Source organism: Peromyscus eremicus, chromosome 3, assembly GCF_949786415.1.
Source record: "Peromyscus eremicus chromosome 3, PerEre_H2_v1, whole genome shotgun sequence".
Lineage (NCBI taxonomy): Eukaryota > Metazoa > Chordata > Mammalia > Rodentia > Cricetidae > Peromyscus > Peromyscus eremicus.
Window position 1 is genome coordinate 118,351,204 of NC_081418.1, and position 72,089 is coordinate 118,423,292.

At 39.9% G+C, this 72,089-nt stretch overlaps 2 protein-coding genes across 7 annotated transcripts; one reads left to right on the forward strand and one right to left on the reverse strand.

Moving 5' to 3' along the window:
* The first annotated feature begins 10,316 nt into the window (after positions 1-10,316).
* Trnt1 (tRNA nucleotidyl transferase 1) lies at positions 10,317-52,903 on the forward strand. Of its 5 annotated transcripts, none has more exons than XR_009378346.1 (10): positions 10,317-10,433; positions 11,048-11,220; positions 14,701-14,894; positions 16,543-16,681; positions 25,856-25,982; positions 27,557-27,750; positions 28,375-28,628; positions 28,768-29,047; positions 35,359-35,482; positions 52,810-52,903. XR_009378346.1 is itself a non-coding variant. In XM_059258295.1 (9 exons), exons 2-8 carry the CDS (start codon positions 11,073-11,075, stop codon positions 29,014-29,016), a joined length of 1,305 nt encoding a protein of 434 aa, XP_059114278.1. In that variant the 5' UTR covers positions 10,317-10,433; positions 11,048-11,072; the 3' UTR covers positions 29,017-29,047; positions 35,359-35,969. The 5 variants fall into 5 exon arrangements, 3 of the variants coding, with proteins under 3 accessions (XP_059114278.1, XP_059114277.1, XP_059114276.1); XR_009378345.1 differs by lacking the exon at positions 52,810-52,903 and adding an exon at positions 37,733-37,904; XM_059258295.1 differs by lacking the exon at positions 52,810-52,903 and having other exon boundaries at positions 35,359-35,969.
* Positions 30,130-50,148, reverse strand: Crbn (cereblon). Of its 2 annotated transcripts, none has more exons than XM_059258290.1 (11): positions 50,022-50,148; positions 45,885-46,000; positions 45,059-45,261; positions 44,184-44,333; positions 40,680-40,839; positions 34,395-34,457; positions 33,359-33,443; positions 32,834-32,949; positions 32,335-32,399; positions 31,577-31,708; positions 30,130-30,760 (listed from the first exon to the last, which is right to left on the reverse strand). In XM_059258290.1, the coding sequence occupies exons 1-11, from the start codon at positions 50,086-50,088 to the stop codon at positions 30,580-30,582; spliced, it is 1,338 nt and encodes a 445-aa protein (XP_059114273.1). In that variant the 5' UTR covers positions 50,089-50,148; the 3' UTR covers positions 30,130-30,579. The 2 variants fall into 2 exon arrangements, with proteins under 2 accessions (XP_059114273.1, XP_059114275.1); XM_059258292.1 differs by having other exon boundaries at positions 45,885-45,997; positions 50,022-50,123.
* Positions 52,904-72,089: the final 19,186 nt, after the last annotated feature.

The window sequence follows — 72,089 nt, forward strand, 5'->3', positions numbered from 1 at the left end:
CCCAGTTCTTTATCCGGCAGCCAGGTCTTTGCTCTGCAGTCAGACATTAGATCAGCTTAAGTGTACAAAAGTTAACAAATGGACTGGGGGATAGCTCATAGGTTAAGAGCTCTTATTCCTGGGTGGTGGCGCTTGCCTTTAATCCCAGCACTCGGGAGGCAGAGGCAGGTGGATTTCTGTGAGTTCAAGGCCAGCCTGGTCTACAGAGTAAGTTCCATGACAGCCAGGGCTAGACAGATAAACCCTGTCTCAAAAAATAAACAAATAAACAAAAAATAATTCTTATTCTCAGTGCAACAATGACGACCTGTATTCAGAACACCTGTACCTCCATAACAGGCTGAATGAGGTACTCCATGTGCCTGTAACCCCAGGGCTGCAGAGGTTGGATTCAAGAGAATGGCTGGGGCTTCCTGGTTGCCAGCCAAGCTGAAAACATTCAAGGTCTCAGGGAGAGATCTTGACTCAAAAGATAGAAGAGGTTACCCAACATTCTCCTCTCGTCTATGCACTACATACAACAGAACACAATCACACAAAGAAAAGAAGAACTAACAGAAGCTGTGCAGTCAAGCACTCTATTAATGACAAGTAACATTTTGTTTCAGTGAAGAAAGAAGCTCTGTGCATCACTGTCTTTTGCTGTGCACATATTACTATAGCCCCGTAAACCTGTTTTAGGGATGAGTAAACTGAGGCTTAGAGAATTTGCATAGCACAGCTTCTTTGTGATGCTTCCTAAATTCACATTGCCTGGGATGGCAGAAACCTTCATTCTACAAATATAGTAGTTATTTTAGAAGAAGATAGTAAGTGTATGACTTGGATGGAATGTTTAGTTGGTAATGGCTGGTGAGTAATTCTTCTAGGGAACCCTCTGATGAATTCACAATTCAGTGTGACTGTCATTGGTCCGTGAAGCCCTCTCTTACCTCCCTCTTCCTCCCTGACTGTTGCTTACATATTTCTAATTTGTGCTGTTACTGAACTGATATTGATGTTTGTTCTTCTGTCACCACTGCAGCCATGGCTGCAGGAGCCATCGCCCATCTTGAATCTAAAACTCTGGGTGGGTCAGAAGACAGGTGTTTTTATTCCAGCTTCCAGGTGTTTCCGGTCTTTGCTGGGAGTCAGCACACAAAGCAGGTTTGGGTGCTGCAAGGAGGAAGGTGGTTTCTGCTTTGGATTGTTCCATGTGAACCCACATTTAGAGGTAAACAGTGCAGTGGTGAGTGATATTCTAAGAAACTGACTTTAGATTCCTCCTTACTCTGATCTGAAGCTTCTGAAAACTGAGAATTTTGAAGGTGATTATTTTGTCTTTACCCTTGGGCCTCTGTTCTCTTAACTATTATTGAAGTCCCATCTTTTAAAATTAATGACCCGGTATGAAATTTCAGAGCAGCTCAAATTGATTCATCTATTTACTTACCTCTTTTAAATGTAAAATAAAATTGCATTTGTGTGTAAAATCCCCCAACACCAATGGAAACTGCAGTTCTACATTTGCTGCGAAATATCTTTATTTGTCCTCTGGGAGATCTTAAACTTTAGTTGGCTTCTATTAAACTTTTATGAGGACGAAACTAGGGAATGACTTTTTCTTCAAACAGGTACTTTTTGTTGTTTCACAGAAAAGCACACATGCCTGAAACAGAACTTTTTTTTTTTCAGTAAATTACTGTGTGTCACTTACAGAGAAAAGGCTGAATGGGGGGAAGGGGTGGAGGAGACAAGTTCCAGCACTCCTGAATTGCAGACTGTAACATCAGGTCACAATCATATTATTCCCTGGCTTGTCTAAATATTGCCTAAAATGTCTTCCTCAAGAGGGTGACAAGGTTATATGAACTCCCAGAACAGAGAGAATAGTCCATCTGCCTTCTCCTCAAGTGTAAAGATGTGGATACTTCTAGCAAGGAGGGTAAGGTGAGGAGGATGGATGCTGAAGGGATATGAGTAAGTAGGGAATTATACTTATATTTAGCTGTGTTTTTGCTTTATTTGTGTGTGTGTGTGTGTGTGTGTGTGTGTGTGTGTGTGTGTGTGTGTCTATATGTCAGTCTGGCTTTATGTACGAGTAAATGTATATATGTATGGAGTGTGTGTGTGTGTGTGTGACAGAGCTCAATCTCTGGTATTATTCTTTAGGAACCTGGTCATCTTATTTTAGGGGACAGCATCTCTCACTAGCCTGGCACCTGTCCATTCTGATACACTGACCAGTCATCAGTAAGCTCAAAGTATCTACTTCCTTCTGCTTCCCCAGTTCTGGGACTACAAATGTGTGCCCTTATGCCTTGTTTCATTTGACATGGGTTCTGGGCATTGAATTTAGTTCCTCATGCTTGGACATCAAGCACACTGCCAAATGAGCTATTCTCCTAGTCCCTCATGCGCATTTGTGATGGAAATCACATAACCTGCCTCAAAGCCAAAAAGGAAAACTCAGGAAAGTACTTGATGTTATCAGATGCAGCTAATGTTATTGCACTTGTGTGGATCTTTCCATGGTATTCCTTTTCCCCCCTAGCTGCCTAGCCACTGAAGTATGTCCTTAGAGATTTTGTAGACAGAATGATGGGAGAACCCAGAAACCAGTCTACTTCTATTAAACAGAGTTAAGGCAAGACATTTTCTGTAGAAAGATCATCTTAGGATATCTAGATAAATAAATCCAGTTGCCAATGTCCTTATGACAGGGTGGCAGGAAGAAGCAAAGAGGAATGAAGCTGTGCTCTTGGCTTTGAAAGTGGAGAAAGAAATCCTCTTGGAGCTAGAAAAAGCAAACAGAATCTCCAGAGTACTCAGAAGGAACCCCACTCAATAGACTTATTTTAGAGTTTTGACCTTGAGGTAGTTTGAATTAGAAGTGTCTCCCATGGCATTTATTCTCTTGGTTCCCAGTCGTTGATACTGTGCAGGGAAATTTAGGAGGTGGGACCTTGCTAGAAGAAGTACATCACTGGAGGCCAGTGTTGAGAGTTGATAAATTCACCCCACTTATAGTTTACTTTTTTTGCTTTGTGCTTGCAGTCAGGGGATATGAGCTCTCAGCCTCTGCCATCATGCCTGCCTCTTACTGTTATGCTTCTCCACCATGATGGGGACATATGGCTTTGACACCTTAAGTCAAAATAAATTCCTCCTCCCATAAGTCACTTCTGGACTTTGTGCTTTATCACATCGAGAGAAAAGTAACTAATGAAGACTTCCAGAGTTGTGAGATGATGCATTTATGTGGTTTCAAGCCATTACATTTGGTGTAGTTGGTTATGGTAGCCACCGGGGGCTAATGCAGTGGGTTGCCAGTCATTTCCTCTCCTCACTTCATCTTTAGCTTTTCTCAGTTTTCTTCTGTTTACCATTCATTTTTCTCTTCCCTCCAGTGCCACTATCTTGGCCCAAGTGCATAAATAGAGCAACTTCAGCTCTATTCCTCCTCCCCAGGCCTTCATGCCACCAGCATGCCGTGATCACTCTTGGGAAAACACAAATGGGTTTACGAAAACCCCTGCTTCAATGAAACCACTAAGTCCTTACTATTAGAGTTAAACATATGTCCAGTGTCATGAGTCCCAGTGTCACCCTGTCAGACCTGACATCTGTGACCTCTCCCAGTGTAATCAGTGTTGAGTAACAGTTCTGAGTCAGAATACTTGAATCCAAAATTCCACATGAAGCCTTTGATGACTATTCTTCGTTGTCAACTTGACTACATCTGGAATTAACTGAGGCCTAAGGGGTTGGGTACACCTATGAAGGATTTTTCTTAATTGAATCATTTGAAGTAGGAAGACCCTCATTTAATCTGGATCTTTTCAAGTGAGAAGATAGATCTTTAATTCGGATCTTTTGAGGTGGGAAGTTCTGGCCCATACCTTCTGCTGGCAGCCTATATAAAGGACAAAGGAAGGAACCTTGCTCTAATTGTCTGCTCTCTCTCTCTCTCTCTCTCTCTCTCTCTCTTTCTCTCTCTCTCTCTCTCTCTCTCTCTCTCTCTCTCTCTCTCTCTCTCTCTCTCTCTCTCAAGTCCATTAGAGCCTACTTCTTTGGGATTCTGGCATATACTAAAGATCAACTGAGACACCCAGCCTCGTGGACTGAACAACTACTGGATTAATGGACCTTGTATTGGTAGACAGCCATTATTTCACTAGCTGGACCACAGCCTGTAAGCCATTCTAATAAATTCACTTCATATATATTTTTGACATACACATGTGTTTAGATTGCTTTTATTTCACTTTCCTAATTTTTCTTCTTAATTGCATAGTATCTTCTAACTAATGAATAATAGCCTTGACTGTGTTTTTTCTCTAGAATAGTACAAACTTGCCAGACCCTTACAGGGTACTTTGTACTATAATTAATCTTGGAGTATAAAGTACATACCCAGAGAGAATTCTTTCTGTGCTGTTTGTGTATCAAATACCAGTTCTTCTTGTAAGCATTGCAGCTCAGATGGAAAGGCATCTGACAGTCAGGAGCCAAGGAATACCACAAACTCTCTGTAAGCATAGAAGCTTACAGCTCTGCTCCAGGGAAAGATTTCCCCAATGCAAGTGAATTCTGCTCTGTCAGGGGAGGGTTTTCCCAGAGAAGTTGTTACAGCTCTGCTCTGCTCTGGAGAAGTGTTAAAGCTCTGGTCAAGTCTGGGGAAGTGTTACAGCTCTGCTCTGGTCTCCAAGAGTGTAACAACTCTGCTTCTCTAGGGGAAAGTTTTCCCAGGAAAAGTATTACAATCCTGCTCTGCTCCAGCTCAGTGAAAGTTGTTAGAGCTGGGCTCAGCTCCAGGGAAAGTGTCACACTGCACAACAAACCTCGTTCAAGAGATTTATTAGGAAAGAAGAATCTAGGAGGGTGGTTGTTTTGAGTAAGAACCAGCAGCAAACTGAACAGGGTACAAAGCTTATACAGAGTTTGGGGGGAAGCATTTTCCAGGCTTTGGACTGGTGGATTTCTGTGGTCTGATTCTGGGGCAAGCTCAGGGATTGGGAGCCTTTTGAGCTCAGGGACCCCAGGAACTGGTGGCATTCTGTCCTCAGGAATAGATAGGATTCTGCAGCCTGATTGGTGTGATTTCAAGCTCTAGTCCTGGAGTCAAGTCAGACTTAGGGTGTTTTTCCTTGGCCCAGATCTCAGGTCTATTCAGGGGCAGTGTGTTTTCCTTGGCCCTCTTCACCCTACAATTCTGGAAGTGGAGTTTTCATTTCCCTTATGGTTGGTTTGCATTAAGTGTAAGCCCCTAGAGCCATATGAGTGGCCAGGTTCCCTGAGGACCTCCAACTGCCAGATTCCATCCATAGAATACTCTAACTTCCCTACTGGCTAGACCCTGCCCCGACCCTGGCATTCCAGTAGGGCTGAAAAATGGATGACTGTCCAGGCAGCCAACTATTTCTGTCATCTCTTAATTTTGGAAGTCACTTGCTCTGCACTTTCTGTTTACTTGGGTAATATTGTATCCTTCTCAGGTCTTTGATGGGGTTGAAGACTAGATAATTATAGTTACAGTTCTTTCTAATCATGGTAGAAAGTAAATTAGGTTCGAAACTCTAGACTCTTTAAGAGAGGACAGCTATTCTCTATTTTGCCAAATATAAATGAACTAGATATTTTAACTGCAATTCTTTCTTGATAACTGTTTTTGTTGTATATAATTTTTACTATGTTAAAATTAAAACCTCCCTTTTTAATTAGACGAAAGGGGAAATGTGGAATATTCCTTTACATTGTGTGAATATATGTCACTGTGATTGGGTTAATAAAGAAGCTAACTGGCCAATAGCCAGACAGGTAGAAGTTAGGCAGGACTTCCAGACAAAAAGAGAGTACAAAGAGGAAGAGGAGGAGTCCCAGAATCATAAGGAGACATGAGGAGAAGAAAATGAACTTGACACACTGAGAAAAAGTACCAAGCCACAGGGCAGATCATGGATAAGAAATATAGGTTAATTTAAAAATGTAAGAGTTAGCTAGTAACAAGCCTGAGCTATTGGCCTGAGCTATTTTATACTTAATAATAAGTCTCAGTGTGGTTTTTTGAGAGTGGCCATAGGGACACAGAGAAACTCCACCTACACCATCCTACAGGGTAAAAAACCCAATCTCTAGACTTGAAATCCTGCCAATCTCCACCCCGGAAAGCTTCATCCTGAAAAGTTCCATACACCCCCCATGCCAAGAAAAGTTATATAAACCCTGCCCTCTGCTCAGTTCCCTGCTGTTTCTTGCCTGAGCAGAGGCAGCCACATTCCTGGTTTTTTCCCTCCCAATAAATCTCTTACGTGAGGTTTGTTATGTGGTGTCACTTTGTGGTACTCCTTGGCTCCTGACTTTCCATCTGAGCTGTAACACATTTAATGCTGAAACCTGGGATAGACACTTCCAGTGCAGGCATTTCCCCTCAGGGGATTAAGCTGCACTGGAACCCTATCCCTCATCTCCAGTTCACCTGCAACAGACTCACTTCTGGCTCACCGATCACTCAGCACCCCATCCAGCAGCAGCAATTAGGTAAGTTTCCCCTTTGGTCCATGTAAATGTTTCCCTGAATCCGAGGAAGTGACCCTTTAGTATCTTGCACCCTTTTGGTACTCTTGGAGGTGGGGGTATCCCCAGCCTTTTAGGTGTGAACATGTTTCACATCTTAGTATTTTGTGATACAGCAACTTGGTCATAAGTTATGTTACAGTACTTACTAAGCTTTTTCCAAAGTAGCTGTACCAATTTGTTGCCTTCAATGTATGAGTATTTTGCTCACTTCACATCCTCATCAACACATGATTGTGCCAGTTTTTTCAGGTTTAAACATCATGTAGGTTTTTAAATAGTGACTCAGTGTGATTTTCATTTCCCTAGCAATTTGATACATATTTGATTTGAAATCAAATACCTTAATCCAATAATTAATATATATTTGATATTTCCCTAGCAGTTTGTTAAATATCTGTACACATTTGTTTGAAAACATACGTTTATTTCCACATATTTATTTTTATATAAACTATGGATGTTTTCATTGTATATTTTTTGCTCCTAGAAAGTAACATTAGAATTTATTTTATAGTCATCTTGTATCCTCAGACCTTTCTAACATATTAGTTGTGGCTGGTAGTTTCTTTGTTGTTTTCTATAATTTCTTTTTTTCTTTTCTTTTTTTTTTTTTTTTTTTACACTGTAAGAACTGAAAGATTAAAGATTTTGTGTTAGTCTTTTGTTGCTGTGATAAGACACCCTGATCAGTGTTAAGTCCAAAGGAGACTTTAATTCCCCAAACTCCAAAAGGCACTCTAACTATCCAGAAGTGTGTTCAACCTGACTATCAGAGGATTTCTGTTGGTTAAATAAAAGGCAGCATTCCTCAGAAACTTTGTGAAGCTGGTTCTCCTTTACCAAAAGGAGTCATTTCCCTTATCACAGGCAGAAGGGACAAATCGCTATGGTGTCAATTAGCATATCAAAGCCAATACTGGCTGTAGTGGGTAGCCATTCCAGCTTTGATCTGGAAGTTCCAACCCCCATTGAGACTTCGGCAACTGTCACACCTACAAGGCAGGGCCAAGGGAGGTGCCTGGAGACCCAGATCTGGATCGGCCAGCGCTCTCTCTGTGTTCCGGGACCCTGGACGGTGGAGGTGGGCCAAGCAGAGCTCCAGAGAACACCTCTGGACTGAGATACACCTTCCCCAGACCCCGCGACCTACCTATCCCTTAATTTGTAAGTTACGCCATTAAATAAATCTCCTTTTAATTATGTGGAGTGGCCTTAATAATTTCACCAATAACTGGCCCTCCAGGTTCCTTCAGTATCAAGACCACCTGTTAACACATTTCAGAGTCCATGCTAGAATCCTTACCCTTCTCACCTTCTCTTTAGGAATTTTCAGTTTCAAGTCTTAAGTTACCATCTTTGATCAATTTACAGTTGATTGTGTGAATGAGTGTGTGTGTGTGTGTGTGTGCGCGCGCGCGCGCAAGGTGAGAGATAAGGATCTAGTGTCATTTCTACACTTGTGGATATCTAGTTTTCCCAGCACTGCTTGTTAAAGAATCTGTCCTTTCTCCAGTATTTCAGCACTTTTGCAAAGAATAAGGTATTTGTAGCCCTGTGTGTTCATGCTTGATTCTTCCATTCTGTTCTATTGATCTACATGTCTATTTTTTGAGTGAGTATCATGCTATTTTTATTATTGTCTCTGTGATATAACTTGAAGCCATGCATGGTGACTCTTGAGGTGACTTAGTCGTGCCTCCAGCATTACTCCTTTTGCAGAGGTTTGCTTTGACTATCTCAGGTCTTTTGTGTTTTCAATGGCATTTTAAGTTTGTTTTACTTATGTGTGGTGGTTTGAAGGTGTTTGGCCCCCATAATCTCATAGGGAGGGAGTGGCACTATTAGGAGGTGTGGCTTTATTGGAGTAGGTGTGGCCTTGTTGGAGGAAGTATGTCACTGTGGAGGTGGGCTTTGAGGTCTCATATATGCTCAAGCCATGTCCAATGTCTCAGACCACTTCCTACTGCCTGTGGGTCAAGATGTAGGAATCTCAGCTTCTTCTCCAGCACCACGTCTGCCTGTATGCCACCATGTTGTACTATGATGGTAATGAACTAAACCTCTGAAAATATGAGCCACCCCATTTAAATGTTTTTTTCTTTTATCATAGTTGCCATGATCATGGTGTCTCTTCACAGCAATACGAGCCCTAACTAAGACACTATGTCTGTGAAAATGACATTGATATTTTGATGGAGATTACATTAAATCTGTGAATTGTTTTTGGTTAAATGGCCATTTTGGCAATGTTGATTCTACCAACCCAAGAGCATAGGCAGTCTTTCCTTCTTCTAGCTTCTTTGACTTCTCTGGAGTGTTTTAAAGTTCTCATTATACTGGTCATTTGCTTCCTAGGATAGGTTTATTTGGGTATTTTTAGAGACAACTTTGAATGGGATTATTTTCATAATTTCTTCTCCATGTTATTGGTATACAGGGACAGATTTTTTATTGTTGTTAATTCTATATTCTACCACTTTGCTTCAAGCATTTATCAGTTTCAAGAGTTTCTTGATGGAATTCTTAAGGTCTTTTGTATACAATCATAAAGCAGATTTTTTTGTTTTTGTTTTCTGTTAATTAATGATGAACTAGTTACATGTTGGAAATAAGTAGTTAAACTGAGTAACTGCTATGTTCCAAATATTAAGGAAGACATGATCCAAATTCTACTAAGTCTGATGTAAGGTATAGATTTTTATCCAGGTGCCTTTTACTTTACTGAGGAAGTCCTTTTTAATCTTAATTTTCTAAGTGAGTGTATATAAAAATGAGAGCTCTTTTGTGTCTCTTGGGTGACTCTATGGCTCCTTTTTCAGGGTCTGTTGGCACGGTGAGTTAATTCAACTGGTTTCTGAACATTAACTCTAAGTTGCATTCCCTGCATTAGGAATAAACTCAAAAGCTGGGAGGTGGTGGCACACGCCTTTAATCTCAGGACTCAGGAGGCAGAGGCGGGCGGATCTCTGTGAGTTCGAGGCCAGCCTGGACTAGAGAGTGAGTTCCAGCAAAGCTACACAGGGAAAACCTGTCTCAAAAAAAAAAAAATAATAAACTCAAGCTTACCTGGACGAATTTTTTGTGTATGTTGTTGTGTGATTCAGTTTGCTAATATGTTATTTTTGTTATTTGCTTATATTAGTTTGGAGATTGAGTTTGTTCTGTTAAACCTTTTATCTTACCTCAGTGCAGTTATCTCTTTTTATAGGACTTATCCTAATATTATCTACTCAGTCTTCTGGGGTAAAACCGAGTGATCTGAGCTTTGCTCCCTTCAGGCTTTGGACTGAGTCACCACTGTGTCTGAATCTCGGCGTAGGACAAGCAGTCTGTCATTTCAAAATGTAGATACCCATGTCCCCAGAAGATAAGGAACCCGGTGCTAGGAAGCACAGAAATACTAAGTCGTACTCGTTTTTCAAGGAAAACTTTTAGAAAGATTAAGGAATTGTAAGTCGTAGGTCTGTTTACCCACTCTCTGCCAGTCTCTTCACTTTGCAAAGGACTTAAACCCAAGTTCTTGGTGTTGCCTGGTGAAGTCTCCAGACCAGGTAGCAACGGTCACACAACGCTGGTAACTGTTTAGATAAAGCGTGTTGGGGGGATTTCAAACACAGAAAAGTGCACACTGCTTATTTTCTCCTTTTAAAATCCCCGCAACTCTGCCTGGCCCTGTGCACAAACTCAGGTGGAGCGCCCGTCACTAGGAAAACCTTGCCCCGCCCGGAGGAAGGGGGCGGAACCTGGCGTGGCGTCTCATTTGCTGCGGTTCCTCCGTACGTCCTACGTCACTGCGCCGCGACCCGGAAGTGGGTGTGTGGCGGGGCGGCGAGCGAGTCCGCAGGCCTTCGGCGTAGGAATGCTGCGTTCCTAAGGTACCGAGTCCACCCCGCCGGTACCGCGTGCTTCCGAACGCGCCCGTGGGAGATGGCGGGAGGTCGGAGGTGCTCCCCTTCTTGGCGACGCCCGGTCTCTTCACTGAGCCGTGGGATCCGGGCGGTTTTCAGAGTTGAGCGAAAAGCAGGCGTCTCAGACCCACGTGGCCTGCTCGACGGTAGCTGTTCCCCGCGGCGCCCCCCTTTCCTCGGGATCCTATAAGAGCTGCGGTCTCGCGGAGATCGAGCAGAGGGCGAGAACTGCCCAGGCAACCCCGCCAAGTTCCAACTTTGGAGGCAGTACAACCCTGAGGCCGACGCTGGGTGGGGAAGGAGGGTGATGAGCACATGTAACTGACGTATTCCGGAGACCTCGCTGTTCCTGCCAGTCTAATGTTTCGTTTTCTGGGACTCTCATCTCCTCCTGCTTCCGAGATAGTAAACGTATCAGGAGTACAGAACTGGGTAGCTGCCACCCGGGAGGTTTAGCGTTCTTTAAAGGGTCACTTCCAGGTTCTTATCAGGAGAGATGAGTTTGCTAGTTGAGCTTTCTGACAGCATTTGTTTGTCTCATTTTGAAGTTTAATTAGCGTACCCATGTGTTTGCCTTGTAGATGTGTGGTTGGTGACTGTCTCCAGATGCAGAGGTGCCTGTATCCTTGGCACAGGCAGGTCCTGAGCTGTAGTTGGAGTAGATTGTGCCTTCTAAAGCGATACCTATTTACAATGAAGTTGCAGTCTCCAGAATTCCAGTCGCTTTTCACAGAAGGGTTGAGGAGCCTGACAGGTGAGAGCACAGCTTTTCTATGTCTCGAAGGAATCCCATTTACCATACATTATGTAGTGAGACCCAACACCTCTAGATGTGTGTTCTGTACGGAAGAGGAAACACATGCTTAGGGAGTGAAGTTCCTTGTCTTATTTCCCAAGTAACTAACTGAAGGAGTTGGATTTTAAATTTGCAGTCTGGTGTCATCCAGTTTGTAAACAGTGGAGTTACATTTCCTTTGTATAATTGCTTTCTGAGAGAACAGAAGGAAATAAACATTGTTTCCTCTTTTTCCCGTGTGCACCTATAAAGCTTGTCTTGGAGGCAGACAGAAAATTGCTGCTGCCACAGTTCTGTCAGTGTTAGTCTTTCATGTGAGCAGATGATGTTGAAGTAGTCCACAGCTTCAGCTGAAAGCCTGTGGGTGTGTGAAGAATGGCTTCCAGCACTACACTGAGTTGTGGGAGTGTAAATCAGCTAGGATGTACTTGAGGTGCCTTTAGTATTGGGGATGAGCAGGGTGCGTGTTCTGTGTTGAGGTCAGAAGAGTACTTGTAGAAGTCAGTAGTCTCCACCATGTGTGTTCCAGGAATGCAACTCAGGATATCAGGCTTGGTGGCAAGTACTTGTACCCACTCAGACATCTCACAGGCCCTTGAAGTACTTTTAAAACATAAAAGCTGGGATTCTGTCCTACATCCCATTGACTCTCAGAAGGATGAACCTCTATTGCTTGTGTTCTTCACATGAGATGATGGTGTTTTAGGTACCTACTGAGGAAAACATCCTTTTAAGTTCTTTAGGTGAAGTAGAGGATTTAAATGCAAGTTTATGGTGCGGTTTTCACTGTGATTTAATCAGTGAAAAATGCTAGAAATTTGCTGTCCAACAGAAATTGTAAACCTGATAAGCCTGCATGTGATAACCTTTTCTAGTTAGATTATAAAACTAAGAAGAAGTGGGTGAAATTAATAGTTCTCCAGGTGTTATATTTAACCTTCTCTAACTAATAAGCAATCATAGGAATATGATTATTCTTGTCACATTTATGCATGTAGGATACATCTAACAGGTACATCGTGTCTGTTGAGACTCACACATTTCAAATGCTCCGTAACCATAGTGGCTATCCGCTGCTGCTTGAGCACTGCAGACCTAACAGCTCTAATTGGGGCTGATTGAACCTGTTCTTTTTCATAAGCTCTCCCAGCCCCTCGTTTCCCATTCTCTATCACCCCTCCTTATAGAAACAATATTTAAGATGTCAAATATTATAGTTTCTTGAATATCTTTTTTAAAAGATCCTTATATCCTTTGAGAATTTCCTACAATTTGATCATAATCATCCTAAGTCCTCTAGTTCCTTCCTTCACCTTCCTCCTCCCCCAACTTCTGTCCTTTTTTTTTTTAATATATATAACCCATCAACTCCAATTTGTGCTGCCCATACATCCCTAGGTACAGAGCATAGTGAGCTCAGCCTCTGAGGAGTCACACCCTTAAAGCCCATTTCACTGCTATCTGTAAGCATTGTTCTTTCCTAGTTGATGGTACTGGACAAGAAGTCTGACCACTGGCCAATGAGCTGGACTGAACATGATGGAAAGGCACTCGGAGTGATGTACTCAGTGCAAACAAAGGTGGAAGTAAACTTCAGGGAGTTTTGGTGGAGGCCAAGTGTGAGGCAAAGATTAGAGAGAGATGAGACAGAAGTTAGATATGGGAGCCTTTGTGTATTGTGCTAGAGAATTTGGACATTGCAGTGCAAATCTGTAGGAGGAGACATTGCCTAGTATAATGTATTCTGGTGTGTTAGAGTGATCCAGCTATGGAGGCTGGATTTAAGGGGCCAGTGGCTTGGTACTGGACAAGGAGATGAAGACACTCGAGAGCCCTGTGTCAGAATAAGCAGAGTTTAGAGGCCTGGTTTAGGGTTAAAGGAAATAGATCCCAGTTTGGGTAGCTTTTCAGTTGTTTGGGACATGGACTCTGCTTAGTCTTATGAAAGTTGTGAACATGATTTTTATATTTTAAAGATCCTTAACAGCAGTATTTGTTGGGAGACTTGATTAGAAATTAAGGGAGCATGAACGCTTATTGGAGAGGGCTTATGGAAGTGGTATCTTGTTCAGGAGCCCACGTTTATTTAAGGCAAGGTTGTTTAGTCGAGCCATTTTAGACAATCTACAAAGTAAGACTGCTCAGTTTGAAGAGAGTAGGTGGAAGGACAATATGGAGGAAAACAAGTTGAGGATTACATTTTGAGTTGTGACTAGGGATGGATTTAACTGAAGGCATGATCCCCAAGGACACGCCAGGCTGCTCTATTCAGTAAAGGAAGAATATTGCCTATGGAGAGCCCTGCAGCCTTGCCACAGAGGGCTTTGGAACTGACTTTACAATATTGGGGCCTGGATTAGTGTGTTTTGGAGAGTTGAGGAAGTGGGATCTGAAGAGGATTGTATGTTTTCAGGAAGAAGACATTATGCTTTGGTTATCAACTTTAAAACCTCAACTTTCATCTTACGGGGAGCCATTTGAGTGCCCATAGCCCAGGAAGACAGACTTAGGTTACCTCAGATTCCATTTTCCAATGTGAAAGCAGTTTCATTGTTTTATAGAACAGAGAAAGTCATCAATCAACACAAGTTTAAAATGCATTGGTGTGGTACATCAGAGAGAGGCATAATGAAGTGAGCTCTTCTATAGGACTAAGTTGCTATCTGCTGGCATTCTTAGCCTTTGGACTGGTAGAAGCTAGTTGCTTGCTAGGTTTTCTTAATTTGTAGCTAAGAACACAGACTGAAACTGACTGGGAAACAGGGTTCACATTCATGAACTGTGCAAGGCATGCCTTGGATAGTGTTTATACTGTGTATAGCACAGATTGAAATTGGTTTCAAACAATATATGCAGTTTTGTCTTTTAAGAGTTCTTGGCTATAATACTTATCATAGGTTTCATGCATAAGTATACTGTCTTTACATTTTCCCCAAAGAAATAGAACAATTTCCATTCTAAAATATACACATACATCATAGAGAAGCAAGCAGAATTGTTCATTGCTTTCTTTTCTGTTGAAATTCATACTTACAGTGATGATCTTAAGTCATCTTGGAATTCTGAACTATCTTCTGGATCAGAAAGAAATTCTCAAAGTTCTTAGGGGCAGTCTAGTGGAGGAGACCCATTTCAGATGTTTGGACTTTTTTTTGTTCTTTTGAGACAGGGTTTCTCTGTGTAGTCATGGCTGTCCTAAACCGTGATCTGTAGACCAGGCTGGCCTTGAACTCACAGACATCTCCCTGCCTCTTCCTCTTGAGTACTGAGATTAATGGTGTATACACCACTGCCTATCTATTGTTTTCATTCTCATACAGGGCTGCTCAGTGATCTCTACTCTCTGTAATAGATGACAAGACCTTGTGCTTATCTCAGTTTTAATCTTCAATCACATTGTGTTAAGAAACAAACAACAACAAAATCTTCTTTCCTCAGAATTATTTGCCAAAGAGAATCATGAATTAAGAATAGCAGGAGGAGCAGTGAGGGATTTACTAAATGGGGTGAAGCCTCAAGATGTGGATTTCGCCACCACTGCCACTCCTACTCAGATGAAGCAGATGTTCCAGTCAGCTGGCGTTCGCATGATAAACAACAAAGGAGAGAAGCATGGGACGATCACTGCCAGGGTGAGTGAAAGCTCTGCAGAATGCTTTCAACAGTATCAAAGTTGTAAAAAGTATAACTAGAAATGCCAGGGCCTCCTACCCAAATCTTGCCTGTCCATCCGTAGGAGCTACTTATATAAGTTTGGTACTCACTTTTTTTTTTTTTTTTTTTGGTTTTTCGAGACAGGGTTTCTCTGTGTAGCTTTGCGCCTTTCCTGGAACTCGCTTTGGAGACCAGGCTGGCCTCGAACTCACAGAGATCCGCCTGGCTCTGTCTCCTGAGTGCTGGGATTAAAGGCGTGCGCCACCACCGCCCGGCTTGGATGATGCTCTTAACGAGGCCTGGCCTGGGTCTCTTGGACATGTGTCCCCAGATAGCAGTGAATGCAGTCCATCCCATTTGCAGATGACAGTGTCATGTCACAGTGTTAAAAGGTTGTGTACACATGCTCCCAGTATTCAGCAAATTGACCTATGGTTGGTAGTCTCTGAAAATGTGAGCTAGTACTCCTGATACCCTTAAGAGTTTTCAGTAATGATCAGAATTCCGCAGAGTTGTGTGCCAGGGGATAAGCTAAATTGTGTAATATTTTGAAAATCAAATGGGAAAAAAGACGAGGCTTGTTGATTTCCACTTAATCCTGTTTTCATTGTGGTGTTTTATTTATACTACCAACAGTTTCTGGTGCCCCAAATCTTGATTATTTTTTTTGGTCCGCCCTGGTTTTGCATAGGGAGGGAAAGTATGTTGTTTCTGATAATAATTTCACATAGTTTTCCTACTTCAAGTCCGTTTCTTTTCCTTTCATATGTAATTGTATCTCAGGAGCCTTAATTTATAGTAGGACTATAGGTACAGTTTTGTGTCTGGAAAAGTATGTGAAACTATGAGGAATGCTAGAACAAACTTCACAATGAGGAGGTCCTAAACTCCTGTTCGATTGGAAAATCTCTGTGCTGACTATTGCTAATATGGCATTTGAAATGTGCTTCTTCTCACATCCCATGTCCAGATCCTTCTTAATGTTCAGCTCACATCATGTTGTTACCAGCCTTTGCAGCTGGAGGTGGTCTCCTTTCAGGATACACAGTACTTCTTTCAGCAGCTGCTGCTCAGTGGTGTATGTTCCAGAAACTGGTCTTTGCCTCTCTGTAGACTGGAGCTGTTATAGTGTTTCAGAGACTAGCTTGCTCTGAAGTGGAGTAACTGGAGCCCAGTGCATTGAGTGCTCTTTCCTACCACCCACTTCTCCCAGTTAGACATTTGTTTCTGAAACCGATCTTAATCACAGTGGGAATTTTAAAGAAACTATTCTTTTGCATTTTGTTTTTTTGAATTGTATGTTTCTGTACAAAGTTATATGTTTAAACTAATGGACTTTAAAAGACATACAGTAATTGGCAGGTATCACAGCACCCTGCCTTAATGAAGACAAGTTTTTAAAATACTTGATGATACTAAAAACTAATTAAAAAGAAAACAAAAAACTTTGTGGGGGCTCAGTAGGTAAAGACACCTGCTGCCCAACCTGACAACTTGAATTTAGTCCCCAGAACTACAATAGTGGAAGGAGACAACAGACTTGGGCAAATTGTCCTTGGCTGTGGCACACACATGCACACTCATACTTGATAAAATTTAAAACAACGAATTTGTGTTTAATTGCAGCTTCATGAAGAAAATTTTGAAGTTACTACACTCCGGATTGATGTCACCACTGATGGAAGGCATGCTGAGGTAGAGTTCACAACTGACTGGCAGAAAGATGCTGAACGAAGAGATCTCACCATAAATTCCATGTTTTTAGGTAATCTCTTGAGGATGAGATAGCATGTTAATTCAGTCTGTCAGAGTGTTTCCTTTCCTTGGTAAACTTGTGCTATGGAAATGTGGTGTACCTTTTAAGTTGCACTAACTTGGGAGAGCCAGTATATCCTGTTGGCTGGCACCAACATCTCTGGGCTCAGATTCTGTGTTATGCACTAGCTGCCAACGGGAGTGTTTGTCAGTTTCCCTTGTTCTACTATAGTGATGATTAAGTGTGGGGCGTTTACCCACCACCCCCACAGTTCCCCAGAGTTTTCTTGAGTGCGAGCAGCAGGAAATATTAGATAGAAGGATTTATTGCAGAGAATCTTGTGGAGATAAACAGATAGAAAATAAAGGATAGCCTCGAGAGGGCCTGGAACCTATTCCAACAGGCCCCGACTGTCTCTGCCCCAGGGTTTTTATAGAGATGCCAAGGGGTGGAGCAAAAGACCTCCTCCCCCAGCACAGCCAAGTGCAGACCATCTCAGACACCTGCACTCAGGCCTGTGGTCCTAATCATCCTCTATGTGGAACCTGCTGGGTAAAGCCATGAGGAACCCGAGAATGGGCTCCCACAGGTGCCCCTTTCTTAATATATAAAAAATAACTATTAATGGCTTACAGCAATCTCCATAGCTGTTACACCTCCCAATATGGGAGTAGATAGAGGATGATAAAGATGGCATTTCTCTTTTGAATTAGGTCCAAGGTGACTCCAGCAGTCTTAGCTGCCTCAAGCCCTTTCTAAACCAAAAACTCTTAAGGTGACTACAAACTTAAAGAATCTCTTAGCTTCATCATTACCATTAACAGGTTAACATAAATATTGCTATATATAGCCACAATTCTCTCAGTCTTACAACTCAAAGCAAACTCTTAACAGAACCATTTGAATTAGCATATATGGTGCTATATATAGTTAACAATTTTCTCCGTCTTACAACTTTAACTCAATCATTTGAATTTTCTTGCTAACAGAACATAGGAAAAACTGATGTATTCACAAACAAATATTTCCTTAACTTCACAAAACCAGGGTGCATCAATATCAATAGAGTAAACATAATTTCTGCAAACAATTCAACCTCAAAACTCCTCCTTTTCTTCATAATTTTTTAAACAAAATCTCAAACCTACTTAGAAGAACCCAAACTCATACAATTCCTACAAACCCATATTGAAAAGCAGTCTTCTCAATCTAACCATTAACACTTTGAAAACTTAGCAAAACACCCAAAAGCAGTTTCTTAATAAAACTCTTTACACTTTAAAAGTAGCCTCTTAATATACCCCATTTGCATTTCTTACTAACAAAACATGACATTAATCCACTCAAACAACTTTTGAAATTAGACTAAGGAATATTAACTCTCCCTTTTATAATTTTTTAAGCAAAATCTCAAGCCTAGTTATAAAACCCAAACTTCTGTTTAAATGGTTCCATTTGTAACACAAAACCAGTTCCATAAGTAATTCCATTTTTACATAAACAGTTCCACAAAAGAATTTATGAATCACCAGTTAATAAAGCATATATGCATATACAAAACTGCATCTTGATTGTAGGTAGAAATAAATTTCTTCATTTAAACAGTTCCATTTTTAACCCAATTCCAAAATTGTCCCATTGCAATGAAATCTCTATTGTTTATTTCATTTCTTAAGTCTTAAAATTCAAATGATAAATTCTGGTACTAGCCTTCCAAATATGAGAAATCCATAACCAAAATCTCTTTGTAATTTTATCTCATTTTAAGTTCAAAAAGTTCAAACAAGAAATAAATTCTAGTATCAGGCTTTCACTTCCAAATATGAAGAGATGTTTTTCAACCAAAACTTTTTGCAGTTAACAATTTTAGTTCAAACAAGCGTCTCTGCAACTTTTGTTCTCACAGACCGACCTTTTTAGGTACAGTAGTATTCTAAACCGCACCGTTTTTGATGTTAGCTCAGGTTTTTCTGTGTTGCGTTGATTTTCCACGGATCTCAGCTGTGGATGCCTTGTGCTGGTTCTGGCATCCGCCATTCTTAGCTTCTTAGTGGCTTCTGGAACTTTTGAAAACCGCTCAGACTGCCTGCTTTGCAGTCTCCTAGGACACTAACTTCTGTATCTCAGGTTTTTTCACTGTATACATTAAGCATAGATTCACACTTAACATTTACACTTTTTAAACTCACATATAACGTTTTTTACCTTGCAAAGCATTTAGACTCACATTCAACATTTACATTTTACAAACTCACATATAACGTATTAACATCTACTTATTTATACTCCTTAAGGAAACTATAGAACTACTTTAACAAATGTATTTCTTATTACTTCTTATGTACTTATTTAAACTTACATTTACAACTAGCATCTTTACTTATTACAAGCTTATTACTACATGTCTTAAGACTACATTAGATACTTCTTGCAAGCTTATATTCTTAAAGGAATTCTATAGATCTATTTTACAAACTTATATATAGGGCTACCATTAGCATATATTTAACTTCGCAAACACCTAAAGATTTCTTAACACAGATCTAACAAGAGAATTTTTACAAACTCACATATCTTGTTTTCATCTTTTTCTATTTCTTACTCTTAATTATTATCACTATCTCTATTAGAAAGATTCTCTTAACTAGACAGGAAGTACGTATATCATTTCTAAAGTTAAAGTTTATAGTCAGCTTTGTTATAAAGCACTGGGATTTAGTGAGTGTTGTCATTATAGAATTGTGATAGTTGTTGCTAGGGGACTGTAACCTTCCCAGGATGACGCCACACTCCAAAGTTGCCAGTTCTCTCAGCTGTTCCGGAACCAGCAGAGATGCACTGTCAGCAGTAGACAGTTTTTAACTAGAGGCTGTCCCTTCACCCAAATTCATAATAGTTCCCCTAAGTGCTTCAATTCAGACAAACATTTCTATTACAGCAGTACTTTTGGTTTGTTCTACCAAAAAACTTCACTTCACGCTGAGGGTGAAATTACCGTATTTAGCTGCTGTAAAGCTCTTCGCCAAATACTGCACAGCTATTAGGTGATATAAAGTATTTTTCTAAAGGAGCTAGTAAAGCCACAAGTGGCACAGCTCCGAACTGTATTTAGTGTTTTCACTTCATTAGCTTTAACTCCTGATGTTATTAGCAGCTGTAATATTTAGCATTGATTTCTTATAAGGAACTTTCAGGTGAAGCAACTCTTTTGTAAGACAGCTAGATTGTCTGAAGTTCGTTTCCCATCTACAAAGCAGTCATTTCTTTTTGAATGCCTGTTTGTGTCCTTATTAGATTTGCAAAGGAATTACTCATTGCAGGCAGTTTGTTCAAAAGGCAAAGAACTTTTTTAGTTTCAACATAAGTTTCTTCATATCTAAGACAACGTTCAATGTATAAACTGCTTTCCCTTGTTTTAAGGATTTTAAAGTGGCTTGTTTGCTCTTAAGGTAGCTTTTTGTCATCCAACTACCATAAAAACTTTGCACAGCTATTAGGGTAAATAAGGCATTTTACCAATGAAGCCCCAAACCGCGAAGCACCTAGCTCCGTATCCTTTCAATTTTTCATTGGAACTGACACTTAAACTCTTAGACGATTTTCCTCCTTATTCTTTTAAAAGCTGTATTTTAAGTTTACCATGAACGTATTTTTGAGCTGACAAAAGTGTTTCAGAGCAATGTCACCATCTTTAGCGGGAAAAACTACTTTTCCCAGAATGCATTTCCCTTATATCAGTCCATAATAATATCAGTCCCATATCAGTCCCTTATATCATTTTCCTTATATCATTTCCCATCAGTCATTTCCCATAGTTCTTTTCGGGTCTGAGAGTCAACTGGTTCTCTTTTACCAGACTTGCTTACAAATTCTTCCCCGGGAGGTTTGAACAAAGTTTTTTGCTTTTGCAATGGGAGATTTGAATAAGCATTTTACATTTTCAGTTATGGGACATTGGGAGGGTTCTGGTCTCTCCTTAGCTGGCTTTAACAGGTGTCTCCTTCATTTGACACTGGCCCCGGATCAGAACCGCACCTGTCTCATTAGCCGGCATTGAGGCTGTCATTTCTGATAGCAACTTTCCTTGGGGCTTGTGCTTGTCTTAGCCAGTCAGTGAAAAACATTCACAACGGAGTTTTTCCATAGCTCCTTCGGAAATATTTTCTCCCATGATTTGTCTCATTTTGCTTGTTCCTTCCTTCCCCAGATGCAGAGCTTCAGCTATCTGATGCATTTTCTGGGGAGGAATCTGTCCCATCTCTGTTTCTTCAGAGTCTTTCTCCCAGACAGTTCCCAGTTTGGTCTCAGTTTATCCCCTCTACCCCAGAAACAGTTTCCGACACTACAGTGGCGGCTTTCCCTGCTACTGAAGGTAGAGGCTTTTTGTCCGTTTGTTTTCAGGGTCTGTGTGGTTTACGTATAAACTGAAAATCTTAACAAGGGAGGTTTTTGCCATGTCTAAACTCCCATTAGGACAGGTGTTTTTTCCCTCAGGCCTTTCACCTGGCCCAGTCCCCCAGTGGGTTGCATTTGCTTGTCTGGGTGCTCAAGGACAGAGCTTACGCCAGAGGCAATCACCCCTTAGGGCCACACTCCCTCATCTCACGGGAGTCAGTTGAAACAAAGCTTTTCTCAAAGAGGTGCTTTCTCTGACAGAAAAGAAAGCTTTACTCCTGGATAGTTCTGTTCTGCCCTGGCTGGGCTCTTTCCCCAGACAGCGTTCTGACTCAGCAGCATGACTGCTTCAGACACAGTTCAGCTTTACTGTTTTCCCAGAAAGGTCCTTACTCTGATAGGAAAGGTTTTTCTCAGATTTCCTTTTTGCAGCTGTGGACCTATCAACCCGGGACTTGTAGGAAAGCGGGTAACTGTGCTGTTCCCGCTGGCTTTAGCTTTGGTTGTTCATTGGCAATCTTCCCCTGGGTCCTGCACCTTCCTGCCTCAGTTCTGTGCTCCAGGAAGTTTGCAACTGCAGGAACCCTAGTATCCCCGAAATGCACTCCAACTCAGAGATGCTGGCCAGTTGCCTCTGGGTTTTTGGTCAGAAGCTAGGATACAGTGCTAACAGTTTGCATTGCTTCAGGGGATCTTTGCTTAGGACGATTAGGAGCATTTTTTTATTCTGAAATGCTCACTCAGAAACAAAACCCTTGATGCCTCAGCTGGGCATAACTGAAAAGCTTGGCTTTTTTGCTTTTCTCAGGTAAGGTTTCCAGCCCTTTTGGGCTCTCTGTAGCTCTTCACGCACACTCTCCCAAGCGTTTCCCTCAGGGTACTCTGACCCACTGTCTTTTACTAGTTTGAAGAGACAGAGCTTAGAAGAGGTTTTTAGGAACTTGTCCCTGCCTCCTGCATTGCAGGGAGGATTTTTAAAGCTTGAAAGAACTTAGGTTTTGCTGTCTTAAGAGGTTTGTTGTTTTCCCTTTGAGCTAATCACAGGTGGTCCCCATACTAATATCTTCAGGTGATTCTAATTTTTGTCCTTCTGAGAAAGTTAAAGGCTTTAGTTTTTAAGTTTGAGAGCTTTTAGTTTGAGGAAGATTAAGGCTTTTTAGAGAGATTTCCCCCCCAAGTTTTCCAAGGAAAGCGTTATAGTTTAAGAGAAAGATTTTTTTCCCCAAGAGAGAAAGACCAACTTTTCCCAAAACTTCTGAACTTTAAACTTTTTGGCTTTTTATACCCCCATTTTTGCCTCAGGGAGAAATCACTTTCTCCTGCTGCTTGGACTTAGCATTTCAGCTGTCCCCAGGTCAAAAGCTTCCACAGAAAACTTTTTCTTCTCCATAAGCTCAGAGAAGAGCTTTTTTACTACCCGAAAAGCCCAAAGAAAGATTTTTTTTTCCCAGTTTGCGTTCATAGCCCCCAAAGTTAGAAAATTGTAGAGTTTTTCTGTCTAGTTGCCTTATTTTTTCCTACATGATCTTACACTTCTTAGTTTTTCCTACCCTATATTACTACCCTATACTTATTTTTCACAGATAGAAATTGAGAAAGGGATAGAAGATAGAAAATTTTGACAGAAGAGAATTGCGCTGCAGCATTGGACATCCTTCCAGTCTGCTTTCCTTTTCTCTTGAGGATAAAACCCCTGCCTCTCAATTATACACACACACACACACACACACTATATATATATTTTTTTTCCATAACACCGGCATGCCTTTCCACTAGCAGGGCTGACTCAGCACTTTCGCCAAAAACTCTGTAATAAAACTATTATTTTCCTTTATCTTAGTCCCTATTACTTTGTCTTTAGTCCCCCCTTTTTTTAGTCCCCCCTTTTGTTTCTTTAGTCCCTTTTTCTTTTTTCTTTAGTCCCTGTTCATGGTGCCATTCTGTGGGGCGTTTACCCACCACCCCCACAGTTCCCCAGAGTTTTCTTGAGTGCGAGCAGCAGGAAATATTAGATAGAAGGATTTATTGCGGAGAATCTTGTGGAGATAAACAGATAGAAAATAAAGGATAGCCTCGAGAGGGCCTGGAACCTATTCCAACAGGCCCCGACTGTCTCTGCCCCAGGGTTTTTATAGAGATGCCAAGGGGTGGAGCAAAAGACCTCCTCCCCCAGCACAGCCAAGTGCAGACCATCTCAGACACCTGCACTCAGGCCTGTGGTCCTAATCATCCTCTATGTGGAACCTGCTGGGTAAAGCCATGAGGAACCCGAGAACGGGCTTTCACAATTAAGGGGGTAAATAACGCAGTGCTAACAGTAATGCTGACACATTTGCACATTCAGGCTGCTAACTTACTGTATCTAAACAGTGCAAGAGAAATGTGTAACACGCCCCCCCCCCATATCACTTTCTCTCTGCACTGTGTTTTATACACGTGTCCAAAACTGTTGTATAGAATGGCAAGTAACTATCAGATCTTTATTACTGCCTCTGCATACAACCTCAAAGTCTTTGTTAGTATCTATCTTAGGAAACAGCAATAGAGTTACCCTAGATAATGAAACACCTGTCAGCTTAATCTTCTGTGATATTAAAAGTGAGGAGAAACATTAGGACTTGAAGTGAGTTGTGATAGTATTTTGGTACATCTCTGCTACACCAATTTTTATACTTTAAATTTTACATAGTCTCTTTGTGTTTGATTATTACTTCAGGGAGAAAGTAAGTTTAGGCAAGGTGGATATATAAAGCTGCAGAATGCTGAGTGCTGTAGTTCAGGTTAGTGAGTGATGGTGGGAGCTTCCAAAGCCTAGGCATTTATGACAGTAAGGAGCCCAGATAATGAATGCTCTCTATATAAAATATATAGAAGTGTTTCTTTTTATGTAATTCAAACTGAAACTACTCCAGCTGGTTTAATAGAGTCTTGTCCAACAGGAATATTTTCAGTATACTTCACTAAAACAGAAAAAGCAAGTCTTTAAAGTAGTATTTCACATAAAACAAAGCTACTCTTGGTGCTGTTTTGCCAAGTTTGCTGAGCCTTATCATGTGCCCAGCACAGTAAGCACATTGAGTAAATTTAATCTGCTCAACAGATCTATGAAGCCATTTAACTCATGGTAACATGCCTAATGTGTGGCTTGGAAATGGAACAGTTAGGACTCTAGCTGAAGCAGGAGCCAGGCTGTTTGTATCTTTAGTCTTTTTTTTTTTTTTTTTTTTTAATATAGTGATCAGCAAAACAATAACAATGCTTGTATTAGCCTAGCTTTCTCTTCAGTTGTCCTTGAATTCTTACTGGTTCAAGCACCTCCCCCTTTTTGCAATATTAGAGATGGGAATGAAGGGATTGTACATGGTAGCTGGGAAGAGTTAGCCATCCTGCCAGTCTTGCATTAGAACAGGATCTTAAGAAAGATACACTCTATAGTCTTATTTTGCTTACTTAGCATTCTTCTCTTTCTATTTTTGCTTTGTTTTCATATGGAGCTTTTGGAAATTGTCATATACATCGAAATTCTGGTACAGTAGTTCGCTTATGTATAGATTCAAAACAGCTTGGAAATACAGACTTAAGTTTGAGCTTGCCAGTGTTGTTCCTTTTAGAATAATCAAACAGCATTTAATGTGAAACAGCTAAATTGACAGTCATTTTCCAAAGGTGGTAGCAGTTTCTCTTGTTCCTGATGGCACAGAGTGAAATATCTTACAAGGACTGGCCAATATGCTTAGCTAATTGAATTTAGCATTCAGTTTCTTTTGAGTTCTTGAGGTAAGTAGCTATCTATGTGGGTTTGAGATTTCCCCTGGAAGGGGAATCAAGATGAATGGTTCACTCTTAATACTGTTTCTTAGCTAGTTAAGAGTACTTGACCAACCTCCCTCCCCACTTTTTAGTGACAGAGCCATCAGTGGGTCTTGTTACAGTGTGTGTGATTGCATAATCAGCTCACAGAGTCTGGTGTTGGCCCAGAGTACCTGCTTTGCCACAGCCTCTTGTTACCAGATAGATATTACCCAGTCAGAAAGAAATCTGAAAAGTCTTTCAAAAACTTGTGACTAAGGTTGAAATGTTATTAAGATTTCTGGATTTTATTTTGTTAACCTGTTTTATTTATAAGGTCTGCTTTTTGTTTTGAATTTATGTGTTCAGGCCATCCTAGAAACGCTTTTCTTAGTGTCCCGAATGCTGAGGTAATAGGTACTTTACCATCTTGGGTCTCTTTATTTCGAAACAGCTTTTGCATATTAGGGAAATAAGCCATTAGTTTCCTTTGGTACTGACATATTTTTCCCAGAATATTATTGAAGTTTGTAATTTTCTGCAAGGTGCTTGCTTTTTTTCTTGCCAATAAGCACATTCATATTTTCACATAGTTTCTGTCTACTATGTCTGTTACTGTGCTTTTGTTTAAGATTTATTTTCTTATGTCTGAATGTATGCACAGGTGTGTATGCATGTACATAGAGGCTGGAAAAAGGTATTTAGTGTTCTGTATTACTTTCCATCTATTCCTTTGAGGCAGGGTCTCTCCTGCAATTCTTATTTTAGGAATATATGTTTAGAAGATTATCCATTGCTGTTGCTGTTCTGTATTGATATGAAAATCAGCTTGTCTGGTGTCTTCCTCTCCTTCCCACTTTATACAAGGGCGGTAAATTAATTTTGTTCATTTTTCTTACACTTGTTGAATTTTTACTGTGTGGTAGTTTTCAGATGATTCTTTTTCCTTCCTACTAAATCCTTGATAATGATTTTTCTCCCCTTTTTTCTAATGAATAGGTTTTGATGGTACCTTGTTTGATTATTTTAATGGTTATGCAGATTTAAAAAATAAAAAAGTTCGATTTGTTGGACATGCTAAACAGAGAATTCAAGAAGATTATCTTCGAATTTTAAGATACTTCAGGTAAGAATTTATAAATTTTAACAATAGAAAACTCCAGTGTTTTTTCCTGAGCACAATCCTGTTGTGTGTCATACACATCAGCAGGAATATAAAAGAGAGACAGCCCAAGTACCTACCTTTAGTCATGAGGTAGCACCCTTTGACTCTGATTTTGAAATATACATAATTAAGTCATTCTATAGAAAACCTTTAAATTACTAATGTATTTTCCTTCATTGATCCTGTGGTTTGAGTCCGTCTATGTACTGGGCTAGGTGCTCTGATCACAGTGAGGAATGATTTAACGTGTCTGCCTTCACAGAGCCTAAGAGTCTGAGATGCTCTGGAACATAATCTGATCAGATGCCTCAGCACAAAATGACACACTGACAGAAAATGCTATTAAATGAGTGGTAAAACAAATCAGAGTATAAATATGCATACTTAAAAGGTGGATAAACTTGGTAAGTGTGAAATGCATGGATAGATTTGTGGGTGGCAGTGGTTTTCATTTTTGCTATACATGTAGATGTAATGTTATGATACATTGTAATTTAAGGTAGAGCCCCTATCTGCCTCAAACACTTAGCATGTTTGTGATAAAACATTCAATCCCCTTCAAGCTTTCTTGTTACCTGTGTCAGATTATTGAACAGTCATCTCTAGCTTTGTCTATTGTTATAATTGACAGGATATTGCATCAAGAGTGGTGGCATATGCCTATAATCCTAAGACTTGAGGGAGCCTAATGCAAGAAGGTCATGAGTTCAAGGCCAGCCTTGGCTAACCACAAGTTTGAGCCACTGTACCACATGTTCAGTGTGCTACATTTTCTGACAGTTGATCAGCAGTTTATTTTCAAAAGTGAGCCACAGTGAATACGGTGAACCTGATACTGACCTGACTTCCTGTCTGGTCTTCCAAGGACTCTCCCCATTTCCACAGGGCCTGTACTATTTTATTTCTGCTTAGCTGTACAAGTGTGTTTCTGTATGGCTTCTTTAGCACTTGCTACTTTTGATAACAGCCATTCTTACTTGAGTGATTCATGTGCATTTCCCTGGTGACTAGTGATTCTGGACATGTTTCATACACTTTTTGACCATTTATACATTTTGCAGTTGGTTTAATTTTTTCTGTAATTTAATGCTTCATCTGATACACCATTTACAAATATTCTGTAGGTTGTATCTTGATAGTTTGTTACCAGTGATTTAAAAAAAATCAAAATTCTAACCTTAAAAGAAAATAACCCTACCTGGCTAGTGTACATCTAATAACATTCATTGTTCACTAGTTGGGACCACTCAGAATACTGTGTAGCAGAGCATAAATATTTTGTCAATAAACCAAGTTTTCTAAACAAGTATATGCAAAGTCTGTTAAAAACAGACCAAACAGCACTGTCCATGCTTTGTTGATCCATCCTAGATGTACATGGGACAACCATAGTAGAAGTGGAAAATACTTTATGTGGTGATACATGCCTGTATAGAAGTAACAAAACTCTGAGGCTTTTCTTGCAGGGTTTTTTTCCTTAGTAAATTTAAAAAACCTTGAAGAAAAGAAAAAGTCACATGTCAAATGTCTTACAGGTTTTATGGCAGAATTGTCGACAAACCTGGTGAGCATGACCACGAGACTCTAGAAGCAATTGCCGAAAATGCCAAAGGTTTGGCTGGAATATCAGGAGAGAGGATTTGGGTAGAACTGAAGAAAATTCTTACTGGTGACCATGTAAACCATTTGATCCATCTGATCTATGATCTTGATGTGGCCCCTCACATAGGTGAGGTTATACAGTTATGTATGAATTTCTAGCAACAAAATACCTAGTTTAAAGTACATGAGGTAAAATGTTTTGTGTTACATAGCTAAGGAATTTTACGTGGGGAAATGCAATTCTAAGATAAACTCTGGATTAAGGATTAGGACAGTTTATGGGTAGGAATAGTGCAGAGTGAACACTTGGATTTGTTGAAGCTGTGCCACTTACTGGCTTTGCAGGTTGGGTGGGTTTATCATCACAAAGGGTTGGAAATAATAGCAGTTAGACCTAGTTAGCACTTCTACAAGAATACTTAATATGTAGGAACGAAGTCAGTAATTATAGCTAATATATTCCAAACAGGAACACAAAATTACTAAGTAGGGAATGGGTGCAGACAGGAGCGTGACTGAGAAGGCATCTGCTGTGCACTTGATGTGACCACAGCTCCTCAGCCTCCTGCTACATCTTGATGCAAGAAACAAGAATATGATAGGGTTTCCTTGGAGTTAAGGGAGTGACCGATGGGCTGATAATAAGCAGTGGAGAAAGAACACTATACATTCTTAAAAAACTGCATGGTATGAGAGACAAGTGAGGGTTTTATATTAAAAACAATTGACCTTTTTTTTTTTGGCCATACAGGTTTACCTGCTAATGCAAATTTAGAAGAATTTAACAAAGTCAGTAAAAATGTTGAAGGCTTTTCACCAAAACCGATGACTCTTTTGGCCTCTTTATTCAAAGTACAAGATGATGTCACAAAACTGGATTTGAGATTGAAAATTTCAAAAGAAGAGAAAAACTTGGGTTTATTTATAGTTAAAAACAGGAAAGACTTGATTAAAGCAACAGATAGTTCAGAACCATTGAAACCATATCAAGACTTCGTTATAGATGTAAGTATGTATTAGGTTTGGTCAGAAAAATAGTTCACTAACTGGAGAAGCAATTTTTCAAACTGTAGACTTTATATAAATATTTAAGTGGTAGAATGAAATTGTGAGTGTTTAATATGTGAAAAACTCTGTTACTTAGTCAAGGGAACCAGATGCAACTGCCCGTGTGTGTGAGCTGCTCAAGTACCAAGGAGAACATGGCCTGCTCAAGGAGATGCAGCAGTGGTCTGTCCCGCCCTTCCCTGTGAGTGGACATGACATCAGGAAAGTGGGCATTTCTTCAGGGAAGGAAATCGGCGCCCTGTTGCAGCAGTTGCGGGAACAGTGGAAGAAAAGTGGTTACCGAATGGAAAAGGATGAACTGCTAAGTCACATAAAGAAGACCTAAAACGAGCTCCCCAGGAAACAGGAACGTCTTGGTAAGACTGGATTTCTTTCCTTCCATTTCTTACTTAAATCCTAAGAAATAGCAGCAAGAGTAAACTCAGTATGGATGTATAGAAAACTAAGCAAGTCTATGTCCTCTTCATATAGGTTTAACTCTGAATTTTCCAAGTCTGTAGGAGTAGTGCCAGTGAGAAAAGTGTAGCTGTCACTTGTTTAGACTGGAGGTGGTAACTCCAAAAGAACACTTGTGTGCGCTAAACTAACTAACTACTTTATGTTGCCTTAGCTGATTGCTGATTTTAAAATTAATTAGTCCACAACGCCATTCATTTACACTGGGCTTTGATTTCCTTTTGTGTGCAAAGCTTAGACTGTTACAGGAATAACTGAAGGGCTAGCGTTGAGAGTGCTACCAGGTACCACAGAGAGTGAACACAAGTGTTTATTTTACTAATTAGATGGATACAGCTTAGATTTAGACACTTGGTATCCATGTACCATATAAGCAAACAGCAGCTTTTGGAGTTTGATAAAATCACTAGTGATGAAGCCCAAATAAGAGGAAGATTAAACAGGGTTATGTTGCAAAAAGGGGAGCTCAGAACTCCTTTACACACGTTAGTAAGTACCTGAATTTACATCATTGAGTTCCTGCTGTTGTCATTCCACCTGCATAAATAGCAGGAAGGATACAGATGGAGTGATCTCAAAGCTGCTGTGTTGTGTGAGATTCCTATATACATACTATCTGCAAGGAATGGGAAACTGTGTGGGTCATGAGATTACACTGCCTCACTATGACTGCAGCTTGAATGAAATAGAAGTGGAACTTAAAAAAACAATGACATTGAGGAGTTACATTTCTGTACTTCACTTTAAATTTTACTTGGTTACTTTGATTTTTACATAATTTAACTAAATAGTGTAGGTTTGGACATAGATATTAGTTTGGTAAGTTTTATTTAAAGATGCCCTTCAATTGCTTTATTTCCTAAAGGGTATAATCCCAGAAATATATACTGTTCACTTAAATGCAAAATGCACATATACTATTATTTAAAGGGGTCTTACACATGACAGCGTTATCAAATAAATAGTGCAAATACACAAAATGCTATTTTTTCTGTTCAAACTGCTTATTTTACTCTTTAATATTTTCAAAATTTACAAATCAGTGTCTCAGACAAGCTAAAGAAAATTAAAAGGACTTTGTTCCTTTCAAAGTAATATATACTGCTTTGCCTCTGTCTTGTGCTTGCCAACCTAGCTCCTGGAACATTCATCATTTAGAGCAGTGGTGCCCTATCCTGTTCCCTAGCCTTTCTCATCATTGCAAATGGTGTTTTCTTATCCTGTCAATGCCACATATTCACCAGGATAATTAATGGCACCAAGCTACTGAAGCGGGTACTTCTGAATCCAACCTTGTGTTTTACACTGCTTTCTCATCCTCTGAGCAAGTGTGCTCTTGAACTTGGTAGTCAAATGCTGTAACCACTATACACATACATCAGAGGCAGTGATGTCTGGGGCAGATCTGACTTGAGGAAACAATCTGTTACACTTACAAACAAAGTATTACTTTGTCTGGACTTATTTCATCTTCAGTTTCTGGAATTGTGGGTAACAGAGCAGAGCGAGTTAAGCCCCAAAATTTTTGAGGTGACATATCTTTTTTGGTGGCTGTAAACTTCCATCCAATATGGCTTGCACAAATCTTACACTGGGCAATGGTCCATGCATACCTGTAAAATGAAGGAAAAACACAAGCTAAGGAAACCTATTTTAGACTTTTGATCTAGGCTTGTGTAATTTCTCTGAAACCTCATAAATTTACAAAACTACCTTCTCATAATTTGATACTGTATTGATACTATGTTTTGACAATTTTATTACTACAAGTTTCTTTATATTGCTGTTTGCCAAAGACTACATTGCTCCAGCCTTAACCTCACTGCTTTCTACTACATTATTGTTAGAGAACAGCAATCCAATCTTGGAGCTATATAGATGAGGTAGAGGAAGGAGAGCATGAACTCCTCGAAAACAAGGCACTTCTGTTCTCAAGTTAGCAAGTTACCATTTTCCTCAGGTAGAGCATTCTGCATTGAGTGTTTACATTAACATACTTTGTTAGTTTTACAGTCTTCAGAATGATGTCAAATATGAGGATTTTTTTTAAGTGCAGGATAGCAAGCAAAATTACTAATCCAATTTCAAAGTAAAAAGGTGACCCAGAATAAAGCAGGCTAGATATAGCAAGATTTACTAGTTTTTACATCTTGTTATGTCCCTGTTTAAGGCCTCTGATCCACATATTAGTAGATCAACCAATAGTTGTAGTTACAGTAGATCATAAAGTTTTACAATGAGCTGACAAATATTTCAGTTTTTTTCTCTAACATATGCAGTGATATACACCGCCCCCATTCATTTTTACCTATTGATGGAATGAAAATTAGTTAAAATTATTCCTGTCCTGTTTGCCTCGTATCATTTCTAGAAGTTTCACTTAACACTAAATGAAGAGTCAACAAAAAAACTGAACACAACCATATTACCCAGGAAACCAGCTGTGTACTGTAGAAGGTCGACCTATCAGATTCAGGTTGGAAGCTTTATACACAGTCAGTGTCTCATGTACATATCCATGAGGATTCACATATGCTGCCATTGGACCACATAAGGATAAACTGCAACAAAGAAGCAATACGGAGAATAAGAGAATGAAAAGAAAAACAGCAATTCTAATTTTTTTTCTTCTTTGGGGTATGTTTTTCTAATTTTTGAATTTTGTGTCAGATATAAGTACAGGATACAGGAGGTTGGCAGATACTCTATTTTTGCTTGAAAATTTTCTTTGATGAATCCAAGGGAAACACTATTGTTTAAAAAGCCTAATGAAAAGGTCATGTTTATTCATCTTTAGACAGTTGGCTGCCTTGCAGACACATCAGTTTCCTTATTTTCTTGATTTACTGTCTTGTTTTATAATTCTAATGAATTCATCAAAGTGTTAAACTGCTGTATCACAGCGTTAGCACACATTCAGAGCCATGCCCTGTTTTGGTCCTGTTTAGCATAACTAGTTGAAAGATAATGCTTGAAGCACTCTTTATGTCAGAAAATAAAATATTAAACAAAAATTGAGGAAAAACATATTGTATAGACATTGTGGATATTTCCAGCCTGGGAGACAGGCTTACCCCAGACCTGTGCTTATTTTCTTAATTGAGTATATTTTTTAGGCACTGGAGGAAAAATTCTGTAAGTTAGAAATGTATTGAGAGAGGTATACTAAATGTAATAAAGATCTTACCTAAATATTTCATTCTTGGTTGTTATTTCTGTTTCTTGACATTGTTTACAGCAAAGGGAAGTACACTAAAAGTTGAAGTGGAAGAACAGGTATGTTACCCAAACCATGAATAAACTTCTCGAGGGTACAAATGTATATCACACTTCCAACTAGATAAATTTAGATGAACCTAGGATTAATATTTAAGGACTACAAAATTTCAAATTTTTAGATTGAATATACCTTATTCAAAGGTATACACATACATACACACCCACACACACACCCCTCCAAGACTTTACTGTTAAAACATTCATAATCCCCCAAATTTGGAATGGTCTAAATTACAGAGCATTTCAGATTAGAGAGAAGCTTTTTAACACAAATCAGAACAGATAACCAGGTACTTCTCCAGTATATGACTATATTACTATAAAACAGAGGTATCTCCTGGTCTCAACAGTGTGGACTGTGTAGCCTGACCTACAATCTACACAACATACATGTCATCTTTACTCACTTTATTCATGATATCTAATTCACAGCGAAGTCGTTGAATAGCACTACCAATTTTAAGGAGCTGAATTCTCAACACATCATCAATAGGAAGACAAGCAGCTACTCTGTAAGAAAAGTCTTAAAAGACAGGGTGAGGTTTGCACGCTTTAAACTTAGGAATCATTAATATGTACTTATATTCCAGTTACCTTCCTTTAAGTCAAACATACTTGAATGAAGTTGACTTACAAATATAGAGATGACATATAAAGCTAAGTTCTGGAGCCAGATTCACTTGTAAAGGCTCTATAAAGAACAGGAAGTGTCTAATGCAATTTAACCACTTCTGCAATTCAAATTTAGTTATTAGAAAATTAACAAAATATGAAGACTGTTGCTTAAAATACTAATTTCTTGAAAAAAATTTCAAAGTAAAAGAGATGCAAATGCCTTTTCAGAATTCAAAGGTTAGTTTAAACTGATTAATATTGAAGCGCCCCCCACACACACACATACAACATGCCACAACTTGCTGTATTTGCCTTACCTATTGGATTCGCAGGAAGAGAATCATCTTTGAGATTTTCATCCCATTCACGTAGCTGTTTCTTAATTCTATCCATTAATGTTTCCTAGTTTAAAATAAAAGTAGCCACAATAAGGTTCAGTCCCTTTAAAAATCATACACTGGTACTAAATCTGAGACCAGGTACAATGTCTGTTAAAGGCAGAACTGGCTGACTCTTAACTCCTTTGACTAGCAAGTAGGTCAACTTCCCAGGCTTCTCACTCTTGGCTATCTATCCCAAGAAATATGTGATTCTAAATGCCTCTGGATGCTTAGGATACTCTTCTAGGCTGCTGCTTGAACTAGCCTCTCTTTGGACTTTTCTCAAGCCCTTTTCTGGCTCATTGCAATTTGCTGTCTACACACCTCACTTAGCCACTAGTTTCTACAGAAAAACTGCTGTCTGTCTTTTTCCAGGCATTAACACATTTTTACAGAATGCATCTGTGCCTTATAAGGCTCATGAACTGCTGAAGGACAGAGGCCAACTGCGTTTTTCTTTTAGTCGTACATACATCATACATGCTCAAATTACTTGTTTTATTTTTCCAGTTCTTTAGATTTCTGGGCAGGAATTCACTAAGAAATACAACTAGTATTTGTTTAATGTTTACTATGTGCAATGGCTACTATTATACCCATTTGCCTCAAACCACAGAGTAACTGATAGAAATTGGGTTTTGAAGATAGTCATTGTATTCCAAATCAAGATTCTTTAAGTTATCCCAGTATTCTGTCTTTTGTGATTTTGTTAGCAGTGACAGTGCATATACCTTTAACTGATAGCACAAGCCTGTGTAGATGAATCACTTAATAATGCTAGTGATACAGAGATACATATAAATGTACTTGTTTGGAAAACAATATTGTGATGTTAGAATTCTTAGCTATAGTGTGACTTTCACATGACTCTTCATAATTTCAGTAATCAAAAATGTGTCAGCCTATTTTGCTAAGATATAAGTCAGGACTATAAAAATTCTAATAAAAGACAAGTTTCTGGCACATTACTTACAGCGTCATATAATGAATACAGCCACCGAGGCCAGGAAGTCAGATTTGCACAGTGAAACTTTCTCTGAAACAAAAAGTGTCACTTATGAAAATTCAAGGAAAAGATTTGAATACTACAAATAGTAGCATCTAAAAATGATTAATCCTACAAAAACATTTTCTAATTTTAAAAAGATAATTACCAATAGATTATCTGAAATGGCATTCTTACAGATGGCAAACACTTTTAACACCTTAATGACAAGTGCACTCTGAGAAATGCTGGTCACAAATGGCACTCACCACAGACCAGGGTGGTCTAACTATACACCTAAGCTACAAGACACAGCCTATTGCTTCTAGATGACAAGCTCACATGGCATATTGCTGTACTGAGATTGGTCGGCAATGAAAACAAAATGGTAAGTACCTGTGTATTATACAAACTAGGCTATAACAAGTATAAAGGAATAAGATGTGTGATACCAATATGGGGCACTTAACCACAGACGGATTATGCAGAACTGTTCGTTGTTGTGGGTAGATCAGTGGTAGGGAATGAATGATAAAACCTAGGCTATTACTGTCTAAATATTGCTATAGACTGTATATAATATTAAATATATAAAGTATTCTTCAGTAATCATGTCAAAGGAAAATTCTTCCATTAGAGGGTTTAGAGGTGTATTTCAAGGGGACATGATTCTTGTTTGCCAATATTAGGAATTACTACAATGGTAAAGATAGACTTTCTGAAGTACCATGAACTACACCTCAAACTAGTGGATACTTGAAAGAAAAAAATATATAGCCTGGCATAAATGTCCTATTTTAGACTACCTAAAAACAGTTTCCTATTCATGGTTAGCTCAGGAGTCCAGCCAAATAGGCCAGAGCAAAAGACGTAAGTCCTCTCCAGTAAGTTATCCTTTACATCTAAGACCATATACCTTATACCAAGGGTTACTGTCATGGTTCAATTACAGATTTTTAAAGATGTGCTACCAACAACAATAGATGATTGACTACCTACAAGTCGCCATGGAAACAATACTATAGCAAGAACTATTAGAATACCACATGACTACTAGAAGCATCTCCATTTTAAAGGTAGGTGAAACCAGGCATAGGGTCACAGATTTGGCAGTGGGAAGTAGCTAGGTTATGCACAGAAGGGTCTTACCCTAACATTTGTTCAATGTGCTGACCACTTTTATGTATTAAGAGATGTTATAGATGGCTAACAACAAAAAAGTGAAATCACAGCACACAAGGTTTATACTTTTGGGAAAGAAATCTACTTCTTAAAATTAGAAATTCCTTAAGTTACAAAATTATAAGAATCCAAGGAAAAGTTTCAGCTTAGGTTGCTGACACATGTCTGGCTAAGAAGTTAAACATATTTTTCACATTAAGATGAGCACTTCTGGAGCATGAAGACATTATAAAGTGTAGGGCAAAAGTGTAATTTTGCCATACATCAAGAGAAGCCCAAATCATTTATTTACATAATAAAACAGAAGCTAAGTGACATGTTAACACAGTGACAGGAGTGCACCAAATGATGCCATCCTTTTGTTTGCATGGCCCCATCCTATAAGCAAACTAGTGTCTCAATTCCCATTGAAGAAAAAGACTTGTAAAAATCTTTAATGCAGTTATTATTCTTCCTCTCAAAGTTCCATGTACAAACAGATGTTTAGTTTAAAGTGCTTTTAACAGTGAGCACACAAACAGAAGGGGGCAGAGCGGTTGGTCTTTACAGAGCAACTGCCCAAACTCAGCACTCCAATTCCCGAGTCCCTCTGGACTTTCAGCGCTGAGTGGCTTCTACCTTCTGGGGGAGTGGGGGCTGCTGATATCATTCAGCAGTTCACAGAGCTGCTCCAAGGCTTACTTTGTAAAAGGGTTTACTTCAATAGCCAGAAAGTTTAGGAAATTAAAGGGGCTAAGGACTAATTCTTCACAGAGGCTACAGTTATTCAGGGAACAGTTTACTAGTGATAGCACACACAAAGGCCCTTAAAATGAAACTGCAAGAATTTTTAAAAACCATGAAATGAAACATAGAATAATTGGGGGGGGGGGGGCCTAAAAGAAATCATCCCACTGACCTCTTTTACATGGGGCCCAGAGATAATTTTTGTTTGATCTGCTACAGCGAGCAAAGTAATAATAGAATTTAGTTAAATAAGCTGGAAGTTATCAGCTTTTGTTTTTCTTTCATTTCCCAAATATATCTTGGTAATGAACGCTGGTAGGATCTTTACTATTCTAGTGGCTTATAAACTAGTGGTAGATACACAAATATATATGCATAGTATGTGTGCAAGGGAAAAAAATCACAAGTCTCTCTGTGCTAATACCTGACTACACCTATCTTAGCAACATATCTGAGAAAGTTTCAGTAAAAAGGGGCAGTGAGAAGGCCAGAGGCCCTATTAGTACTCACAGTACTTAGGGACTTGAGAATTGCTACAGCTGTCCAGTACATAGAGACTGACACAAAAACAGAAGAAGTAACAGATAAATTAACCTGGTCTGAGGTGGCCCCTCAAATCACTGTGAGCAAAAGCAAACTCTCAAACTAAATGGGACAAAGACAAGCCACCTGGAAACAGTGACATTAATACCAGGATAAACTGCACCTGGACTCATGTTTATAAGAAATCCATTATCAAGAGAAAAATTGTGCATGCTCTTCCTTAGGAAGTTATTCACTAGAATTTAGAACACGAAGGCAGTGTACTAAAATACAATTAAGATGAACCCCTCCCCCCCTGTAAAACAGCACACCACAACCAGCACTAACAGATGACAAACAGGGACATGCTTGTGATTACAAAGATGATAAAGGTCAAGAGTTCTTAGAAGCCAGTGACCCAGTAGGAAAAAAATATATATATTCAAGCCCTTATTGGCATTTCACCTCACTATCAAGATTGAGCATACACACATAACGTCCCTCTGTAAAGGGAATCTGTACATTTAGTGCAGGTGTCAGAGGACTAGCTGTGTAAATTACAATGTAACCACGCAGCAGCCTGCTGCAGCTTTAAAAAGGAATGATGCTGTGTCTATCAAAAGATACAGTGGAATCTCCTGTAAGACACATGAGAAGGTCAACAGTAGTGACCTTTCTTGTAGCTTTTGCACATACAAGAATGAGTATCTGTATCTTTAAAAAACAGCCTGTGAGAACAAGTTTGAAGGCGATGCCTTTGTAAGTTTGTTCTCATTTTTGCCCTACTCTCCATGAGGAATAGGACAACCACATCTTGCTTATTTAGCACAGGCTGGAAGGATGAGCATCAAACACTACAGATTTCTAATTTCCACATTGCTTACTTTATATTTCAGTCAACTCTTCTAATTAACATAGCAAGCTTTATATACGGACAGGCTGAGAGCTTGGACAAAGGGAAATGCATTTCAAGAAGGATGAAAAAGTTTGCCATTTGGATACTCTCTTCCAATCATTCTAGTGAGTTTAGAAAGCGGCCATGATTAAATAAAAAAAATGTAAACACCAGTGTCAAAGCCTGAATCTCAGGAAATCAAGATCTCTTGTGGAATGGGTTTGAAGTGTTTCCCAATTAACTCGGCTAACATTTTCCCCTTCTCAACATCCAACATACTTAGAAGGCATATGTCTATTGGACCTTCTCTACTGCTACTCTGTCAGAATGGGAGGCTGCATAGAACACTTAAGGAAGCTTCACTATTACTTTATGATCTGGGCAGTTTATATACTTTCAAAGATAACTAACTGTATCCCAGGAAGACCATATTCTCCTGGATCCTTCATCTTTCCTATTAGAAATGTGATAACCACCTTTAAATCACACTAGCAATCTCCCAACTCTGCCACCTTAATTACTACTCAGCCATGGAAGAAGGACGCATCTAGTATGGCTTAACTTTGTGGTGGGCTGTACAAGTGAGTGTGAATAAATTCTATGAAGAGGACTGAACTGATCTCAGGTCTGTCTAAACACAAGCAATACACGGTCCACTTTCAAAGTAACAGAATGTCCACCTCCAAGTTCAGTATGCAGTCTCAACAGGAAGTCCTAGCCGACCATCCCTGCAGCACTTCCCTGTTTTAGCGTCTATATTCTGTTGGGCCCAGAATGGGTCTAAGAGATACAACAGAGTTTACTAGTCACCTGGGTACAACATACATTTGCTAGCAACATTTTTTCTTTCAACCTAGTGAACAAGATTCCAAATTTCGGAACCTAAGACATTCTAAGCTTAAACAAGGAACCACTGAAACAATCTGAGAAATAAAAAGGCTGAAGGCTTTTTAAAAACTTTCTTAAAACCTCGTGTGCCTGCCTTATTCCCTAGTTCCTTCTGTTAAGGCCTTGGCAACTCTTCTCACAGTGAGGGCTCCCGAGTACAAACCTATGATGACAGAGAAGACTTAGGAATCCAGGTCACACGTCCCCAGGCAAGCAGTGGCTTCCTTGCCCATTGAGCCAGTGACAATACCTAAAAATTCCTAAATTCAATATAAACAAAGCGAGGCACTGTTGTCATAGAATATGAAGAATTTAACCAATAAGTAATACAAAAGTTAAACTTCACAAGTTGTGTTATTTGCATAACTGAAGTTTAGGTTTAGAATTTCAAGGTCCTATGGCCAGGACAGGATTTGTTATACAGGACCAATATGTCAGTTATGAACTACAGTCCCATCCTATACTTAGTAAACTTCAAAAAGTAGTAAATTTAGAAAATTCAGATAGTTAAGACTTCCCATTACCATCCCAGTATGAATTAAAAATCTCAATATAAGTTCTACTGAAAAGATAGCAGTCACTGAAATGAACGGCTAAATACTGACATGACATGTAGGGAGCAAGCATCTTGATAGGATTAATCTGCCACATAATCACTTCTTTAGCAGACATGTGATAGTACTAAATAGCTTGAATACAAAACAACACTCCTTGACAGAACTACCTTTTGACATACTTATTCTAAGAATTATGCTTAAAATCATCATGAACATTAATTCTCCACTGTTGTATTGACAAATAAATAAGGGTAGATATATTGAAAATCTCTATACCCAGTTTGGAAAAGGAAGTACTGTACAGATACACCAAAGCTGCTTGCAACAACAATGTCAAAGTTTCCATAACATTACTTTCTAGGTTCTTTTAGCAAGTATTTAAGCAGTCTAATTATACTCTATAGAGCATTCTTAGAAAAACTAAGTAAAGCATACTGTACTGTGCATCAATGTTAACAGAATGGGGTAAAACCGTATACCTTAACAGTTATGAGACCATCAAGCACCCACTCTGCCTTAAGTTCTCTAGAAACTGAAGAACACTAAATGTGATAGAGCAGTGAAAAGGAGAGTGAGCCTGTCATGAGAATTATATACTAATTCACATCACTTTAGGATGGTATGCTACCTACAACAAAATGTAAACCTTCCCTACCTTAACTTAACGAAGAGTAAGGGAAGATTCACAGAACTTTTATGTTTACAATGGAAATAACCTTCTTGTATTTTTATTAAGTACCAAAAAATCAATTTATTCTAAACTTAGAAATTAGTACATTTCTCATTATGGGGAAATCATCAATTTAGAAAGCATGTTTTATACCTAAAGGTATTTACACATACACCTACAGTGAAGTACATATCTCACCAATGAAGCAGAACAGTTTTCACTTTTATCCTAAGAGGTGAACTTGTTTAGCCAAAGGAATACCTAAGTTGTAATGCCCAAACAAGCACCCTTGGCTTTCTTCCATGCTGGGAATCAAACACAGGGCCCTGAACATGGATGGTAGGCAAGACCTCAACCACTGAACTACATTGCCAGCACCAAACAAGCAATACCTTACCCTCTCAAGTCAATTTCTGTTGTGATCAGCAGCATGCTGCAAAACAACGGACAAAGCTTTTTTCTGAAAGGTCTAAGGACAGCATTCTTTTCTGCTGCCGCTGAATGGCAGCCCAAACAATCCTGTCCCTTCTTCAGGGCTGCATTTAACTCAAAAGCCAAATGTGTGATTAGAGTTTTCTACGGTTCCTATGGAATCAAGAGCCACAGGCCGTTAATACATACATGATAAGAACAGTATCAACAGTGTCTTACAATTGTGTGATATTCACCACTACTGCAAGTTATCTTTTGTAAATAACTGCCTGTGAATTATTTTTAAATCCATCTATGATCAAGAAAACTACAGTGTCTAGAAAATGTCATGACAGTTGTGACTCTTTTTAAAAGCAACCTGTCTTCAGTTCTAGAAGACGCATAAGAAATTAGTGTCTCACCTTCTGGTATTTCTGCCACCATTTACACGAATACTGGTCTTCCCAAGAGACAGGTTTTGAAGGGAATATCTGGCACTTATTGAGTGATTCTAACTGAACTGCAGACATGGTTGACGGCAACACACACTCTGGCAAAATTTGCACTTTAGCTTGCTGGATTCTAAAATAGAGAGAATCAAGCATGTTGTTCATTTTAAGATACACTGAGTGAGTTTCTCGATATAGGATAATTTTAAATACTAAGATTTTTCCAAGTTCCCCACTTTAAACAAATAGACCAAATGCTATATATGTATATAAGAAATTCTCAAAACAATTGTTTAATAAATCTTAATATAAGAGATAATTTAGATTTCAGTCTCACTTGTAGACTCAAAAGAGATTATACATTTCAGATAAATATACAGGCACAAATGAAGCAAAATTTATTTTAAAAACTCAGCATACAGCCTACAGATTATCTTGACACATCTAACTCGTAGATATTCTTAGATAATACAACTCTCCATCCCTAAATCTCTAGGCTGTGAGCCTCACACACTCTTTCTTCGTCATTAATAGCCAGGTAGCAAAAACAGAGAAAGAAACAAACACACATTTCATACACACACACACACACACACACACACACACACACACACACACACGCACACACACTCTCTCATATTCTCTCTCTCTCCCCCCTTCTCCCTCTCCCTCCCTCTCCCCCTCCCTCTCTCCTTCCCTCTCTCCCCCTCCTTCTCCCTCACTCCCCCTCTCTCCCCTCCCCCTCTCCCTCCCTCTCTCCCTCTCCTCTGTTTCTAGACAAAAATTTATTGCACCAAAGACACTGTGGAACCAATGTCCTCTAGCCCATGCTAGGCCTTTGTCTGCAGTACCAGCTTTCAGAACAGGGAGGAAGTGAGTCCTCATGGTCCCTGTTCAACACACCTGGGGTGTATGTATGTATATGTGTGTGTTGGTTCTCTCCTATGTGTTTATGACAGTTACTTTATGATTATAACAACATGATTTTATAACAGGCTACACAAGAAATTGGGGGAAAAACTACAAAATTTAAGATTTTGCACTTACATTGTAATGCATGTTAAAATGACCCACAAGTGTAGATGGATAATGAATGTATAAAGAAAATCCAGGAGCATCTACATCCAAATGGATCTGCAAACCCAGTTCAAAGTAAACAACTTTTGTCTCTCCAAAAATCAAAATGTTACACTATTAGAATTTTCAGCTAAAATGTTTGTAATATATTTGTTTCAAACTTTTTTGACTAAAAATTACTTATCCCAGATGTGACAGATAAGAAATCTCAGAATTCCAACAGGATGTTAATATCTCTTTTTCTGTATACTTCTAAGAAACAGATTTCTGAAGAGTCCTAAACCAAGTCAAATACACCCTTCTATGTGTTGATATATGAAGTGTCATTTGGTTAAAAACAAAAACAAAAAGATGAATCTTAAACTACAGCTTTCCTAAAGTTCCCAATATGCTAAGGAATAATCCTGGTATAATGGCTGACAGCTAGTTAGGAAGTCAGAATGTGGATGAAGTCAGCTGTATTTACTTGCATAGGGCAAGTGACCTACCTCCCTGGGACTTAGCTTATCAATCATTTGCAAAAAAAGAGACTGCCCTGGACCACCTTCATGGTTTCTTTCACTTGCCCATTTGAAGTGATGGTAGTTTCAGGACCAGGGTGGGAGTGGAGGCAAAGAAATCTTATTCCACAGTGGGCTTTCAAATTGAGACACGTCTTTTTGAGAGGCCTTAATATATAGTAGGTCTACAGACTGTTAGAGAGAATTCTCCTCTCCAAGGCTAGTCCACCTGTCAGTGTGATGTTGATCTTCACTAGACTGCAATCATGTTTCTTGACTACTTTCTGACAGTGACTACTTCCAGCTTGTCTTTTAGAGTTCTACATAATTAATTATTAAAGTCACATACATACTTTCTCCCAACTCAATTTCTTTTGTCACTTCTAGAAAATAATATTCAAAGATAATCAAACTGTATCAAGACGTGTACAGGAAGTAAATTAAAAGCTGTTAGTATCAGCAAAATCCACAGTAACAAAACCACCAGCTAATTACCACAACAGACCACCAGATCACTTTGTGGTGATCACTTAATGCTGTCCTAAATGTAGACCACAACATTTTCAGTCACTTCTCCAGCAACTTATCTACTGAGGACCTCAGGCATACAACCTTATAAAGGTTTGGAGTCTGTACAATGAAATGTTCTAGAGAAGGTCCAGGAGAAAAGTAAGGATGATTTCTTGTCCCAAAATGCTGTCTGACTCATACACTTTTGTAAATTAATATTTACAGATGCTTATAATATGGACATAACAGACAACAAATCTTGCCCTCATGCAGCTGACATTCTTGTTGGTACTTAAAATCTTCAAACCTTCCTGTGCTCAGATACCATACGAAATAAAAGCGGCATGACAGAATTTTCAATTCTGACCACAGACCAGATTCCCTACAAACAGGCAGAGCCCAGAGTCCCTTAAGATACTACAGGTGCAGCCGGGCGGTGGTGGCGCACGCCTTTAATCCCAGCACTCGGGAGGCAGAGCCAGGCGGATCTCTATGAGTTCGAGGCCAGCCTGGGCTTCCAAGCAAGTTCCAGGAAAGGCACAAAGCTACACAGAGAAACCCTGTCTCGAAAAAACAAAAAACAAAAAAAAAAAAAACAAAAAAAAAAAAGATACTACAGGTGCTTCCTGTGTGCCAGAAACAAGACATGACACCAGATAAGAGAAATGCCTGCTTCTACTTCATTTCCTTTTTAGGAGGATGGGCTAAATTAGCAGAACTTAATGGGAAAATAAACACAGTATTTTCTGATCGTATGAAAACCTAACCATGTGAACTACGCCAGGATCCTCAGGAAACTTCTAAACTTCACACAGTGCAGAGACAGAAGCATTTCTTCATTCCTCATATAAAAGACATCTTGGGATGATAGAAAACGCACAATGCACACAGTCCCAAACTCCGTGGCTGGCACAGCTCAGGTGTAGCACGTGGCAGATGTCCTTCCTCAGTGTAGCTTTCAAACAGCATAACAGTGCTGCCACTTGGACACCTGTGCTGGTGAGCACACTGAGCACATCTTTTGCCCTCGATTCTCCCATGCTGCAGAGAGCTCTTCAATCCCAAAGAAGCAATCCCTCCCTCAACAGGTACTTCTTTTGGTGCTTATAGCATTGTTTTCAAACCTGGAGGGATGTTACAATCACCCAGAAATAATTTATAAACACTGTCACTCCACATTAAGTCACATTCCGGGCTGGGAGATGAAGCTGAAACTTGAGGTCTCTACAGTTTTACACTTGACAGTGACTCTGTTAAACATCAAGGTTGGGAACTCTGGACTTTCACCTTAGAAGGCAAAGAGAACAACTAATGAAGCTATAAAATATCAAGTAAATAGTAAATTGCCACAAAGTTGCCACCTCCCTCTAAGATGCTGGAAGTTTCTTACCCATCTGACTGTGTTCTAAGTTCAAGGACCTTGAACCTCTGCCGTCCAATTGCTTTCACTTTCACTACTTCAATTCCAAACTCCTGCTCTTCTCGATAAGCATAGATCTCTGCTGTGGTTCCGAACTGGGCTTCCCTTTCTTGCATATTACTTCCAAGACAAAAATTTACGGGAAGAGTTTTCAGCTTTAGCTTTTAAATACACAAAAGCAGCAAAAGCAATACGGACGGGAGAACAATTTACAGCAGTCGCCCTCACTGTAAAGCTAGCACACAAGGCTCCAGAGAGCAAGCAGGGCAGTTTAAATAAGGGGAGGTTACAGTCACTGAAATAACCTAGGGCTAAAGAGTTTTAAATTGTATTTCACAAAGTAAACATTCCTTCACTTTGTTAGACAATGATGGTCACTGCTAATTAGCAGCACTATGCATATATATATGTGGGCGGGGAGAGATTTGGGGGTGATGGGGAGGCTTCCTGTTTCCACGTTTCCTTCATTTGCCAAAGGCTACTTGAAGGAGAGCTTCAGTTTCCCACTGTTGTGTTGGCACAACTTGTGAGTTTTGAAAGGGAAAAGTAACCTCTGTATATAAAAGCCCAGCTGTCTTTGAATAAAAACAGTTCTGAACTCAGATTCCAGGCAGGTTTTCCATTAAATGCATGGAAGTGTTTCAAGAGCCAGACACAGCTAAATTGTAAAAGTAAATGTCTGACTTACAAAGTGATGAAAGTAGTATTAGATACTGACAAGATTGCTTGCTTCACACTCTTATCCAACATCTTCTGCAAAATTCCAGGTGGCTTTGGCTGCCACACTGACCTTGGCTGTGTCAACACAGAAGGCAGCATGGGGAGCAGATTTTCCATCCGCTTACCTGTATGCGAGAACCGCAAAGGTTCTGTCTTTCTGAATTAAATTCCGCACCATGCTGACTTCTTGCGGGTGAGAAAGCTGCAGTGGTAACGTCTGCCCAGGAATTAGGATCATCATCACTTGAGGAAGGACTGGAATTACTTGACAGCTGTCATCATCATGCAAAGTCCTACCATGAAACTCTTCCATATCAGCTCCTAGGTACTATTCAAGAACACACACAGAGTCAAGACACACACTCAATACACCTTAAGAGATTAAAGAATAGTAGAGTCAGCTACATAGACAGAGCACGCATTTATTTATATAAGCTTGGTTATAGAAGACACCTCCATCAAACTCTGACTTTTGATCTAGTATTTCCTACTAGAACTCCAAATTTTTATGAAGAATCTCTCATTAGCATTTTGTAGCTCAAAATATCTTATTTTAACCAGAAACCCCTCTGTGTCCAAATATGACAACTCATATGACAGAATGTTGGTATGTAGAATTCCACCCCACATCCCAGCAGTAATATACTCTTAATGGCTCAGTTACTAGTAGACTCATTCAGAAGAAGACAATTCATCAAAGAGGTACACCCAGGATAAGTTTAAAAGTTAAGGTTGTCTGTTTGCATATTAGAAAATAGTATAGAAAATAGTATTAGAAAAAATATATCACAGCAGAATATATTATTACATTATTTCAATTTGTAGAATTACATGCACTGGGAAACAACAGGTCAGCTAATATGCAGGATCCTTCAGTCACTTGCATTTAGGAAATTCCAAGTACAGTTAAAGGTCCATCTACTGCATTAGCTCCGTGACTAAATTACATACTGTATGCGATGTTGGCAGACTGGTGTCAAAGTTGATGATGTTCGGTTTCCTGGCTTCTTTACTATCCTGGTCTTCTACTTCCATTTCAATTTCATCTTCCTCATCTTCACTCTCTGCTGAAGTAGAATAACAGAAGAAAAACAATGAGATTCAAAAAACAGCCACCTCTGTTCCCTTCCACACAGCCTGCTCCGAGGACAGACATTCTTCTAAAGAAAGCTGTGCAGAGGCAGCAGAGAGCTGCTCAATATTTAGGTAGCAGGCTCTTTTGCTGCCTCTGGCAGGCCAATTTTCTGTTTACCTGGCTGGGGAGGCCCTGATCATTCAAAGTACTTATCTGGTGCTTTACAAAGTATCCCTCAATAAGGATCCCCTTGATGTAATTCTCAGGATTCAGCTGAGGACTGTGGTGTTTCCTCACCTCACATCAAGGGTACATACAGTCCACCTGACCTAGGGGCTGATGTTCCTCTTGATCATCTGGCTGGGGAATCAGCCATCAGGCTCCTTCACTGTAACATGCCCTTTTCCCTCCGTTCACACTGTACTTTTAGAAAGCAGAGCAATTGGTACAGACTTATAAGGGAAACAGCTAAACTATGTGCAATTCTCTTGTATGGACGATTTTTCTCTTCTCTATCAAAACTAATTCTGACCCCTTACATAATAAATTCCAACTGATTAAAGCTTAGCTTCCTCATCTGAAGAAAAAAATGAAGGCCTGACACAATAATCTCTGAGGAGCTTTCAAACTTTAGCTGTAAAGAGTTCCTCTGTGAAAAAGAAAGCAAGGAAGAAATAAGTAGGCAAGAAAGATCTGTTAATGTGGAAAAAGATTCCATTAAAACCTGGCAGAGGGCACTGCTTTCTCAGTGACTACTCTCCCAGCGATCATATTTAAAAATTAAATGTTTGCAATTATTTTCATACAAACATTGATTTGTCATTTTAAATTTAAAAATAATGCTGGCACAAAGAAAAATACATTTTAAAGGAGATTTAAGAACTGTATCTGCACGTATTATTTTGAAATTATAAAAGGTAAGCTGGGGCGGTGGTGGTGCACGCCTTTAATCCCAGCACTCTGGAAGCAGAGCCAGGTGGATCTCTGAGTTCGAGGCCAGCCTGGGCTACCAAGTAAATTCCAGGAAAAGGCGCAAAGCTACACAGAGAAACCCTGTCTCGAAAAACCAAAAACCAAAAACAAACAAACAAAAAAAAGTAAGCTGATCTACTTTAAAAAATCATGCTACCGCCGGGCAGTGGTGGCACACGCCTTTTTTTTGTTTTGTTTTTTTTGAGACGCCTTTAATCCCAGCACTCTGGAAGCAGAGCCAGGCGGATCTCTGTGAGTTCGAGGCCAGCCTGGGCTACCAAGTGAGTTCCAGGAAAGGCACAAAGCTACACAGAGAAACCCTGTCTCGAAAAACCAAAAAAAAAAAAAAAAAATCTTGCTACCAAGGGCAGAGATCAAAGCCCCAAACACCAAAACAAACTACTACTTTATAGAGGTGTTACTCTATTAAATCAGAATTGTTTCTTTGCTACCAACTATGGGTCCATTTATGATATCTGGTACTGTATTAAGATATCTTTGACTGTTACAACTAGAAAAATCCTGGGAATCCAGACTAGGTGTTGGCCTGGCATGCTGCTAAACACCCTGTACTGCTTAAGGTACAGATTACAAGGGGTTCTCCAGCTTGAAATGTTGACAGTTTCAAGGTTGGGAAACACTGGCCTAAACTAAGAATCAAAACCCACTAAATCTCATTTCTGTTCATATATTTTTAAATGCTCCCCCCCAAAAACTTTTAAATGCATAAGGTTTGATTACAAATTGGTCAGCTTTTCTATTGAGAAAGTTTGTTTTTTTTTTTTTTTTTAAATATCAAACCACCTGTAAGTAGGTTCCTAACAGAAAATACAAAGATTTTACAATAATAAAGTAAATGCCTGGAACCTTATATTTATGAATTCCTAGATATAAGGCTCTGTTAAAGAGAAGAACATATGTCAAGATGTATGCAGGTAACTGATGTTTAACATTTCTGAACATGTTTTTCTTGACAATAGGGAAGTTTCATCAAAAGATAAAGACAAAACTAAAATGAGAAAAACATTCTGAATGTAATTTTTTTCATCTGCAACTCTAAAAACCTAGATTTTACTTGACATTTGGAGAGACCCATTCTCTTCTCTACTACAGCAAACTTAGAATATCTTCTATTAGCTCAAGTGCTACAGTTATACAAAATTTACACTTGACATTTTCTACTTTTATTCTTTAAAGGCATTTGTTATATATGGTAGCCATTCTCGTAAACAAATTAAAACCCACTTCTCCCACTTGGAAATGTTTATCTTTGAGCATTTAAATTTGTCCAGTATAGATTCTTCACCCCTAAAATGTTAAACCATTTCCTTAGCACTTAAAGATGCTCACTTTTCAAAGCAGCTTACACTACATAGCTTCAAGGGGCAAGCCAGAGTTTCTCCAGCAATAAAAACTTATAATTTGGACAACCATTATTCCACATCTACAACATCTGTGAGCTTCTTCTAATATTTTAAATTGAGAAAATACACAGACTTTTCAGGGCTACTGATGACTCATGCAGGAGCTTTGGTGAATGCCAACAAAACATGCACTTCCTCCTTCCGCTCCGCCACTCTCCCTAAACCTTTGGCACATCCACAGTGGATCACTAAAATCTCTTTTGCTGAAAAATGACTTACCTACCTTTATAAACTTTAGCGAGTGCAGCTTCACAAACCACAAGTGGCTTAGACAAAAGATGCCTTCTATGAACTGGCACGGCACCCAGCTTTTCCCTCCTTCAAGCTAAACCACTACCAAGGAACAGATTCATACCCAAAGCACAGATTTCCTGAGGCAACTAACTGAAACCTGAAATAATTTCTTCACAACCCACAAAAAAACCCTCCTACCTCACGTGACTAAAGATGCAAGTTTTCAACAACTTACAACTCACCTAGTCCACAATTGTATCCTAAGTAAATCTGCATTACAAGATTGTTCTTCAAATCCTCTAACCCCAGAATAATCCCTACCTCTGAAAAATTACAAGAGGAGTTGGAGACCCAGCTCAAGAGTATCCAAATCAGCACTGCAATGAATCAAACACAAATCCCAACAACCCTAACAGCACTTGCTTATCTGGCCCTAAATGAATTGCACCGGAGATTATAATTACCCTCAATAGCCTCACCACAACTGTGAACCTCCTTAAAATAGAATGGTGTGTATGGTGATGGTTTTCATACAAACAAAAGCTAACACACTGCGTGGTTTATAACCCAAAGCCAGGGGCAATAGTCTGTGTTGTCTACAGCATTCTAGGAATAGTATGTACCACTAATTCATGCCCTTTTAATATTCAGTACTGCAATGTAAGTTGTCACAAAGTACACGGACATAAAGAGAAAACAGGGCAGAGAAATTGGTAATACCACTCTCTTGAGTGGTAATATGCAAGCATATTATTTTCGCACCTGAAAAAAAAAAAAAAAACCCACCAAATATGGCCTCGACAGAGAGGTAGTTAAGCGATACCTGTTGTGCTGACAGATCAGCACACCGCAGAGCCCTGTCTCTCTGCAACTGTGTGTCCTTCCATGTCACTAAATTGTACACACATTTAACAATTCGTCGACACATTCCTCCACAAGCAAGGTACTGAACAGGTGACAGGTGTAGCAGTAAAAGCGGGAAGGCATGCAAAGCATTCACTTCGTGGCGCGTGACGTGTTAAGTGCTTAGTACATATTAGCTGTCAGTCGTATTAAAAGACAGACGTGCAGGAAAAGGAATGGCTACTAATATGACCCGGTTTCCGACGTCGCCTGGTCCCAGAGAATTTCCATGGAGGCTTTCTAAGGAGAAAGATGGACAGGACTGGGTCCCTGCTCTGGGAAACCAAAGTCCCTCGCCCCAACATCCCCCACAGCCCAGGAGACAGAGGCCGGGAGGAAAGCGCAGGGTTGCAGCGGTCGAGGCTCCTGAGAAGCTCCCCTACTCGCCGCTGCACCCGGGTTGCTGTCCCCATCCTCCCTGAGGGGTCGGCCCCGGGCCTCGCTCTCCACCCGTGGCCAGGCGCCCGTCCCGGAGGTTACCAGGCAGCAGCGGCAGGTGGTTGCCCATGTTGTGCGCAGCGTCCCGGGGATCTCCCTCGTCGGCCATGTCTGTTTACCCGCAAAGGAGCCTGGGACAGGGCGGTGCCGGGACGCAGGGGGAGGGTCTGCGCCAAGCTGCCGCTACGCTTCCGGGCCACAGCGTCCCCTGGCGGCTCCAACAAGGCGGACAGCTCTGGAAACGATCGTACCGAGGCAGGAACAGCAGCAGACCCAACGCTATCCACACCCAACCAAGAATTCGAGGCTGAGTTTTCAGGGTCCACCTTAAGCAAACAAACCTCCTTATACACCATCCCCTTCTGTCCGGAAGCATGGAAAGGAATATTCGGAAAACACATCGACTGTTCCAGGGAGAGTTGGAATACAGCTGACTTTTAAAAACAATTTCAGTAGTCCTCAAATAGCCACAAACGAACATCCATCAATATGAGGCGGAGACTTGCAAGAACAGCAAAAGGCCGATAATCACCTGGAAAATACAACTGTCAGGATATAAACTAGCCCAGTCATAATGGCTTCTCTAAGAGAAAACGGATCAATATGTGGTCAAAGAATTAAAATACGCCAGAGGAGAATTGTTTTAGCACTGACAATGCCTTACCAACATGTTTTCACTGAAGAAAGAAAACTGGAAAACACCAGAACGATATAAGATCCGTTATGAAGGAAGAAGCGGTGTTGGAGAATGAGAGGAAGGAAAAAACACACAGAGAAAACTAAGGAATCCGGGCTTTAAAGACATCTGACCCCCAGAAAGTTTGCCTCATTGAAAAGTCACAAGCTGAAAACCAGTTTGCAAGAGTGCCCCAGTCAATTCCATATCACTCTGCCTTCGTCCCTGACTCACTCTGTGGCCTTGGCCAAGCCACTTTTATATCCTCAGAACTCAGATTACCCAATGTCCAAAACGGAACAAAGAGTGTCCAAGCTGTGTCCTCTCTAATAATGTATGCAATATCGATGCATTGATCAATTCTATGATCAAGTTAAAAAGAGCTGCATGAGCCATTGTGGTGAGTTAGTGGTGTTAAGGTATTTTTCTAGCTAGTGAAAAGGCCATTCAGTTCTAGATTGTTCTAGACTGCCCAAGAGCACATGCAGCAGAGAGCAAGGGGAATAGATGTGTTAAAGACAGAAGAAAGAGTTCAACCAAGTGATCCATAAATGTGCATATCTGTACACACATATATCTATTTTTGTTATCACAGGATCAATTTAGATAGAGTTTGAAGAATTTCAATAAACTTTATCTGTAGAATTTTCTACATACAGAAAGTGTCTGGTTTCTATTTTATGTCTATTTGTGCATGTGTGAATTCACTCTTTGGTGCATGGGGGAGCATGTGTGTCAGAGAGTGTGTAGGCCAAAATTCAACCTTAAGTTTTTTTAGGGTTTTTTTTTGTTGTTGTTATTGTTGTTGTTTGTGTTTTTGAGACAGGGTTTCTCTGTGTAGTTTTCGTGCCTGTCCTGGATCTCGCTCTGTAGACCAGGCTGGCCTTGAACTCACAGAGATCCACCTGGCTCTGCCTCCCGAGTGCTGGGATTAAAGGCAGGCGCCGCCACTGCCACCGCCGCCACCACCACCCAGCTCAACCTTGAGTTTTATTTCTTAGGAGCCACCCACCTTGTGTATTGAGGCAATGTCTTTCACTGACCTGGGAATAAGCAATTAGGCAGGGCTGGCTGCCCAATTAGCCCCAGGGATCCACTGTCTCTGCCTCTGCAGTGTTGGATGATATTACAAGTGAAGGTTACCACTATGCCTGGATTAAAAAAAATTTTTATTTAGATTCTTGAGATTGAACTCAGGTCCTCAAGATTGAGCTCAAGTCCTTGCGAAACAAGCACTTGACGGAATGAAATGAGCCCCCTAACCCTAGTATTTAGTTTCTACGTAAGGAAGCTCTTACTCTGACATGCTTCTCTCAAAAGTGTCCTTCAAATTGTCTGAACCCTAAGTCAAGGAAGAACTGTCTAGGCAAGAAAGGACCATTGTAATCCTTGACAAGCACAGGCTGCGCTCTCTCTCTCTCTCTCTCTCTCTCTCTCTCTCTCTCTCTCTCTCTCCCTCCCTCCCTCCCTCCCTTTTCCCTCAATGCTCTAGCGTCACCAGAGTTCTCATTTATATTTATATGTCTTTTGCGGTTCTCTCTTCTTTCATCTCTCCTTCATTCAAATTCACCATCTTGTTTTTTCTTAATTTCATCCCTTTAGTATGGACTCATTTATCCATAGCTTCATCTTTCAATATCACTGGAAAAATACCTAAGCAACCATGCTTCTTGGGTTAAAGCCCTGAGCATTAAGAAACCACGATCATACGCTGGTGTGTGTGCTTCTGGCAAGTGCTGGGTCTGGCAGCTATTGCTGTGAGATGTCTACTTCAGCACCTCCTACTGTAAATCCCAGTTACAGGTGGATAAAAGACACATCTTGTCTGCCCTACCCAGGTCTAGAGGGAAGAAAAAAAGGGGAACCTGCTCTGTAAGCAGGAATAGAATCAGAGACAGCGCATCTTTCATAGCCTTTTCAGTGTCAACAATTTTATTAATGACTCTCATATTTCAGTTATATGTAGAATAATGCAAGGTTTGAAGAAATTGTTATAAGCAGCTTTCACAGCTGCTGTAATATTTTCTGGTCCTCCAGAGCCTACATAGGTTCCACAGAGGTTGTGTTATTTGTGAAAAATGATTGTTTGGGACAATACTTAAGGCTGCAATTTACTGAGACCTCCTACCACCACATCCATCTCTGACTTGACAGGCAAAGTAGTGAAGATTTTGCAAAATGGTAAAATGTTGGGCAATTTATGGTTTTGAAACTTTTCTACAAAATTGTTTCCACGGCTCACCTGGACATTCTCCATGGCATGTGACACTTCCAGCACAGCTGAGGATCACTGCAGAGAGGTGAGCACAGAACAAGAGGGGAGGCAAGGTTCTACTCTCTCCCTCACTTTTTACAACACAATTTCTACATCTTTCTCCTTGGCTCTGTTTTTATGGTGTGATGTTTAACAGTTGACTGTATCCAAGTCATCTGATGTTTTGCTGAAATGACAAAATACCAGCAGTTCAATGCAACCAAGGTTTACTTTTTGCTCAAATAAGGTGGATATGGGGCTCTCCAGGACACTCTGTTGGAGGATCATTAGGCTACTTTACTATTGCAAAACCCCCCCTACTGGAATTTTCTTCTGTCACAATCACTAGCTGCCACAGCAGAAGGAAAAGGCTTAGAGAATGAATCACTGTCACCTAAATGCCTTCACTTCCAAGTGAAGCATAACAACCTCTACTCGTATTTAATTGGCCAAAGCAAATTCTAGGGCTCTAAGTTGGAGATGAAGAGTAATATTCTTCACAGAAGTGGAATGAGTTCATATCAGCAACATTTGCCACAGGGTAGCGCTAAACGCATGGTTTCCGTGTATGTGTGGTCGATTATGTTTTACTTAGCCATAGGAATAAACCCAAAGAATACATCTTTAATTGATTTCAATTTTATATAAACCCGAGTAATGTAGTCTGCTATACATCTAGGCTACATGGTCTAGTCCATCACTCCTAAGCTAAAGCTTGTATACAGTGTTGCTTTCCTGAACATGATAGATAGGCAGTTATAGTCTAATGTGGTAAGTACTTGTGGATGTAATCAGAGTGAGGATATGGTACCACATATGAAAACTGGCACACAGTGCAAGGCCACTGCCCTGCCTGAAGCTTTCAGCACTTAGCTCTTCTGGGTGAGTTGGTGAGTGGGTGATGAATGCACATAAAGATGGAGACCTTATGTACACTCCTGTAGACTTTGTGAACAACACACACAAGACTACTCTGAATTTATAAAAACGTTTTCTTCAGGAATTAAAGTTTTAGCATATTGAAACCTTTTAACCTTATGAACTATTAAAAAATCTTTTTGACTTGTATTTAAAAACAGAAGCACATTGTATTACCACACACTTCTTTAATCTGAATATATAATTCACTTTTATATTTTAAAGCTTATTTCCTTTTGGTTAAAACTAAGACACAAGCACACACATTACCTGATGCCTACACAGGGTCAGGCTTACTACCATCACTGTGTTCCACTTCTGTATCATGTCCCTCTGGAGGGTCCTTAGCAGTAACTCTTGGAGTGTGACCTCCTATGATCACATAACCTCTGCTGGAATTCTTGAGAAAGACCTACCTAAGGCTGATTAAATTTAACTTAAGAGAACAAAAAAAGCAAGCAGAAGGACTATTGTCTAAAATAGCCATTAAAGTATATTACAGTAAATATATAAGCCAGTAATACATAATACCGTAGTTGTCTGTTAGTGATGTGACTTATGTGACTGGTTTGTTTATACAGGTGACCTGACAAACGTTAGCAAAGTATTGTGCTATGACACCGGAACAGCACTAGGTGGCAGTAGTTCTCTAGCTGCATTATGCCTTCACCAGGCCCCATCACAGAAGCCACCCAGCAAGACTGTACTTGGGATTCCTGGCTGCCTGGCAGGCACTTGATTCTAAGTTAGAAGTTACTTCTGGTCTGTCAGTCACAGGTGAGCAAGTGTTTGTTAAACACTTAACTCTGACTCAAAATTGATGTGTGTGCTTTGCATGGGGTTTCTTTGAATTTTGTGGCATTCTTGAGAAGTCTGTTCCCAACCCATCCCAAGATGCTGTGATCACAAGTCAGTTTCTGCTCAACCACTGCCTAGATCAACCTCATACTCCTCCTCTTACTATTATTCCGTGACTATATTCTGGCTTCTTGTTGCCCTGTGTGCCATTCCTTAGCTTTGTTTGGGATAAGCCATTCCTTAGCTTTATATAGGACACCACAAGAATGTTTCACTTAAATCACTGTTTTATGTTTTGTTTTGTCTTTTAGCATAAACTATTAGTCACTTTTCTCATTGCGTTGACTCAACAGGAAGTGCCTTAAAGGAGGAAGGTTAGTTTGTTGGAGCTTTGAGAATACAATCCATCATGGCAGATAAGATATGGTGGGACCATCTCTCAGCTGTGGCATCAGGGGCAAGTGGAGCTGCTTGATCATATCATTGTGGGTCAGGGAGGAGAGATGGGACAAAAAGTGCAACTTCAAGGCTTGGCATCTGGTGATCCACTTCTTCCAGCCAGGCTCTACTTCCCAAAGACTACAAAACCTCCCAAAACAGCACTCCCACCTGGGGACCGAGTGTCAAAACACACTAGCATATATACATATATATCTCCACTCACTCAACAGGCCATGAGCCAACTGTTGGCTCCAAGGGGGCCTTCTCAGACAGACTGAACATATATCACAGACTCTAGGCTTTTCTTTGAAGATTATAGGCTTTGATGGTTAGTGTGCTAACTGTCAATTTGACAGGATGACAGGATGTAGAATTACCTAGGAGATGAGCTTCCGAATATGTCTGTGGGTTTCTAATTAACTGAAGTGGGAACTATGGATGGTACCATTCCATTGGCTAGGGTCTTCTTCAGCACTGCCATTCATCTTCCCCTGCTTCCTGATTGTGGACACAATGTGACCAGCTGCCCCATGCTCCTGCTACCCTGACTTCCCCACTATGAAGGACTACACCCCCAAACTAGGAGGCCAAATACCTTCCTTTACTACATTTCTTGGGTATTGTGTGACCTACAACAGGAAAAGTAACCAGTAAGTAAACATGAGCTCACAGGTTATCATTTTGATGTTTAACTTAAAGACTACTTCTTAGTAACATTTACAAATACAGATGCTTTAAAATTTGATTTTCACACAGTCAAATTGGGGCATGATCAAAATTTGCTACAGCCTTCAGTTTTGCAGTCTGTCAAGAAGTCTGGCAGCCACCCAATGTTTTGGCAGTATTGTAAGTCCTCTACTGAGGATGTACAAGCCTGAAGCAGAAAGATTCCAGATACTTTCTGGAAGGAAGCTCTGCTTCTGCATTTCTCACTTCTACAGCATCAGCACCTTCTTAAGGTGGATTAGTTCTAATTACTGCTCTTGCTGTATGTTGCTGAAAATATGCAAAGATTTGCTTGGGTTGTCCTGAGTCAGGGTCTAGAAGTGCTATAGCACTTCTCCTGTCCGCCATCTTCTCAACGTCCTTTGCTTTATAGACCAGGTGTGTGGCATGAATCTTAAAAGGTCTTATTAATAAAAACAAACCTGGTATCCAGGTATTGAGGTAAATTTTGAAAGATCTGAGAAGCAGAACAAGCCACAGCCACCTCACTTCGCCAATTCATCAGCTGATCCTGTTTCCTCAGACTGGAAGCCTCTGTGTCCTCATATCTGAATGGATCTCAGCTGAACTGCTGCTCTAAAGCCTAAAAGCTTAACCAGGCTCTAGTTCCTGGTTTTCAGGCCTTATATACCTTTCTGCTTTCTGCCATCACTTCCTGGGATTAAAGGTGTGAGTCACCATGCCTGGCTGTTTCCAGTGTGGCTTTGAATTCACAGAGATCCAGAGGGATTTCTGCCTCTGGAATGCTAGGATTAAAGGCGTGTGTGCCACCATGTTCTGGCCTCTATATCTACTGGCTGTTCTGTTCTCTGACCCCAGATAAGTTTATTAGGGTGCGCAATATTTTGGGGAACACAATATCATCACACAGGTGTGCACAAGGTGGGTTGAATTGGGTCTCCTGCTCTGCTGTCCCAAGTCAGGGTCTAGAGAATGAGAGAATCATGATTTGCAGCTCAGCCTGATGTCCTCTGAGTTTTGCTGTGTGGCTGCTTTCTTGTCATTGGGCATCTCCCCAGGCTGGCTCAAGGTACTTAGGAAGTCACCATATTCTCACGAATACACAGCCAATGCTGCTTTGGATTTATGCCATGCTGCCACAGGCAAAGCAGAGAGTCCTCTAATTCACTCTTCTCATGCACAACCATTCTCTTTGCCAGGCTTGGGCTGGAAAAAAAAGTAGTGAAACTCTTATTATTCTGAAACAGTCATGCATGAATCTTGCTGATGACAGAAATTGGTCCAAATGCCTCAGGTAGGGATATAATCGATGAATACAGAGAGTGCAAAATGCTTATAATCTAACTCCTTTCCTAAAAAAGTTACTTTCTGCCTCACTCAATTCAATTGGCTCTTAGCTGGAAATCTTTCCTGATATTTTTCAAGGAAAAAAGACATTTCCTACGTTATTTTGAAGCCCTTTTTTCCTTCCTTCCTCCATCCTCCTTCCAATTCTTCCTTTTTCCTTTAGTTTTGTGAAACAGGATTTTACTGTATAGTCCAGGCTTGACTTTACTACATAGCCCAGGATGTCCCCAGACTTAAGATCTGCCTTTACTTCCTGAGTGCTGGACTTATAGGCTAAAACCTCCATGCCACATGGCATTTTATTCTTCCATTCTGCTTGTCTTGTTCTGCAGAAAGGGCATTGAGGATGGAGATTTTGCCTCATTTATCTTTGTATGCTCCATGAAGAGTAAGTATAGAATGTTGATACGGAATGGTTGAACTTAATTCAAGCCAGAAAGGGATGGCTCAGAGGGAAGCCTCAACCATCTTTCAGGTCAGCATGGACCTCCAGACTCCAAGGCAGGACAGAAGCAAAAGAGACACTGATGCTAATTAACAACCTCAGTTGCCCAGATGCTAGATACCTATAAGTCAGCCTAAATGTACCAAAGAGCTACTATCCTATGACTGGGCTGCCCCAGCCCTGAAGAAGCAGAGCTAGGAAAGCAAATCTAGGCCAGGCTGTCTCCAAAGAGAAGCTGCCCACAACCACTGAACATAGTGAAGGGAATTAGTATAGGACAGGGAAAACAGGCAGTGTATGAAGAAGAGTTTCTTCCATGGAAACTGTAGGAAAGGATAAAGAGGTGAGACGGGGTATGTATTGGGATGAATATTGGCCCTCTAAAGATGTCTAGCTATAACTATGCTACCTTCCAATGCAAAGGGGGACTTGCAAATGTTCCAAATTAGAAATTTTGAGTTGGTGAAACTATTTTGGTTGTTTGAATAAGTTCCGGTAGTCTGAGGGGTCCTTGTAAGGATGCGGGAAGGTGAGAGTCCAAGAAGATGTGATGGTAGAAACAGAGGTTCAGAGGTATGAGACACTAGGAGCCAAGGATTGTAAGGCAAGGGGTGTCTCTCAGAAGCTTCCAGATTTTTGAGCTTTCCATAATGGAAAAACAGGATTTGTTTTCCAGCCGCATCACAAGCAGAGGAATGATGTGAGTGAGTGTGGCCATGCATATTAACTACAAACCCAGCACTGCCAAACATTAAACATTGACCAATCAGATATGCCTTCATTTGCATGGCAGGAATTAGGTGGTGAGAACTCAATCCAAAAGGAAGCTAGGTCCCAGATAAAAACCCACAGCCTCAAAGTCTTGGGGCAGAGAGTTCTTCTGACTCTACTCTTGCTACTGTTATTTCTTACAGTGCATTCAAAAACATGTCCTTTTCTACCAAGATATTGACTTGTTGAATTCTTTCACTGTCCATGATTTTGTTCATGACCTAACACACTAATGGAACTTTTAAAAGAAGTTTTGTTTTTTTTTTGCCTCACCTTTTTCTACAGAGCACAAAAGAGCAAATGAGTTCTCTCATATACTGCTCAGCCTTCACAGATTTAAAAAAAGGGGAGATCACAATTATTGGTTAAAAAGGGGGTTGGGGGGAAGCTATGAGTGTGCCTGTTCTCAGATGAGTTGTGGTCAAACACAATGGCAATGAACAAACTACTGATACATGCACTGGGACCAGACTGGGCTCAAGTTTTGATTCTAGAGCAGAGGAAGAAGTTCTCACTCAAAGATGGCTATTGTCTGCAACAGTAAGTGCAGAAAACAAAAGCTGTCGGGAAACATAATCTATATCAACAGAGTCTGTGGTTATTCTCACATGCTAACAAAGACTCTTGGAATACCAAGGAAAAGTGAATAAAGACTATACAAATAGTCAAGGAGGAAATATGTTGATGTCATGTCTATATGAGCTCATGTGACCACAAAGTATTGATTACTGTAAAATTTCCCTTAAGTGAGGAGACCTCTTGTTAAATTTCATTTCTCATTCACCATAATCTCTTAGTGCTTCTTTTTTTTTTTTTTACAATAAATCATCTTTATTTTTTAATTTGATCATGCGGATAAAAATGAATAAGAATTACCTCAGATGTTACTCACTGTATCTGGCCCTTCCTGGCTGTATGTCCCTGATAGACAGCTTAAATCCCTGGCTTCTGTTTCCTCATCAAACAAATCTTTCAGTGGAGATGATATTTCAAATTTAGGGTAGGAGGTACTGGGACTGGAACCCAATGCCTTGTGCATGCCATGCATTGTTAATCCCACAAATTCGAAGAGAAATACCAATGATCCAAATAATCATGGCCAGATTAATTAAAGCAAGCTTAAAAAAAAAAAACTCATGTATATAGGCTATCTTTCCCTAACAGCAGAGTTCAAGAGATCAGCATTGGATATGGGTAAGATAAGGGTTTTTACAGATCAGGAGTAAGGGATTTCCAATGGGGGGTTTGGCAGGCAAATAGGTGGAATTACAGAAGCAGAATACAAACATAACAAGTTGGTCATAACAACCCCATGAAACAAAGACACAGTTGCAAGGTGGTCATAACAAGGTGGCTATAACAACAGGTGGTTATAACAACAGGTGATTATAACAACAGGTGGTCATAATAACCTTTTGAAATAAAAGCATGGTTGCCATTTTCTGGAACAAGTAGTACAGAACTGTTTTGTAGTTAAGGTTATAGCTGGGGCATAGACCAACCCTTGAGAAACAGATGTTTAATCATAAGCAGGAATGAATCTAGTTTGCCCTTACTATAAGATGGCTTTTAGCTTAAGATGGAGGCAGGCTAGTTTATCAGCATGGGATCTCCCACTGAATTATATCCAATTCCTGATAGTTCACATCTTCAAGGATGCTTGTGACATGGAATGGGATGAGGTGAAGAAACCTGAAAACAGAGCAGTAACCACCAAAGCTTTAGCTATTAATGGCTGCTAAACAACACTTCTGTCAAGATGGCATCCCTCTGTTGAGTGAATACTTCTACTTCCTTGGCTTGCTTTGTTGTTCTCTTGCCATCAGCTCCAACCTACTATTCTGTTTGGTGACACTGGAGGCCACGATGGGGTGCTAGAGTGAAACTTAAGGATTCAGGTGGAAAGGACTCCAACCTTCTATTCTCCATCTGGCATCTGGGAGTACTACTCCAATTTCTCATGTCCATCACAATGGTGCCAATGTGTTTTCATAACAATCATCTCCAACATTCACAGAAGTTGACTTGCAATCCCTCAAAAACTCAGCATTAGCTGGCCAGTGACAATTCTGAGTCCCAAATTTCAGTTCAACTCACCCCTTCACTAAGTTTCTGGTTTTTATAACATCGATCTTGGTTCACTTGGATGCTGCCTCCAGACGTCTTAATGTTTTCACTTTGGTTTTGACTTACCCACTTAAAAATCTGCATCAATCTAGTCATTATTCATGTTGAAATCTCTCTTTTCACGTAACTGGTAGTATATGTGTTTTGAGTCTTTATCCTGGTTGATTTGTCTTTTGTGCATGTATACTTACCAAGGATAAAGTGGAGCTCTTACCTTGAATATCACCCAACAAAAAACAGTTAAGGAAAATAAAATAAGAAGAAAATTGAGTGAGAAACTTGAAAATTGAAAGACTCATAAAAGATGATGTCTAAATGCCCCAAAATATTCAACTTCCTTAGTAATATGAAAAATGTTATTTCAGACTCACTGAAATACTGTTAGTATACATATACATTATGATATTAGATGACAAAGACATTAGACAAACTATAGGTACTCATAGTGCAGGTAATAGATAAAATACTGTTAAGTAAAAGAAGCCAGCTATAGAATAATCCATATAATTCCAACCAAAAGAAAAGTTAATAACTAGAAAAGTGAATCTGCCAGAGACCCATAGTCAAGTGTTAGACAGAGCTCAGTGAACCCTGTGGAAGAGCGGGGAGGAAGGACTGTAGAAGCAGACGGTGGAGGAAACAGAACACATCCTACAGAATAAACTAAGCAGGGTTCTCAAGAACCTTATCAATACCAATGTTCCCTTTTTCTTCTCCCACTCAGTGACCCTAACATGAGATCAAGATTAACTACAATGTTGATTTTCAACACCAGATTCGTTTTTTCTTTCTTTTTCCTTTTTTCTTTCATTTATTCTCTCATATAAAACATGCTCATGGAGACTGAAGCAGCAATCATGGGTTCTGCATGGGTCTGCATACATTCTGTGATCGTTTAGCTTGGGTGTTTGTGGTACTCCCAACAGGGGGAGTTGGGGTGCCTCTGACTTTTGCCTGCTTTTAGGGCCCTTTCCCTCCTACTGGGTTGCCTTGTCCAGATTTGATATGAGGGTTTGTGCTTAGCCTTATTGAATCTTGTTATGCTCTGTTTGATTGACATCACTGAGAGACCTGCTTTTTTCTAAAGGAAAACAGAGAAGCAGTGGATCTGGGGGAGTGTCTGGGTGGGGAACTGGGAGGAGTGGAGTGATCCTGTGGTCAGAATGTTTTATATGAGAGAATAAATGAAAGAAAAAAGGAAAAAGAAAGAAAAAACGAATCTGGTGTTGAAAATCAACATTGTAGTTAATCTTGATCTCATGTTAGGTCACTGAGTGGGAGAAGAAAAAGGGAACATTGGTATTGATAAGATTCTATTTCTGGACATGACTGATGGCTTTATACATGAAATGATTCCATTCACTGTATGACTGACTTTAAAAATTTTTGATTTATATATGTGTTAAATTCTATGAAAAGTTTTAAAGTATTTAAAGCCTGACATTTACGAACTTCATTCGGCATTTACTTTGAAAATTTATTTTCAAAGTTTCATCCTTACTATCTATGCTTTAACTTTCTTCAGAATGGGGCACTTGTCTTTGGTTTCTTGCAGCTTCCTAGGCCTAAGTCACAACACAAAACACAGTGTGCTTTATTCATTAGTTATGAAGTTACATATTGGCAAGCAGGCTCACAACTCAGTTATTGAAGGATTTTAGTTGGTTTTGAATTTCCAGGGCCCAAGGCCTGACTCCAGCAACTGCTCGATAAATATCTGTTGAGTGAAGACTGGGGAATATTTGCCCAAACATCTCATTGCTGTTCTCACCACTCTAATATAGTACCTTGTATAGTGAAGACATTCAAACACATCTCTTGAGTGTTTGAAAATGAATTCTGAAACCATAATTCCAATTTAAACTACATAGTGCCTCACAGGAGAACTGACTTCAAGTTTTTTTTTACTAGCCAGTGAACTGTTATCAATTTCCTAGGTAAAGTATGTCACTATCCAAATAAATTTTCTGCTTAAATGATTTTTTTCTGCTAACATTTTAGATAGCCAAGAAAATAAAGTTATTTCTTTTTCTACTTCCAGGATGTCTTTTTTTTTTTTTTTTTTTGATAAATGCAGCACTCGAATGCTATGACAGAAGCAGTAGTGGCTAGGCCAGCTTGGTCACAGTTCAGCTCATTTATTCTGGCAAATACTGACCTTAGGATACTCGCCCTTAAAATGGAGGGGTCTCGAACTGCAAAAGAAAGTGACTTCTGTACCACCTAGTCAGTCTCCTCTCTACTCAACGAAGACATCACTAATCAATAACATCATATTTTACTACCAGGTCCAAACACCACTTTAGAATTCTCAGCTTTAGTACACATGATCCACACAATGGACTATACTTGGCAAATTAAAGTTGGCAAAGGTTGGTTGTCCACCATTACTGGGATGATCCAACAAATACTCCTTCAATCCCAAATTTCTATGACCTACTATAAGTCATTATCTCCCGTGATAACTTCAAGACACTGTACAGTCTTTGAGTGCATTCAGAACTAACAAAGAAAAATTACATTGTGTTCTTCACATTTTCAGACTAGTTTATTAAATGATCAGTCTTTGCAAGTGATTATTTAATGTGCAGGGATCATTTAACACAATTCTTCTTAGTTACACATTTCATTTCCAGGATGAGATTTAAAATTAGCATGGGGACAAATAACAAATATCCCCATGGAATGCTGATGCCTTCAGTCTGAAATCCCACTGCCCCTTAAGTATCAACAGTGAAATGAATTTTCTTGTAACTGTATCACTTGACAGGTAGAGATTTGGTTTGCTTCTCCTTTCAAGGACTGAACTTATTGAAATCAGGAGCAAAGATCTAGGAAATTGCTCCAGCAAAGGTCTGGGTTCTCAACTATTTTAATAACATCTTTGTGTTAAGTTTAATATCAAAATGGCTCTGAATGACTAACTTTTATCTAATATTAAGTATATTACACTGAGTAATTGCTGAAAATGTGATAATATGGTATTATGTGAGAGATGACAAGAAAGTGAGAAATCCATAGTTTTCAAATACAGTGTGGATGAGGAGATGATCAAAGCACCAGCAGATAGTTAGGGCCTTTCATTTCATTCTCCCTGAAGAAAGTGGGATGTCTTTTATGTATTAACCCAAGAATTAGGTGGAAAAAAAAAAACCACTCCTTCTTTTACAAATCATGAACTCTCACCTAGGAAGCACATTCTCAGACTGAAGGTTAGACAATGGCTGTGCATGATGCCAAGTTATAAAAGCATTTTACGAGACTTTTAGGATATTCTTAGAAAGCCATCATCTAAACTCCAGTGAACAGTGGAGAAAGAGCCTGGGGCTGAGAGTTAACAAACACACATGAAACTCTAGCTGTATTGCTCTGATCAACCTTTAACCTCGCAGGCTGTTTCCTTTTATATAATGTTGGAGACAAAATGATGTAAGCCAAGTTTCTCAGCTCTAACATCCTAGATGCCAATAAATGTTAACTAAGTGAACAAACACATCAGAGATAACATCAAAATTATCCAAATAATTTAGACTGGAGTGACTTGTAAAAAAACTTTAAAGGAGAGGTCTGCAGAGATGGCTTAATGGTTAAGAGCACTGGCTGCTCTTGCAAAGAACGCCGGTTTGATTCCCAGCATCCTTATGGTGGCTTACAACCATTTGGAACTCCAATTCCAGGAAGATCTGGTGCCCTCTTCTGGCCTCTGTAACACTAGGCAAACAAGTGGCACTCAAACATACATGCGAGCAAAGCACTCACACACACACACACACACACACACACACACACACACACACACAATATAAAATAAAAGTTCTTTTGACAGTGTTTCTTATTGGCCTGGAGCTCCCTAGTAGGTTATGTTCAGTCCCAAGAATCTACTTGTCTCTACCTTTCTAGTGCTGGGATTAAAAGTATTTTTGTAACACCATGCACATTCTTTTTTTCTTGTAAACATGGGGTCTGGGGATTGAACTCATGTACAAATGCTCATGCGGCAAGTACTTTACTCTAATTTCATATGCATATAGGTGCTATTTTGAGCTTTCAAGTTTCACAAACTATTACTTTTGTAATCCAAGGCTTCAGAATAAAGGCTGTTCTCATCAGCATGGTTTTATACTATGTGTGCTCTGCTCACCCACCACCATGAGGTCAGCTGGGGTGGCATTTGCAAACTGTGTTTTTAGAGCATTCAGAATTCCCTGCCCCTAGAGCATGCTGAAAAATTAATCTCACTGACTGTATTTGGCTAACTGTGTACATTTGTACATATGCATGTACACACACAAATATGTGTCTATGTATGTATTTCCATATACATAATTTATATACATACATGTTTTAAATGAAGTACTTATAAATTAATACCAAAAAATCTAAATTTTGGAACCCTCATTAATATGATGCTCAGGCCAAACAACATTGTAGATATGTTTCCAATGGGTCTTGGCTTACCCAGTAAGCTGTACACAGTATTGGACTCTTGCTTACTTCTTGTAATTTTAGGATATGCTTATTAGTTTTTTTAGACTGCTATAATAAGAAATAACCATGACTTACAAGTTTAAGCAGTGAATATTTATAATCTTGTAGTCTCATTGGCCTATAATAAAAGTGTTGGCAGTTTTATTTTCTGGAAATTTCATAAAAGGCCTTGCCTTTTCTAGCTTTGAGAGGCTGTTCACATTGCTTGGACCACAGTCTTCTTTCTCCATGTTTAAGGCTAACCAGTGTTGCCTCTCTTTGACCCTTCTTCCATGCTCATGTGTTCATCTCCCTCGGCTGCAGCTGAGAATAGTTCTCTTGTTTTGCAATTAGACTGTGATGAGGATTGACCTCATCAAGTGTGTAAAGTTCCCTGTGCCGTGTAAGGAAAGATATTCAGGGGTTCTGAGGATCAAAATGTAGACACCTTCGGGCAAACTGTAATTCTGACACTGTAATTAGTGGAGGCCTGTAGAGCGGCCTTCTCTTTCCATCAAAATGTGAGGTGTGGGAGCGAGGTTTAAAACTTCAACGATAAATAATATGCAGAGCCCAAAGGGCCATGGAAAGCACTTCTCCAAAGGGGAAAGTAGGGCCCAGTCAAGTGCATTCAACCTGTTGAAGGTTGCTCAACCAGTCACATAGCCTTTTGACACAGCTTCCTCATCTGTGGTTCCCCTGATTGGACACTTACTATAAAAAAAAGTGCTTTGTTTTATAAAACCAGATAGACATCTCTGTTCTGCTGGATGAATAGTTTTGTACGAGAACAGAAATTTGTTAAAAGGTTTAAAGATGAAATGTCAGGATGGTTTGCCATTTTACAAAAGAATCATTTTTAATCCCAAGTGACAAAATTACTCAGTTGCCAAAGGGAGATGGTATTTCAAAAAAGGTCACACAAAATTAAGGGGCTCAAAATATGATGTACCAAAAACTGAAGAAGTCCCAAGGATCTTTGGACCTTGGAACCTTTAAGGTTCTGTCTTCTCCTCTCATGCACTCTTCAAGTGTGTGAATCTGTGCTCTTTCATCCATCATCCACACCTACAAGTGACTTACCATACAGACTGTGTGTCAGGAGGACCCACACTGATGAATAAAATACAGTGCTTGCTCTTACAGGATTAAAGAGGGAGACCAAGGCACTCAAAGGCGTGCCCTGTATCTCACCTGCACAAGGAATGCCAGGCTCCTTGCTCTTGCACATCTTCAGAGGTAGGAAGAAGCAACCTCTGTCTCTGCACTTAGCAGACTCCCAAGGCAGTATGCTTTTTAGAGTCAAGCGACAAACTCAATTTGACTAGTAGACGCCACTTTCTTGCCCTTCACACAGTTCTCTGGGATCTGAAGCAAGAGTTGGGGGAGGGGAGGGAGTGGGATCAATAGCCATTCAGGGCATGCCCTTCCATATGCCTAGGCTTCATTCCAATTGTCTGTGCTTTATTTATCAGGGGAAGCTGTCAACCTTCTAAAGAAATGGCCATTCCTCTTAGCAAACACCTGGGAACCTATAAACATGCTCTCTAAGTGCAATGACATCTGCCAGGCTTAAATCACATGCAGTGTCAAATTTGAACCTATGTACAATTCTGTTTCTGCCTTTCTATCATGTCCTCTTGCTCACAAATAGATTCTTCTTCTGTTCCCCCACCCTGTGTGTGTGTGTGTGTGTGTGTGTGTGTGTGTGTGTGTGTGTGTGAGATCAGCACTTATTAGAATTCAAAGTATAAATTGGATGTCATTAAAGGCATGTTTGATGTGATCGAAGTTCATATTCAAGAAGACAGACTTCCAACACTTTCTTTCTATGCATGGAAATCCGCTCGCTCAGCAAGTAACGAGCTTCCCAGTGGCAGGGCTTAAATCGGTTATCTAAATGTCACTTAGCAACCCCACAGAATCTGGCAAACATCAGAATGTGAATTTCCCAGCTGTTCTGACTTGACTGTTGATTTGGAGAGGTACCAGTTCATTGGTAAAGACCACAGCTTTAAGAGTGCTTCTCATGACTAATGACACATCCCTGAATAATGGATGCCTTATCCTAACAGTCTCGCTTTCAGCAACATGACCTGAATTGCTGCATCTTTTGAAACACCAGAGGTATGTATGTATCCAAGCCAGTTTTACTGAACTCTTTGAGCAAGCACCAGTTCACATCAGTCACAGAGATTTCTCTAATTTTTGCTTTTCTATGACTGCTCTCATTTATTTTTATTTACAAGATAAGTTTTAGTTATTAAACTCTCTTTATTAGTTATCATGATTTGACGAATACTTGTTGAGTGCCTATGGTGTGCCAGGGGCCATAGTAAGTGTTGGGTATATAATGATGAAACACACAAATAAAATTTCTCACCACAAGTAGTATATTAAATTCCTAAATAAAGCAGAGGGGGAAGCAAACTAATAAAAATGTGTAAAAAATAATCGCAAAGAAACAAAGAGGAGATGATGCAGACAAAGATGAAGGGAAGTAGCATTAGTCTGAACAGAAAACAGAGGCCTTTGTCGCTGTAATCACAGAGACGCTTCTCAGTTCACAAGCCAGTATTAAGGCATAAATGTTGAGTAAAGGTTTTGTATTTGATATCTTTGTAATTGTTCTTCATTTCACAATAAGTATTTTACAGTGAGAATCTAATTCATTAACATCGCAGAAGTTCATCTCATCAGAATTCATATTTTATTTCATGATTGAAAGTAATGAGAAATTTTAGTGTGTGCACAGTTCAAAATGTGACTTAAATCAGGAACACAAAGACCTGTAAGCCACAAGATGGCGTGGTTGATATTTACAGAGAAAGGTGCATGTGTGGGAGTGGTGGTGGTGGTGGTAACATTTTGAGAATTGTGATCTCTCTCTCTCTCTCTCTCTCTCTCTCTCTCTCTCTCTCTCTCTCTCTCTCTCTCTCTCTCTCTCTCTCTCTCTCTCTTCAGTTTCCTTTCTTTCAGCGAAGAACAAAATGAAAGTACATAAAAAAATGAATTCAGTGAATTAAATTCAAATGAATTAAAATATTCAACTGGAAATTTAAAAGAGAAAAAATATCCCAAACTTGTGCATAAAAACCAACGTGGGTTGTGTGTGCCATGTCACCTAGAAGATTTGACTCTACATAATGATGTCAATAACATGGATTCCTCCATTTCTAAAACCTATTTGCCACTAGTAAAACCTTTCCCCTTTCTCTTTAATAAAAATTACTAAGTAATCAAAAATTAACAAATGAAAAAAGGGAAAATATCTTGAACTTTAGTCAGTAGCCTTGCCCTTTGGGGCATGTCCTTTTTATGGTCAAAATATGGCCAACATGCCTTTGATCTCACCCTTCCTGGGCTCCCCTTCCCCACACTGCAGCGGATGCACCTGCATTGCCACGCACTTCCCTGCTGGACCATCCTTACTGTTGCTCCTTCATCAGTGGGATGAAACCCTTGCTCTTCACTCTTTAGCTAGTTGCCTTTGACACTGTGAACTCTTTTCCTAATTGTTTCTGTAGGTAACTCCTGGAACTTTTGGGATTGCCTTTAGAATTTAGCACATGGATTTATTCATTGTTCCTGAACCAGTTTCTTTATGTGGCCTCCCTTTCTATGGATGAGTCCCCCATTTCATTCCCAACACACCCCTGCTCTAGCCGTTGACATCATAAAGCTTACTGCCACTATTGGCCTTGGTTTTTTTTTAATTTTTATTTTTAAATTATGACCTTGGCCCTCAGCAGATTGTCATTTCTACAGAGCTACAAATATTCTCATGGTTATCCTTGCTCTGGATATACCTCACGCACATTTCAATTTCATTTCACCTATGTATCAGCGTGAACAACTCAATCTTCACATTTTGCTCACTGATTCTCTTCACACTGTGGAACCATAATGAAAGGAAATCAGGGTAGATTCACCTTGTTGCAGTCAGATTTCTTGATTTGGGGTTGAAAACAGCTAATACTTTCTACTTGGCATGTTGGAGTCTGCCTGGCTAGTGTATACTCTGGAATGTGGCCGCCAGTCGTAACTGCTACATTAACTATGGGATCTTCTGGGTGACCTTGCAGGACCTCTGAGTCTTTTAGAGAATGAAGGCCATGGAACCTGCTCTATTTTGCTTCTAACATTTTATAATTCTGTAACTAGGTGATATGTGCTTTGCACAACCTCTTCCAATATCGATTTTGTTGATGCCTAAATAATATGTACAGGGCTGCCCTTGTGTCTTAGCAAGGAATTTAAAGGACAAGGTAGTTGGGTAGAGACTAGGGATGAGCCCTTTAGTTCCCCCTTCAATAAACTCTGTGCCCTCCCTTCTTCTGCAAAAGTCACCTAGGCTTAACAAAATTAGGAATAATACTTTATCTTCTAAAACATGTTTAGGTGACATAGGGACTTCTTCAAGTTATTTTTTAAGCCCTATTTAGAAGAATGGTAAGACCAAACAAGTTAAATACAGAGTGATATTAAAAATGATAATTTAACCTTCAAAGAACGGATAGGTCTCTTAGTGACATTTCTCTTGGACAAAGAATAAAAGCAAGCCAGCTGCTCCCAAGAGCATGACAAGGATGGCCTTTGTATACCCCCATCTTCCCTAACCTCCAACTTTTACCCCAGAGCTTTGCATTGGTATTGTTGCCAGGACTGCTTCCAATTTTGCATGTTTAAGTACTTGCATTCTGCCAAGTCACCGGATGATGCTTATCCTGAATTACTGGCTCCCCAAGAACCTCCACTCTGAATAAAGCAGGCAGGTCTGATCCCACACCCTTCACCATTCATACTATTTGTTAATATCTGGTCATTTTGTGGTAGAAAACCCCACCCAGTTCTCAAGCCCTATGGTTATGTATACCATATGGCAATGGGAACTTTTCAGAGATCTGTAAGTGTCTTGAAGGGGGAAGGATCTAGGGCTCCATGTATGGGCCACTATAATCACAAGGGCTTCCTAAAACAGAGGTAAGGATGTCAATATGAATGAAAGGAGAAGCAGCAACAGAAACATGGTTGATGTGATGTGACAAAGGGACGATGAACCAAAGAATGCAAGAAGCCTGGACAAATTGCAAGTAACTGCAGGACGGAATCTGTCTTCTTGCTCCTTCTAGCTTCTTTCCATTGAGAGGCTTGGATGGGCTAAAACCTCTTTGTTAGTGGACTCAGGAAGTTGTCCCTGTTAGCAGCTGTCACTGTAAGCCAGTGGAAAACACACAGTCTCTAATCTCCCACTGAATTGTACTTATTTCATTGGTTTTTACCTTTTGTCACAACGCATTGCATAGCATGCTGTGTGTCCTTACTCACTGAAAGATTTATGCACTTGTCTATGTAAATGTTTGCAATAACCCAACTACCATACTTTGGAGAGACAGTGAGGAAACTGAGGCAGAGAAGCATTTTTCCAAAGGCATTTTTCTAAAGGCATTTATTTCCCCAAAGGTAAACAGTAAACATGGCTTCAAATCGGGGCTGACCTCTTAAGCAGACTTACTTGAACCACTTCATGTTAATAGGAGAGAAATTTCACCCATTTTCCTACAAGGTCACAGTTGATCTGGATTGGCATAAAAGTGGAGCCCATTTAGTTATACCAGGCTTTTCATAGTATGAGTTTTCAGGAAGACAGGCCAACTTTCTGAGGCAATAAGCTTAAGGAATAGCGTAGCAACCTGGGACTCTACTTGGCTTGGGCTATGCACATGCCTCTTCTAATAGTACCCTTGGTAGCACATGACCATATAAGACTGCACACACATGTACAAGTGGCAGCACCTGTACTGAGCTGCAGACACACACTACACTCAGAACAATGGAGTCAATTTTCTCCTGCCTTTAACAACCATCAAACTTAGGCAGATTCTAGGATTTGGCTATATTCCACTTCTGTCTGAGTACAAGAATGGAAAGGCCAATCTGGTCTGAACTGGTTTTGAATGCACGCACAGTAAGGTTAAATTATGTCCTAAAGTAAACTTCTAGGAAGAATTCCCTATTTACTGTCTTATGCATAGACATCATTAGGAAGACATATAATCAAAATTCAGACACATACAGGAAGGGACTTTCCCAGTAGAGGAACGATTATGCAACCTAATGTGTTAATCAAAATAGAGAACCTTCTAAAACAAACCTCTTAATATCCACCCACCTCCTTTAACCCTCATAGAAGGAAGCCCCAAACAATAATCAGGGCCCTTGAGTGTCTTCATTCATGGGGGGCACTGCTTCCTTGCAGTGTATCCTGAGCTGTCCTGTTGTTTTGCTTTGAATAAAGTTTCCTCCATACTTTGCAGTTTGTGTGTGCTTTTATTTCATTCTTGAATAAGAGGCTAAGACCTTGGACAACACACCAGGCCTAGGCCCTGACCTGCTCTCAATAGAGATTTCTGCTGTAGAGAATGTATCGGACATAAGGCACCAAATACAATGTTTCCCAATAAGTCACTACCATAGCCCCATCAGTGAAGCACTTGGCAGGAAATCCATTTGTTTTCATTTGATACTCTTAAATTCTTAATTCTTACCATTTTAAAAACCAATGAGTAGCCACAAGGTGCCTAAGTGTTAGGTAAAGGCATCTGCTATCAAGCTGGACCACCTGAGTTTGATCCCTGGGACCCACATCATGGAAAGAAAGAACCAACTACCACCCATTGTCCTTTGGCCTTCACACAAGTACCATGGCACACATATTTACACGCACACAGGCACACACATAATGAAAAGTTTAAGCACTAATGAACTAAATATTTCTAACAAATCCTTGATTATTATTGTTTGCAAAGCACACATAATTATACTGTGTAAGAACCCAGGGCTTTGAGACTCTTCCCCACTTGATTTTAGGACAAAGCTTTTGTTAGGTTTGCCTGGAATTACCAAGTTCCAAGTTTCACTACAGAAAGACAATAAAATTAAAAAAAAAAAGTGCAGTCAAATACATGCTGGTACCAAGTTGCAAAGCCATCTCTTCAATAAAATGTCAGGGCCTGCATTCCTTTCCCTGCTTGTACTACCTTCTTCTCAGGCTCCTGGGGTTCTGCATGAACCAGTATGGTAGCCACTGACTACGGATGGCCACTTAAATGTAAAATATGACACTGAATATTTAAGACTGAGATGTCACTCCATTGATGGAGTCCTTGCCTAGCATGT

Excerpts from the sequence above, each read along its gene's own strand:
- Trnt1 (XM_059258295.1), top strand. The coding sequence starts at position 11,073 with ATGCAGAGGTGCCTGTATCCTTGGCACAGGCAGGTCCTGAGCTGTAGT. Across the intron at positions 27,751-28,374 it reads TGATGTGGCCCCTCACATAG|GTTTACCTGCTAATGCAAAT; the intron begins GTGAGGTTATAC and ends TTGGCCATACAG. Across the intron at positions 28,629-28,767 it reads ATCAAGACTTCGTTATAGAT|TCAAGGGAACCAGATGCAAC; the intron begins GTAAGTATGTAT and ends TCTGTTACTTAG.
- Crbn (XM_059258290.1), bottom strand. The coding sequence starts at position 50,088 with ATGGCCGACGAGGGAGATCCCCGGGACGCTGCGCACAACATGGGCAAC. Across the intron at positions 46,001-50,021 it reads CCACCTGCCGCTGCTGCCTG|CAGAGAGTGAAGATGAGGAA; the intron begins GTAACCTCCGGG and ends ATTCTACTTCAG. Across the intron at positions 30,761-31,576 it reads GTACACAGCTGGTTTCCTGG|GTATGCATGGACCATTGCCC; the intron begins GTAATATGGTTG and ends TTCATTTTACAG.